Raw genomic sequence first — 57071 nt, forward strand, 5'->3', positions numbered from 1 at the left:
CAGACAATCACAAGCATTGGACAACTACACAAAGCTTTCAAACAATAGCAAAAGTTATACAAATCTTGGGAACTTGTTTAAAAGTTTTCAAACAAAAGCAAAAGTTATACAAATCTTGTTAACTTGTTTAAAAGTTTTCAAACAATAGCAAAAGTTATACAAATCTTGGGAACTTGTTTAAAAGTTTTCAAACAAAAGCAAAAGTTATACAAATCTTGTTAACTTGTTTAAAAGTTTTCAAACAATAGCAAAAGTTATACAAATCTTGGTAACTTGTTGAAAAGTTTTCAAACAATAGCAAAAGTTATACAAATCTCGGTAACTTGTTTAAAAGTTTTCAAACAAAAGAAAAAGTTATACAAATCTTGGTAACTTGTTTAAAAGTTTTCAAAATCTTGGGCAGTTATTCAAAACAATAGAACCAAAAAAGGACAAAAGTTTTGTCAAACAGAAAATTGTTTTAAAATGTCAATAGTTAGCTAAGTTAACCAAAATGCCAAATGTTTTCAACTTTCAAGGATTGCCTCACATATTCATAAACTGAAGAGTTGTAAAACTTCTTATAACTGCCATATGATCAAAATAAAAAAATAAAAATGAACAACAGGTTTGTCAGCTAACAAAATTACACTGAAAAAAAAATGTAACCACAACTCTTTAAACAAATAAAAATGTAACTTAAGATTTACTAAAACAAAATTTTGGTTCCAAATTTTTTTTTTAAATGTGTTAAAATCGCAACTGTTTTCTGAAATAAAAAAAATACCACAATAAATACAGGTTATGAAAAAGAAATGAGCCTTCCATTTATTTATTGAAAATATTGATCGCTTAAAAGACAGTAGCTCAGCAAGCCTACCAAAGAGGACCAGTTGACTGTAATACCACTGAACAGTTCAGCTAGCCATCTGTGTGACATGGGTCTCCTATCTATATATTCTAAGTCAACACAAACTAAGAATATAACCCTTGCAAGATCACACCAATTCACACATACCTGTTGGCAGCAGTGTGTTTTTAATTTAATCAAAATCTTTATATTCAATCTAAGTTATTCAAAAGGGAAATTTTTATTTTAAATAAATCAACCTTTGTAGTTTGTAGCAGCAATATGTGCTATGAAAATGTACTGAATTTGTGACCCATTTTCAGATATTCTTTCAATATGTGTATTTTTCAACTCCCAGTGAAGCTTCTTTTTTATGTGAATTCTTTGTTTTTAAATTAGAACTGCATGTTGTTTCTTTTTAAGAATATTTTTTATGGTTTATAGAAGCTCACGATTATTGCAATCTATTTTTAGAGGATTCATGTTAGAAAACAGATTCCTACCCCATCTCTAAAACAGGTGGGTGGATATCTACTTTGAGGTTTTATATGTCGGATCTTATATCGATAATTAAAACCTCTCTAAACTGAAAAGTTTAACACGTTTTAAGTATAAGTTGTCGAACCAAGTACAACTACGTCCAAAAAAAAATGTGTATACAGTTTTATACCAATATTCTACTGCTTAGCAGTTAGTTTGGCTACACCATCAGACAGAGACTGCCCTATAGTCAACACAAACAGCTAGTTTATGCCTTCATACAGGTAGCACCAACCCAACACCTGCTGTCCCCTTGTATCCAGGTGACACCTGCTTTGCGGTCCACTGCACACAATTAACACCTGTTCAATGTCTCAGTTCAACTGATGCCTGTTTCCTGTGGCAAGATGGCTAAGATGGAGAGAAGTGTCCCCCTCCAAGGCAATCAGCCTTTAAGCTTGATCTTGTGAAGCTTCAGCTTGAATCCCAAGACTTCAGTCAGCACAGCAGAGAAGGCTGACAGCACTACCACTCTCATGATGTTGTAGATCAGAGGATTGGCAGAGAAACCAGAAATCTTGAACGGGCTCTCAAGTTCCTTAATAGTGAACAAAATATCATTGTAAAATCTTAATCTGGGTAAAGTGTGAGTGGTTTTCAAGAAAAAGTTAATCTACTTGTGAAATTAACAGCTAGGTTATATTTTTGTTTTATTATTTACTACTAAATACTTTGGAACATTTTGTTACTTGATTGGCATAAAAGACAAATTTTTTGTCTAGCAAATATAAAATACTTCAACTAAATATTTAACCCTACTCCAATCTTGACTGAATAATCTTTATCAGAAATACTAGCAAAGCAACTGAACTTTGTTTGGTTAACTCCGCTCAATGCTTCATGTCTATGAAATGAAACAAAAAGCTACTAAAAAAAACCAAAGGCAACCTTGAGTAAATCCTCAGCCAGCCTCAGCACATTGTTGGCCAGTATCAGCTCCTCCTTCTTGTGAGGCTTCTGCTCCATCTGCAGGTACAGGTTGATCTGCTCTGTGATCAGCACTGATAGGTTGCGATACTTCTTGTTGATCTTCAGGCCCACTGTCATGAAGCGCATGAGGAACACACCCAGGGCAATGCACCATACCATCAGTTCCCAGTTACACAAGTAGTAGAGGTAGCTCTCTGTTTCTTTCAACATCTGAAACAAACAATCATATAAGTAGTAGAGGTAGCTCTCTGTTTCTTTCAACATCTGAAACAAACAATCATATAAGTAGTAGCTCTCTGTTTCTTTCAACATCTGAAACAAACAATCATATAAGTAGTAGCTCTCTATTTCTTTCAACATCTAAAACACAATTATATAAGTAGTTGATCTTTTGGTAGTATAGTCATCCTACTGTAGCTTACTGTTTGAATGTCTTTGTTCAAATCTGGTTTCTAGATTTTCTCCAATAATCATTATTTTTACATTTTTTTACAAATTGGGTGGTAAATTATTTTTATTTCTATTTTACAATGTCAAGGCCCTATGTACTATGTCAATAAAGGAAAATGCCTTAAAATATACATTTGAATATTACATATACAACAATATATAGAGTATTTTAATTTTATAGCACTAATTAGTTTTTAATTCTTAAACTAAGAGTCATTTCAAGAACGTATTTCAAAAAGGAAATGACTAATTTTTCATGTGGTAAATTCAATATAATTTAAGCCTTGTAAAATAATCTTCATTTTGAACTGTGTTCATCTGTAAATTATGTAATTTGTAGAAGTATATTACTAAATTCTTTAAAGCTTTAGTTTTATTTATTTTAATTTTAAGGTTAGTGAGAAGACAAATTGAATAAAACTTTCTTCCATAATCATTAAATAATGTGAAATGCAATTTTAACTTAGAAAAAACCTTGGGTACAGTATGCTTCATAAATACCAATTTGTTCCCAGGTAATAGATCAAACTAACATATAATAAAAAATGACAATCTCACCTGTAAAGATATGAGACAGACTGTACAAATGGCACATAAAAAACAGGCAGACACGATGACATCCACAGATCTCTGAGGACCTCGACGCTGAAAACAAATGTAACCATAGCAATCATTAAGACAACTTGCCATTGTCACTTTCTAAAATTTCTCAAAAGAACAGCATGTAAAATATAATTAACAGATATAAAACTATTACTATATAAAATCTACATGTTACATAGTTGTTGGCTAACACACTGAAGTCAAAATTGCAGAATCTAGCCTGTTATTATAGTTAAGTACTGAAAATGACTGGTAAATATTTATCATTTTTAACTATTCTAATCTAGGTGCTTTCCTAAATGAATCATAGTTTGATATATTTACCTTGAACTAATTCAGACTAATTCAGCTATACTGTAATATTTACCTTGAGATAAGACCTCAGGGAGAGCCAGATCTTGATATTGCGCACTTTGTTTAGTCTGAAATGGGGCATGGAAAACTTGCGAGCTCTTCTGGATGAAGTTAAGTAACTAAAGTGCTTGGCATACAAAAGGCGCTGTAAAAAAATGTGTAAAATAAATTAAAACAATTACATGATCAATGTAAAAAAAAAAACTACATGGACAAATATTTATATTAATTACTTAACATACAGATTTAAGTAGTAAACAAGAAATCCCAAATGGGAGTAAGTGATGGTTATTTACCTGTTTAAAGGTGCGGTCAGCAACTGACAACAAGAAGAAAAAGATCAGACTCAGGAAAAATCTTTGTAGGATGCCGTTAATCATAAGAAGGTATTGCCTGCAAATGCACACATTTCACATGATATTTATTCAATATTTATAAAATTGATGTAAATCATGATATAACATATATTATTTTTTCCAATACAATACAAAAGATTAGACAGTGTCATACAAAATTTATATATTTGTCTACAATTTTAAAAATTTTGTTTATTAAGTTAGCAAACTCAAGGGGAAATGTTACACATAAAATTATATCAGATTTTATTTAAGAACTATTTTTTTTCCAATAAAACATAAAATATTTGAGTTTTATAAAACATTTATATTTTGGCTACAATAAAAAAAATTGGTAAATTAGCGGACTCTTGAGGGAAAATCATATACATAAAGTAATTTATGTGTTCAGGTGTGAACAAGAAACTAAGTAGTCTGACAGCTGTGCTAATAATAATCAAAAGCTCACCTCCAGGAATAAGTGTTGCAAATTAATGCTGGGATCTCTGAGAGCTGAGCTAATAACCCAGACCAAGTGACAAAGTCCTCCCAGCGGGCTGTCTCCTTGTTTACAAAAATTCTGAACACAAGAGGTACCTAAACAAAACAAAAGGTTAACCGAAGTCATAAAACATGCAAAAAATAGGCCTCAAACAACATGTGTAGATAGATGTGCAATGGGTGATCTAGTTTAGCACTAACGTGCACTAACAGTAATTTAACAGAACAGGTTTCCTATATGATGATATCCCTATCAGTCTAAATTAGCAATGTTATACATCATAACTCAACCTTATACTAACTAATGACATCTATTTTAAATCTCAGTTCATTAAAACTCTATTTAGTCATTATAAAAGTGGTTAGAAAAACTTACCAAGCCCATCAGTACAGAAAACAAAAGCCCAATGAGAAAATAATCTGAGGACTCTGGAAGACTATCCACCTTGTCTATGATAGCCCAGCCAATGTCCAATGCTGTCAGGTCCACTTTCTTGCAGTCATTGCCCTCCCAGATGACGCAGGAAACTGGAGAAACAACAGCCTTATCTTATACACAGACAGAGCAACTGTATTGTGATCTTCTTCTTCTTCGTTCTTAATTATTAGTGTTGAAGGGGATCGAGATTTATCTGCCAGTGGGGTTGAACTCGAAACTGTTCGAATTTATCAACCATGAGCTTTTTGCCGACTTGACCACGCCTCCAACACAATTAAGCGTTACATGTCAACTGGTTATGCGCCATTGAGGCCATTGACTCCGATTTCAGCCTGCTTTTCTTTTTGGATTTGCTTCCATAGCCTTTGTCCAACCAAGAACAAACTACAAGGCAGCAGTTGTTTAATTTTGGAGTTGTCTCTCCTAGAAGAGTGGCTGTCCCCAGCTAACGAGCCTCATCTGCCCGAGGTATTGTGATCAAAACTTAAGGTTTACATAGAGAGGCAGTCTTATCTTATACACAGACAGAGCAACTGTATTGTGATCAAAACTTAAGGTTTATATAGAGAGGCAGTCTTATCTTATACACAGACAGAGCAACTGTATTGTGATCAAAACTTAAGGTTTACATAGAGAGGCAGTCTTATCTTATACACAGACAGAGCAACTGTATTGTGATCAAAACTTAAGGTTTACATAGAGAGGCAGTCTTATCTTATACACAGACAGAGCAACTGTATTGTGATCAAAACTTAAGGTTTACATAGAGAGGCAGTCTTATCTTATACACAGACAGAGCATGTGATCAAAACCTAAGGTTTACATAGAGATGAGCACACCCATTATCAGACAGATGTTATATTGTGAACACAAAAAAGCCCAGGTGTGTGCTGATTAGTGCCAGCCAACTGAGGGGATGGTAGGGAAATATTAGGATACACTAGCAGCAGTAGAGATGGCATTGTTGTGTTTTAAACAAAGAGATTAATAGAAGGGAAATATAGCAATTTGCTGAGATGGTTGAATCAGTGTTGTGATAGCTAGGAATTGGTGAATTTTTCATGTCATATTTGTAGTTAAAGGAAGATATCTTTTTTTTTGTAATACTATACATGTACACCTAGACTAGAGTTGAGTGTGTGAAATAAGTGTGAAACAGTGGATGGATTTAAAGACTTTTACTTTGTAGGACACACTGTAGTCACCCAACTTTCTTTATGTTTCTAGATATAATGCATCAACTTTTAAATCAATAAAAGAACATGGCTAAAACATAAAAAAATTATAAAAACCTTTATCTGGCTGGGTAATAGTTCCAGAGCTGGTTGGTGATCCACTTTGCTGTTTAAAAGAAAACCAGAAAACAAGTTAGGCTTTTACTGATAGAACAATAATAGAATAATAAAATGTCAAATATCCATTCAAAATTTTCCCACCACTCCATTCATATGATTTAGGTAAAATAATTTAATAATTTAAATCAAAATCTAATTTTAAATGTACTAAGAAATAAAATCTGTAAAGAAATAAAATATTTTTAGAAGCACTTTTAAATTTTAAAAAAGTGAAGCAATAGCGATACATCTAGGCAAGTTAATCAAAGAAATCAAAAAACTAAATGTACACATGTTATAATAGCTACATTTACTACCACAACTTTTGTGCAAATAATAAAAAAGCAGATTATATTTTACTAATTAATTTTTTTCCACAACAAAATAACCTTACTATCAACAGACAACCTGTTAATAATATCATTTTAATAATTTTATATGCCAATATAGCAGGAGAGAGAGGTTAGGCAATATACATGTTTCAGCCAGTCTATTTATTGATTGGTTTGGTAATTAGAAGACAATATTTTATATAGAGACATGCACCATATTAATTTAGCTTCCATTATGTGTAAATTATTTTAACATTTAAACAGTGATATTTACAGCCAACACATCTAACAGGCCAAAAATATTGAAACTAAATATTTCTATCAAGAACAAACACAAACTATTAGGATGAAGGTCCCAGGTCATCTAAAAAGAATGACATTAAAAAAATAATCAAGGAAGTGGGTATAAACACAGGGTATCCAGGTTCTGGGACTTTGTTTATATCTTTAAGTTTTGCCAGGTTTGGGAATTAGTTTGAATTCTTTTGGATTGCCCAAAGCTATTTTAAACTTAAGGTACCAGGAATAATAAATGCAACTTGCCAAACATGTGCCTTGCCCAAAGCTATATTAAACTTGATACCATGAATAATAAATGCTCTTGCCAAGCTATCACCTCAATAAACAGCATGAAATCAGTCTTGTGGGAAATTAACTAGCCATGTTTACCTAACTATTTTTGTCCATAACCAATACCTTGGTGCAGTTGAGTTGGATGGTAAAAACGATTAAAGAAGTATGACCAGAAAGTTTTGTTATTTTTAGTGCATTGAAGCTTGTGCGTTACTTCAGCAAACTGGAGCATCGCAGGTAGAGATTTTAAGATGCATACAGAAGAAGGTGTACCCTTTAAAATTGTAGTGCCATGGGTTACACAGTTCAATCATAAAGGTGTTTTTTTTATATTTTGCAGAATAAATGTAAGCACAGAATGTGCAGTTTTTTTTTTTTTTTTTTTTTAAGGTAAAACTTTACAACTAAGAATTTTTTATGATAATTTAATATGAGGCATACATTTTTTTTAAATGTTATTAATAATCAAATTAACCATGATATAGCCATTAATTATCATTTGCACTTAATTATCCAGTTATCAAATGATCTTTTATGTTAGCACTTATGAAAATAATCATTATTAGAACTTAACTTATTTAAACATTTAGAACTTAAAAATAGCTGCAAACAGCTACCGCTTATTTAAATATCTAAACTAGCAGATTAATTATTTTTTTAAATTAAGTCACTGCTTTAATCAATAGCATACATTTTTAAAGTTGTTAATCTAGCCGTTACATCTGTGAGAATTAAATTGAAAATTAAAGAAAAAAAAGTTTTTAAAAAATCACACTTGCAGTCTAAATCACTGAATGAGTAAAATGTACCACTGAAGTGTGTTAGTTTCTAGCACCTACACCAGGTCATTAAAGATGGTAAAATTTCCATGGTTTTGTTTTTTTCCACCTCTACAGAAAAAAGTAGCAGTACAAATTCGAATATAGGAGGAAAAAATAAATATGGTGAAATAAAAATCTTGTAAGACTTAGTACTTGTATTTTGCGATAAAGGATGCTCGCATTGGTCGTACAACCTGGGGGTAACAATCCATTGGCTGTCTGTTTAAAAAAATATAAAATTTCAAAAAAATATTCATAAAAACATCAACAAGTGCTATGACAAGCTGTTTTTTTTTTGGTGTTTCCATTGTGAGGCTTTCAGATGGGCTGGTTGTATCCCCCAAACATATAAACACACATATATGTTAACTTTCTTAGATATCAGACTTGCTTCCTAGTATTGGTAGCTCTTTATACTGATCAAACCTAGCTTAAAATATCTAAAGTGGTGGAGCCCATCATAATAGTAATACATTTAGAGTTAGGGTAAGTGGGGGTAGGGAGTGATAAGCTGCCAATTAGCTAAAGGAGCAAAATATACCAAATGAAAAAAAAAAACAAGTAGTGATGAGGAAAAAAAAAACATGCAGTGAGAAATGTTAATGACTGCCAGTTTCAGGAAATGAAAAAATAAAAAATAAAAAACTGCAATAAGACAATCCACACCCAGCAACTCCCTGCAACTTAATACAGAAGAACTGCAGCAACAAAAGGGTTGATTAAAAAGCTGCAAAAAATAGCCGCTCTCTCGTGTTGGCTGTAACTAAATGAGCAAACTTGCACAAGATTTTCACTAACAAGAAAGCTAACATGCTGCCATGTTGTAATTAGTCAAAAGTCCCAGCACATGTGAAGGCATAATTAAGTGTAAGGATATTAATTAAACAATACCTGGGTTGACTGAGGCAGGCAGCCAGGCTGCAAACCCTTATATTGGGAGAAAGTGCAAAAATGTAAACTAAACAATTAAAACAAGCCAAATTGGCAAACCTGAAGTTATATGCACCAGGGCCTATTGTAAATTTATAATACAAAATAATTTCACAGTAGATGTTTGTCAAAACTATATTATGTGGAACACAAGACCATGGTGCATTAAATATTAACTTAATTATTCAGTAAACATAATCAAATAAAGAATACAGAACAAATTTTTATTTAAAAGCAGAAGTTATCTAAGTGATCTACAATTAAGTCTTGTTATTTAACCAAAACTTAGTTTAACTGCTATGATCCAGAACCTTCTACTTCAGAAAAATCTTCAAGATAATGAAGAAATCTCAACGTTATCCTTTCCCCGACTGAAAAAGTTTTTTAATGTTCTTTTTCAAGTAAGAAAAAACTTGTTGGACAAGTCTTGAACGTCAAGGTGTTTGATTTTCTCACTAGAAATGCAAATCCATGCACTTAATTTTTAAAAAAGCAAACAAAATCTGTTTATACACGCATGCAGAAGGTAAGCACACTAAGGCTTGGGACACACTAACATATAGCAGATGCTACCACCAACCAATTTTACAGAATAAAATCCACAGTATGCTGAGAGAAAATACAACTTTGGTAAAAGGTACCTAAACATCTATATGGGCAGTATATGTATAATATGTGTATATTTTACAATAGTTTGAGACTGATAATATATATTTTTATACTGTTCACAACACTAAAGACTTCTACTTCAGCTTGCAATGGGTGTATTCAGATGGGTTTCTTTATTTAATTCCTTAAACGAATTACCTCAGAACAACACTAAAAAGAGCCTCTAAGTAGAAAGAGCGAGAACATGTACTTACAATCATGCATCTAAGAAAGAATAAAAAAAAACAAATGATGTGTTACCGGCTGTAAGAGGTTGATGACATGCAGGGTGCTGGTGGTGTAGTCTGTCTTCTCCTCCTCCTCCCCAGAGTCACTGTTGCCACCACAACTGCTGGAGTAGGCGGAGGAGGTCGTCTCATCTGACTGCATGTGATCCTCCCATTCTTCTGAGCTCATGGTGGCCTGAAAACAAAATCATTGTACCTTATGATAAGAAACAACTACACCACCATGATATATAGCGTATATACAAATACAAAAAGACACCACACAACACTCTTACAACAGTACACGAGAGAGAACATAGTAAGTTTTGAATCTTATGCTATGATTCCATAACTAGTTGAGATCAGGTTCCTCTCTAATGTGGGGGGGGGGGGGGGCAATGACAACAGTTAAAGTATACTTTCTATATAAATATATTTTTTTAACTGGGAATGGTGGGACATTACCCAAGAAACTCAGGTTGTGATTAGATTCAGAGATGTCCCATCATGACTTGACCAGTGTGTTGAGAATTCACATAGCCATACAATGATAAAAAAATGGACAGAAAGATACAATTCTTACCTTGTTAGAGCCTTCAGGTGTGTGGGCCCCTGCCTCATTCTCTGAGGAGCTCACATGTTTGCCATCACTCGCATGGAGCCCTAATGAATTGGGAACATTTCGACCTCTGCTTTCACTACTCTCACCAGTAGTGCCTGATGCCCGTCGCCTCCTGCGGAGCTGGTTACGGGAATCATTCACCTCTGCTTCACTTCCTGTAGACATTATTTTTTAATGTCAAAGTCTTTTAGAGACATTGTGATTGATAAATCGACTTTTAAAATTTTACAGTAAAATGTACATAAATCGACTTTTAAAATGTTACAGCAAAATGTACGTATAGCTCGTTTAAAAGCAAACTAGGCAAAAAAAAATTAAATAGAGTGGTTAACATTATGGTTTCAGGCAGATAACTACCTGGATAATGTTGCAGACTCACAAAATTCACAAACCTGAAGAATTGTTGGCCACTCTTCCAATAGCCAGGTCCTTGAGGGGAGAGGGTTTTCTTGTTAAAATACCCACAACAGATCTGGGACTTGCAGCACCTTTTGTTGGTGCCACGCCCGTTTTGGACAGCAACGAAGGGGGAATAACTGCTGGATCTATCAGTTCTGCTGAAATCAGAATTTGCATTACATGAAACATTGCCTGAGCTCATGTAAGTGGTTGTGTCTGTCCAAATGTATGAATGTTTGCCTAGTCATTCTAGATCTCCACAGTATACCTAGACTTTAAAACCTGGGTAGTCAGATACAATTTACTGCAGACCATACAAACATGTATAAATGAAGCATTGTACTTTTTAAAAATTCCAATAACAATGGTTTTAAAAAAACAGCATATACCTTGATTTGTCAATTTACATTGACAAACTGGAATATTTTATAACAACAAATAAAAGGTTTCACTAATGCATAGAAAACAACACTAACTTTCATTGGCAACATCTTGTTCCTGAAATCTAAGTCTTTTCCATTTCTCCTCAAGTTTGCCTAGGGCATCTGTGTCTATGGGAGCATCAGATTCAGCATCCGAGTCAGATGGGTTGTAGTTGGACACATCTGATGGCCTCTCCCCATCAGACATGTTGATCTGCTCCAGGCTCTCATCAAGGAGGTTGTCCAGTCTACTGGTGGACATATGGGGGTCGGTAAAGCTATGTCCTGACTGAGTTTCTAGCATATGGTGGTGGGGACAGCACTGCAGGCAGTGGGCGAGAGAGGACGGAGATGACACAGGCTGGCGGTCAATTCTGTAGGATGATGACAGTGACGATATGGAAGAGGACGAGTTTGAGAGATGACTGAAAGAGGATGAGGAATTCTCCAAATCTGAGTGCTGCAGAAGGGAGCTACAGCTCATTTCTCTTAGTGTCTCCTGGTTGAGTATTTCCTGGACAATCTCATCGGAGAAGCACTGCAGCTGCGATGAGGTCTCGGAGAGTGTTTTCTTTGGTTCTTGCTGAGCTGGTTGGGGAGCTTGTTCCAAGCAGGTTGGGGGCCTAGAGGACACATCAGGGCAGCTGCGGGAATAAGGTGGCTCACAGTCCTGCTTGAAGAACTTGACATGGTTGGGTTTAAAGCTTGGCTGTTTGAACCCGTTCTGTCTGGAACAGCAAGACGAGGGTCTATTTGACACACAGATGGCGTGAGCAGACCTTGACCTTGCCGCTAGCTTGGAGTCAACAGCGGTGCAGGGGTGAAGGTTCTGGTAACACAGGTCTCTGTCAGTGTCATGGCAGTGCTGGCATTTTTTTACCGCAAGGTCTGACGAGGTGGCCCCTACATCTGCCACACCACTGGAGGAATTGGACACCAGCAGTTCAGTGTGTTTAGACAGCAGGGGAGAGAGATCCACCTCAGCACCTGTAGCTGGGCCAACCCTCTCAGGGCTGCTGGACAGTGTCTTATCTAAACCAAGGTCACGGTCAGGGCTCTTATCTAAAGAACCACACCCTCTCTCGTGAAGACTGTCTGAAGGCTCAACAGAGCACTGAACAAACCCGTCATTGAAACATAGACTGCAGCTACTTTCATGACACTGTGTTGCTGATTTTAAAGATGAACTTCCTGAATGTGAATCAGGCCTCTCCTCTTGCAGCCTTTCATTACTTGAACATGATTTCATCACATCTAAACAATCACAATCCTCATAGTTGTCAGCACAAGCCCCACCACGTACAGTAGAGCTTGTGTGAGACACAGGACTAACTTGATCCACTGCAGCCGGGTGACCCACAGAGCAAACTGGACCAGGTGAAGTAGAGTTGACGTGACGTGCATGGCTGACTTGAATAGTAGGATGTGTGTTACATGCACAGGTGACTGGACCAGGTGAAGAAGAATTTTTGTGAACTTTATGACTGACTAAACCCTGTGCAGTAGTGTTTGTGCAGGATGCAAAACTGACATGAGCGGCAGGTGTGTGACATACACAGCCAACCGGAGCAGAGTTTGTGTGTGTCACGTGACTCGGCGTGTTAAACTGGACACCACAATCCCTGTGACTAGAGCTATCCCTGCCCAACCGCTGGTCAGACTTTTTAAACTTGACCCCCACATCGTTGTCCCCATCCTCTGTGTCATTGTCGCTCTGGACGCCTATATCCCGGCAGACCTTCTCCACTGTTAAAACATTGGGCATGCTGGCTAACAAGTTGTGGCTACACTTTGTCTTGTGCACAGCGTGTGTTGGGTCAGGCCGACCGTGCCCCCACGCACCACTGCGTGACGACGCAGACTCTGATGGAGTAATTCTGTAGTCATTAAAGCTGAGGTGCCTGTCTGTCTGTCTAGGCTGGTCATGGCGGGGCGGTGTGACATTTTTAGTGGAACTGGTCACAGGTTTCAGATCATAATCACTGACTGCCCTTGACATTAAGTTTTTCTCCATGTCCAGCGGACAGGGTGCAGGCTCGTCAACTTTCTCACTGTCTGGTTTAGCACTGCCAGAGGGAGCCGCTTGATTCTCAGACGAGCCTGGGTTTCTGCTCTTAGAAGACTTGGATGTGTCTGTGTTGCCTCCATCTTCCGGGCAGGTGCTGTTGTTGCCTGATGTGCGACCTTTGCGAGAGACTTTCTTAGGGCGAGCTTTCCTTGTTACCCTGAGTGAAAATAAAAAATCAGAAAAATAATTCAATATTGAAATATTTGTAAAATGTAATGACATATTAATACATATACACATCTAGGTGAATTATTTTTTAAATATGGAAATTTTTTTAATTGAAAAAAAAAATCATGCTATTATATTATCTGTTTAAATTATTAAGCACAGACTATGAAAATATAAAACTAAAAGAAAAGCATACTACAAAGATCTTTTATAATGTGCTGCACAGTCACTAGTGTAACAGTACTCAACTGTAAATACTGTAATACATGAACACATGGAAACTGCTATTTCAGTAACAAAAAATAGAAACTGTTGTCAAAAAAACACATTCAAGTTATCAGTACAACACATTGCAAGTGTTTTCAATAAAACACATTCAACAAGTGAATAATTGTCAATTAATAGGCTAATTACTGTCAATATTTATAAATTTATATATAAACTTGTCAAATTAAACAAGCGAAGTAAGTTATCACAGAAATTAAAGAAATGCTATCAAATCATCAATTGAAATGAGTTATTAAACAAACTTACCCTGAAATTGTTTTTGTTCTCTTTGGGGGTTTATGACTGATGTGGGCCAAGACTGTTTGGGAGTGGATCAGACACAGCAGGAACATTAGGATAGTTGGCAGGATGACCTCAGTGAATGAAAGCTCCTGGAATAACAAACACATTGGACTGAAACATAACTGTTCTTATAAACTAAACAAACATCCTAGCACACCAGTACATACTTTCTTGCATTTACCTTATGTTACATTTTTTATTTAGGTATTTTTTTAAACACCAAAAAAGCAATAGAAGTCCAATACGGAAACTTATAACAAGAAAATACCCCGACACAGTACAAAAAGAAACTTATAACAAGAAAATACCCTGACACAGTACAAAAAGAAACTTATAACAAGAAAATAACCCGACACAGTACAAAAAGAAACTTATAACAAGAAAATACCCTGACACAGTACAAAAGGAAACTTATAACAAGAAAATACACCGACACAGTACAAAAGGAAACTTATAACAAGAAAATACCCCGACACAGTACAAAAGGAAACTTATAACAAGAAAATACACCGACACAGTACAAAAAGAAACTTATGACAAGAAAATACCCTGACACAGTACAAAAGGAAACTTATAACAAGAAAATAACCCGACACAGTACAAAAGAAAACTTATAACAAGAAAATAACCCGACACAGTACAAAAGAAAACTTATAACAAGAAAATACCCCGACACAGTACAGACACCAAAGTTTGAATTAGACTTCTCACACAAGCAAATCATATCAAGCATAAAGAAAATATTACAAAAACATATAAAACAAAACAAAAAAAAACAACACGTTCCATAACAAGCAGGCTGAGGTCAATCTCTGATGTAAAAATCTCCACACAAACCTCAGCGATACCTACATCTTCCATAATGCTGTGGTCAAAGTTTCTAAGGTAAACAATGATCGTGACAACCTGAAAGACGTACAGCACCAACAGAATGGCATACAGCTGCTTGGATGTCTGGTGGACCCACCTGATGAAAAATAGCACTCTATCAATTCATTTTTTTAATAAAATGGTAGACAGGTAAAAACAGATTAAACATACACAATGGTCTAGTTTTTAGTACTAATAAATGCAGAAAAAAAATATACTAAGTTCAGTTTATTAATAATACTATACTATATTACTGTATTTCAGAAAAGAATTTACTTGAGATTTTACTTTAGTTTATCATTTCTCATTCTTCTATTCTATTTCATTTTATTCCGCTATGTATTATAAGTATATAAATAATTCTTAATTGCACATTTTTAAATGCTATTTTACTACTATGTCTTCAATATTTAAAATCTATTTAAAATTGCTATTTTAAAATATAAATATTAGTTAATATTCAACACAAATTTATAAAAAAATATTAACAATATGCTAAAATGTTATTTTTAGAAAAATTTTTATTTCTAAATAAATAGTTTAGATCTGACTTAACATATACAAGAACAAAGAACAAAACTGTGTTCTTCTATAATGCCAGCTATGAGAGACATCTAGTGAGAGCTATAGATAAGTAACTGAGGCAAAAGACACAATATCATTACCAGTTGTAGTAGAATGGGAAAAACATGACCCGAGCCACAGCCTTCCTTGTGATGTACACCCATGGCACCTGTGGCTTGGCTTTGGCAAATGTTGAGCCTAGAGTTTAAATAAACATTATTGTACAATAACAAGATAAGATGATAAATACAAAATTTCTAATCTGTTAAAGATCAATATGGAAACATAATCAAAATCCAAAGACTAGAGATACACATATGCCTTTTAAGCTTGCACTCACTTAAAAAAAAAGCCTTTACCTAATCTTAATTGGGTAACTCACCTCGAATAAGATCAACATCAATGTATTCTGTCTTTAATCGAACCTTCTTTCTTGGGGCATTATGCAACACAAAAGGTGGTTGCTGGAATAGGGAGAGTAAAAATGTATATTAATGTATCATCAGGTAAAAATCTAGGTTAAATTTGGTCTATAAAATAGGTCACATTACATAAATCTCTCAGTCACATGTGTAGGTAAAAAAACCTAAGAAGAAAATATGATAACTATCTAGGTCATGACTATATCTAGGTTTTATGGGGTTAGTAATAGATCTAGGTTATATATGGCTGATAAAAACTCTGCTATATATATATTGGATCATGTAAATTAAAAAGCAAAAGGGTGCTTTATTGCTGAGTATTTATTTTATATAAAACATTTAAGATGCATAAAATATTAGGTGTAAGGGATGAGATAGTTAATAAACAAATTTTATTCATACTATTGTTACTAAGGGCCAGTTAAGGTGAAGTAAACATACCAAGTTCCACACAACCATAGGCAGCCTAATATTTAACTTGTAGAATTGTAAGGAAACAATTATATGCTTGCCTTGACTGCAAATTCCATACAAGCTCTTAATAATAATATTGGAATAATTGTTTGTCTCCTAAAAACTTTTAAAATACAACTTTAAAAATTATACAAGACCAAAGTATTTTTTATAACACTGACAGAAACACAGGTTTAAAGGGATTACTACTTTTCTAAAAATAGATTTGCTTTTAAAAGACTTGATCAGCTGGGATTTCCACAGGTAAAAAAAGAGTTAAAGGAAGTCTTAAGTGTGTCATGCTAGTTTACCTGAGAGGAAATTCTTAGTTTCTATATCTGAGGGATGGACTAAAACTGATAATAGGGAGCCTTTAAATTTTTTTAAATTTTAATCATCATTTCTTATTATGTGTTACTAATTCTCCTAAAATCAGGTCATTCTGTTAACTGTCAATAACAGTATAGTGTTTTTTATTTTATTTTAAAGTTGGCTATACAATACCAGATGTTAAGTAAGTATGTAGATGTAAAACAATGAACACCCCAGCATTACTGAGGTAAAAAATCTGCAACCAAGATACTCTAACACTATGGACAGAATCAAACAAATGTATTTAAAAAGAAGTAGATTTTACCTTCTGTAACTTTTTTTCAACTGACTGCTCCCAAAGCTGTTTGTCATAGGATCCAATCTGTCAAAGAAAATGTGTTGTTGTTTTTTATCAAATTGTATGTGTCATAACTAAGGTTGGAAGAAACTCAGAGCAACCTTCACAAAATTGTAATTCCTTTATATTAAATTCATTAAATTAATATTCACAAGATTAAACACTATATTGTAAAAAAATAAATTATTTTGCCCCCCCCCACCCCCCCCCCCCCCCCACACAGACAATCTTATCTAATACACACAAGAAGACAGCACAATGACATAATTGTTTTGCAGCTTATAACAGCTCACTTGTTATTTGCTTTGGATTATTTGTCACACTTCACAAGATTTTATTGTCTAAGTGAAAACGGTCGAGTATGTCTAACTCACTCACCATGTCTAATGCACCATTCACACAGCATTCAGCATTTTAACACTACTAAACCCTATTCATATCACTTTGTTCTCAAATGTAACCAAAGCATATATAACTATTTTTTATAACAAATTGCTCTAAATTTAGATATCAGTCAAGTTTAATGTCCTGTGCTGTGTGAATTAATTGGATAATTTGTAGTATTTTAAACAAGAAATGTAAAATTTTTACATCTGTAACAAAATATAATAAGTAAACTAACCTAAATTAAATACTAGTAAATAAGTAGGTAATACCAGGATGAGACTTATGTGCAGACAAATATTCTGCTGACTTGCATTGCTAAACAGTAAAACGAGCAAGTAACTTGAACAGAGAAAATTACCAAAACATTGTCCTACCTTTTTCTGGTACCATGCTATAGCATTGTGAACATTTTCCATTCCTCCCCAACCAAAACTAGAATAGACTAGGACCTCTCAACCTCCAAATCAAAAGTATTGTTTCAAGTCTGCGTGAGGAGAGTTAGGGTATGAATATTCTCACAGCTGTCAGCCTAAACTTGATTTATTTTAATGGCTTGTCATCTGTGGACGGAAAACATTTCAGGCTACAGTCAAATGGCTTGTCACATTACATACCACACATGTCAAACAACACATTTCGGACTACAGTCAAATGGCTTGTCACATTACATGTCACACCAGTCAAACAACACATTTCAGACTACAGTCAAATGGCTTGTCACATTACATGTCACACCAGTCAAACAACACAATTTGTAGACACAACTGATTCACCATCTCTTCAGTGGGTGAACAAGTTTAACCCACTTCTCTAACTGAATTAAACTTATACACAATAAAAAAAATATTTTTATTTGATAATTTTGGTTAATACATTAAATAGTTTTAAAAATATATTACTTTTGATTATTTTCTGCAAGTGGAAAAAAAAAAATCTCTGGCCTTTTAGATTTGTTTAAAGATTCAGTCACAAAACCTTACTCTTTAGTCAACATGAAACAGTGGATTATAAAATATACTAAGCTAATGACACTTTTATTACAATAATGAATAATTCATGAGTATAAAAGTATTCAGATTTTTTTTATTGTTGAAGCTACTAAAGATACAATATAAGCTATCACCGTAGTGTAGAGAGTTGAAGTGAAGAAAGAGTTGTAAGACCTGGCCTTTATATCAAAGAAATAGGGAGTGACAGTCATGCATGTCTGACCAGGAGTAAGTCTCCCCCAACCCCCCTCCCCTCTCTTTAAATACAGTCTGCGCCTACAGCAAACACCCCCCACCCTTTTCCCACACTTGATCTTGTAGTAAGATTTGGCCAATACAGCAAGCACTATGTAAGTCCATGTAAAAACTATGTCAAAAGAGACAAAGAATTTCTTATTAAGGACAAGTTCAACTACAACAGTCATCTGAATTCTTGAAGAGACTATTACATTCTTTCAACACAGACATGGTCTGGCTACATTCTTTCAACACAGACATGGTTTGGCTACATTCTTTCAACACAGACCTGGTCTGCAATGAGGGGAGAGAAAAAATCATTATAAAAAAAGATTTGTTTAACAGGAGTTGTTCACTGTGATTTGGGAGCTAATGCAGCTGGGAATGTTCAATCACCAGTAGGGACAAGGATCATGTTTGTTTTTTTCTGAGACAACTAGGTCAGCTACACCTATCACATGGCTAGCATGTATGTCACTGTCCTAATAGGATCTACATTTTATTCATGACTAAACTACCACAAGGCAACAGATAACTACATGTTACTAACAAACAAATAAAGCCTTAAACTATTTAAAATTATCCTAATATTCTTAATTTTTCTGTGAACTCTTAAATACTAATCTAAATGTAAAAGTAGGCCATACAAGAATATTTACTTTAGTTAAATGTGGGTGAGCAAAGAAAGGAAACATCACTTTAAGAAGTCTAGACACCCACCTAAATTTAAGTAGACCAAGTCTACACAAAATTAGCATTAAACTCAAATGAGGACAAAGTCTGCACACATTTACATCATCTCTAGAAACAATTTCAACTATCTCGGTTAAGCTGAGTTCACCCACGACAAAAAGCAATTCACAACAGCTTGGTAAGGAGTTTTCTTTTTAACAGAAGCTATTACTTTAACATTCTCAAAGACAGACAGCTAAATAAACAGGCTATCAAAGGGTGAACTTCTAGCATTTCCGTCATTTGTCTGTCCAGCAAAACAGGCAGAAAAAAAATTAAAACCAAATGTTTTTTGTTTTACGAATATTTTTCCAAGGTTTTCTCACCTCATTAAAAATATAAAGGGTAAAAACATTAAAAATGTACCAAGGTCGTAAAGAGTATTTTACAACCATCGTGTTAAAGTAGGTGGTATTTTAATTAAAAATAGAATGACCTTTCTCTTCTGCTGTGACTTTGCTTTCAGAAGAATTTATACTCCTTCCCTCACCTATATCTGAGAGGCAATTCCCCAAATACCACCAGGCAATTTATTTAATCAACGGGGGTGGGTGGAGTAGTGAATTATTTACTTAGTGAAATTAAAACTAGTCCTAAATATAAATAACATGTAACATTACAACTTACAAACACCCCTCCCCACAATTTACTGGGAGAGTGTTGTCAGGTGACCTGCTTTCATTAAAATTAATAATAATTAAAAACCGTCCTAGACATTGTCTATACTTGCATTATGAGGAAATTACCTGATTATCTGATTATTATTGTGTTTTATTTAAGCCTAAGTAAAGAGGAAAGTATACATGTGTTGAGCTTCATGCTCAGTAGTAATTGTGTGAAAGAAAAAAAATACATATAATATTCGATATATTTTTTTCTTCATCAAGCACGCTAAGAACTATTTCTAGTTTAGTAGTATTACAATTTGTTATTCACCTTAACTTTGCCTTAAGGGTTACAAGGTCTGAATGGTTGATAAAGATGCCTCAATCAGTTCTGATTAACTAGCCATACTCTCAAGGTAAATATGTGGTCAAAATGTTACCTTAAAACAAAAATCCAATCAGCCTAAATGTGCTGGTATTCAAAAAACTAGGTATGAGTTTTCTAAATGAAATTAGTGAACAGTTGTTTTAATGTTCTTAAGTTATAGTATTAACAATAGGTCAAGTAATAACAGCAGTTTGCAATTCCATAAATACTTTTAGGCACATAAGTTTTATAGAGTGGCTTTTTACTAGAAGAATGTTGCTTGAAATGAAAAAGGTTTGCTGTATTTAATGAAAGAGGTGGCCTCCATCGGATTTATTAATGAAAGAGGTCGCCTTTCTATATGAAAGGATGATTTTATTAATAAAAAATGTATGAATTTAATTAATAAAAGAGGTATGTATTCAATTAATGAAAGAGGTTGGTATTTAATGAAAGAGGTTGCCTTATATAAATATTATAGTCTATACTGAGATACTCAATAGAATAGAGCTGTTTAATTAAGTATGTAGGCAGAAGATAATATAGAAGATTAAAGGGTAGAAAATATGACATGAATAAAAGAGGGTATGGGTGTTTTATGTATGGTATATGAGTATATGGCTAATCAATATTTGTCCTTTGATCATAAAATGATGATATGAGTTAGGCTCAACCATCTGGTGACAATACATCATCATCATCATCACTCCTTTATGGCCCCTGGGGAGCAAAGGGCTGCAACCACACATCTCCAGTGGACTCGGTTTTGGGCTGCTCCTTTGATCTGTGCCCATGAGAGCCCAACCGTTCTCTTCCATGTTTTCTTTGGTAGGCCCACCCTCCTTTTCCCCTGGGGATTCCAGTCCAATGCATGTTTTGCGATGTTTTCTTTTTCTTTTCTTAACGTGTGTCCGATCCATCCCCATTTTCGGGCCTTAATATCTTTCTCTATTGGCCGTTGCTTTAAAATTTGCCACAGGTCTTTGTTTGATATTTTGCTGGTGACAATACACTACATTTTAAAATAAACCAGCTCTAGACTCATCTAGCTGTAAATTATTAAAATACATGTTAGTTGCCTATTTATTACAAAGTTAGACCTAGAAATTGTTGACTAGAACTAAATCATACATCTAGATCTTGTAATAACTAGAATAACCAGTACAGTAATTTAATTCTAAATCAAGCAACTAAAGGACTATGAAAAATAAAATAAATAATAGGTAGGCCTATCCAAAAAAAAATACATTTTTATTATAATGAGTAGTACACTGTAGATTCTAACAGTAACACTCACTTAAACATTAAACTGTCTTAAACACAACACACTCATTCATTAACAGTGGGGTACCTTAAAAAAAAGTTTTAGGCAAGGGGGTTAGCCTTAACAATGTGACAAAATGTATTAAATTATCTCTCGATTTGATTTTATAAATTAATATTCAATGATAGATCTAGTCTAGAGTAGTAGATCTAGATTCTAGACTCGTTTAGTTCTAGTATAGTAGAACTACTAATTGTCTATAATGAATGATAATAATAGTGACATTGACAATGTTAATGTGATACACAGAGGCAAACACTAAAGATACTCAATTCGATTTGAATTAGAATTTTCAAATGAGAAGTCATTCTAAAGAAAGAAAGTGGGATCAACTTAAGACAAATTCTAGTCCAGCCCACTGAAATCTTTTACTCTAAAATAATATGCGTACATCGAGAAGTAGATCTAGTGCCCTACCTTAATGTACCCAGAGCAGCTAACAAGCAACAATACGATCCATTGAGCCGAAAGAACAACTAACAGAATGGTGTAGTCTACCAACCGATACGAACCATTCACACTTCTCGTGAGAATTCGTCCAGCTAATCAGCTGCTACACTGGGCTACCAGATCTTTCCAATGGCTAAAAATAGACGACATGTCTCAGCTGTTTCCAAACACGGCCCCAGGTACACGCGCGGGACCAGACAGCACACCGCGCCGCTTCGGTGTCCTCGCCGTGTCGCCGCGTGACCGACGGGGCCACCTGCTATTTTTTACTTTATTGTGTAATCGAGAAGCGTGTATCACGGGGCTGACAATGTGTCAAACACCTCGGTAACCCGTCAATACATTGGACTTGAGGTACGGAGGCTGTTTTACCCCTGTTATTATAGGCTACTACATCACAGGTCAACACTAACCAAACTCATGTCAAAACTGAAGAAAATAGTCATCTCACAGTTATATCATAGATTTATATCCCTCAGTTATATCGCGGTAAATAGGGGACAGAACCGGACGCGATAAGTGAAAAACCGCGAAGTAGTGTTATGCCCTCATTTTTAACATACATACATTTTTTGTGTATGTTTAATATCAATAAGCGCATCATATAAGCGAGTATGTTGTTAGAACATTGCAGAATAGTTTCTAATACGTAAATAAAATATTTATAGTATAAAAACCAGCGATGTACCGAGGCCGCGATAAATGAACTGCGAAGTAGCGAAGGATGACTGTGGTCTACTAGCTACTAGCTCGACCATAACTACAACTTTGGAATAAGGTGTTAAGTGTAATGGTCGCTTTATGCAACCTAGATGTAAAAAAAATAAAAAAAAATAATATTATAATAGATATTTTCAGACTAATATAAAACCAAGTGTTTGAACGCCGACTTGAAACACCCCCATCCGTTAGTACCCATCGAGTTTAATTATTTTTGTATGCGGCTTTATAAAACTGGCTGCTGTAAAAGGGCATGTGAATGTAATACATGTTCTACTAACACCAAGAATCAATTTTATAACCATTGTAAGCTAAATTTTTCTTCTATCTTCTATATATATAATTCTCTTGTTGGAGACGATAGAAAACACCAAGCTGTAAGCGCGCTCCCTACCACCCCACCCCTACATGGTCTTGTGAGCTGTGGTTCACGCTAAATGTTTACAATCGTAGAGCAGGGTTTAGTGACGGTTATTAGGGGCAGATAATTTAGTTTGAAACGATTTTAAACTTAGGGGAGGTAACTAAGAGGAGTTTATATTCAGGGGGGGGGGGGGGGTAGGGGAAAGGAAGGGGGGGGGTATCGTCCTTAACGAGTTACTGAAAGTGTTTTAAAGCAAATATTTTCAGTGGCAGCGTCGATACTGTCGAATTCACAAATTATGAATTACTGAAAAGTAGAAAATAAAACAACTAAATAGCGGCGTATGATACGCCGCGGGTCGGCCCGTTTTAAATAATTAAAAACCAATATTGAAACAAACTCATCACGTGAACTGTTGGAAATTTCTTTGTCAGAACAAACCAGAAAAAAACCAATGTAAACACATCTCAAATGACTGTATACACGCAGTAGTTGTTTGTTGTTTTTATTTATAATTCTGAATGTTCCTTTAGTTTAAAAAATGTTACAATGAACTTCCTTATAAGCCCATTTTGTTTTATCGCAGCACGTATAGTCTGTTATTTAATACCCCCCTCACCCCAAGGATGTAGGTTACATAGTACCAGACAGACAGACAGACAGACGGACGAATCTCGAACCTACACTTGTGACTGGCACCAACAACATGGCATGTACTTGCTGTTCATGGCACCGCCAGGCCAGTAAACATTATCGATCTTTTAAAGCTATTGATTTCGTACAAGGCTTGTTAAGGGGGGGGGGGGGGGGGGGGGGCTGAGGGCGTTGTCGTGTTGATTCTATTCCTAGACTGCACTATGTGGATGACTATTTTGGTAATAAAAATATGAATTGGTGTTACTGTTAGGTAACAAGCGAAAAATATAGTTCGATGTCCGCTTCTAATTCTTATATTAGTTATAGTTATCCAAGTGGACGGATAATTCGGTACAACATAAACAAACCTACCTACTTCGCTATTAAACAAAAGTTTCCATATACCTGACATACAATCAACAATCTAGCTAGACTCGCTAGAAGGCAAATGACAATCTGCCACTAGGTTGGCCTCTACCTGCCACTAGGTCGGCCTCTACCTGCCATTAGGTCGGCCTCTCCAAGACACTAGGTCGGCCTCTTCCTGCCACTAGATCGGCCTCTACCTGCCACTAGGTTAGCCTCTACCTGCCACTACGTTGGCCTCTAGTTCCCAAAAGGCCAATCTCTTTCTAGTCACTACCAGCTTTACTATTACTATTAGCCTCTATAACAAATGAATTGCAGTCATGAAATCGCACAATGTTAAGTCTAGAACGACCACATTGGTAAATTATCAAGTATCACCCCTGTGTGTCAAAAGATAATAGAATGGCCGGTCACGAAGTATTAATATTATTATACCCTCATTACATAATATACCAACATTTCTTTTCACATAACCAATTACATTTTTCAGGTGAGTCAACGTCTACATTTAACTAACAAATTTCTTTCAACACAAAAAATTGTTTTCGATTATTAAAAAAAACTTCCCTGTGATTTAGCCATTTGGCAACACCAGGCACTTATACAGTAACAGCTTGGAGATTGGAATATAATCACAACAAAGCATAAACAAGAGTATAGATCTTGAACAAAACGTTTTTACACTAAATAGAAAATATTTCTACCTTTCATAATTCAAAAGCCATGCATTGTTATTCGCTTCTAGAATGTTTAAAATGTTTCACGTTATTTTCTTTTAAAAAATACTCCAACCCAAGTCAAAATGTAAATAATACTGTCCATTATTAAATGTCACGTGTATTGTGTCGACCAGTAAAGGGAGAATGTCACTGCATACGTAAGTAAAAAGGGACACGAATCAGGAGGAGATAACTCTTCCGCCGCCGGTTGTGTTTGGATGGCAATAATGTATTACCAGCTCCCAATGACGTCAATGATATCCTAAAACTAAGATGAGGAAAAAAACGAGAAAAAAAACGCTGCCTTTGAATTATTAAAACATCTGAAGAAAATCCAGAACATATAGTTGAAGTGTTTTTCAAAAAACAAAAAAGGTCGTGATATTTTAATACTTGTACGACAACACGTAACTGAGTTAATAGACGTCAAGATTTTATTGCAAACTGTATTTTACAAGCAAATATTTGGCTGAGTGTGGGGAATAGAAGAAATAATGTACACACCATGTGTGTAAATAGCTATTTATGAACAGGATTTCACACAAAGTGTGAAGATAGCCATCAAACAAATGTGCAGGAAAAGAACAAGATGACAAAGCTTTAAGTTTAAGGTAGCAATTATTAAAAAACTCACCACAAAAAAATAAGAAGAACTTCATTAACATAACTTAAATGTGTTGTCTGATCAAGTAATAAGCTAATAAGCGTACCAAAATGTGTAAATAGCCAAGATTCGAGCAACACATAATATTCAACGATTCGCACACGGAAAACATCTGTCAATAGCATCAGACAGCAAATACAAAGTATCGTTAACAAAGAACTGAAATCACTTATCACGCACACAAAGAGACTGGCCATTAACAGGGCCGTAGAAAAGAGAGAGGACTAAGTTGTTATAATGCTCTGTCATCTATCCGTCTATGTGAATATGTATGAGGTTTCAGACTCGGTTATTGTGTATCGATTATGCGAACCAATGCAGGAAATGGGGAGGGGTGGAGGAAAAGATTGAGAGAGGGATGAAGACAGCTGGGAAGAGAAAGAGAGGATGAACTGTAGTGTAAGATTATGCAGAGGAAGAAAGACCATAGGGATTTTCATAACAAAAAACAAAACAGCTTTCATAGATAGTTATGCTGAACCGATGAATATATGATGGACATAAAGTGTTTCTTTCAGAAATTTTTCTCCGGGGTGGGGCGCACTTAAAAAACTTTTTAAGGGAAGGGGGAAGGATTAAAATGACAGACACTTGTTAACGCATACATTTTCTATTTTAATTTTTATATTTATTTGTTCGGGGGGGGGGGGGGGAATTATGGACGTGCGTCGGAGAATGGGACAGTGCTTGAAAGAATCTCTTATGACATACAATTCGAATAGAGTACCTTTTAACAGAGTCTTAAGAACATATTAGTGGTATCAGATAGAAAGACATCAACAACACTAAAAGAAACAATGCACATAGCTATGGTGTACACAAGGCATATATCCTCAAGGACGCCGAACTAAACGGATGGGGCAAAAAAAAATCGTAAAACAAAAAAAAAGCACCAAAAACAGGACGGCGCCACGCGGCGGCAAGTATAAATGGGTCATCGAAGGTCACCCAGCTTCAGACTCGCCACATCCGGTCACGTGTTTAAGTAATGAGACGGGAATATATTATCACTAATCAGACATTAATCTGTTGCCATGGCTACAGTATAAACCCTCGCGTCCACAGTGAGCGTCCAAGAGAAAACACGCACTCCGCTATAAATGTATCCAGAAAATGAACTCATGGTGGGTTGTTAAATAATAACTACTCTACGTCTAATCCAAGATTTATATTTTCTTTTACAAAGGTGACTTTTCAATATTATTTGAATGGCGATGGCAAATAACGGTTAGTTGGCTTGAACATTGGTAAAAAATGTTAATATGCGGCGTGTGTGTGTGTTTAAGGGAGGGGGTGTATTGACACCAAAATGGCTAACTTATCATTATGTACCAAGAAAGAATTCGGGATATATAACTTTTAACACTACAACCCCTCTCTCCCTGTTACGGTACCATGGACCATGCCCAACACCGTGTAAGCATTATAGTATTTATAGGGGCAGTACAGCAATATTGCTGGAGTAACTTGTTTCTACTGCGTTGACGTTAAGAGCAGAGTTTCTCAAGGAAATGCGTAAACCGACTTCAGCAGATAAATTTAACAAAAAATAAAATGCTATTGTGGGTATTTTTACAATACAAATGGAATTTTTCATTTTTGGATATGTGCGTCAGAATCGTAATAATGTAATTCCTAAATGGAATTTCATGTATGGATATGTGCATCAGAAATTGTAAAAATGTAATTCCTAACACCGAATACGAATAATTTCATATCCTGTGCTACGCCCCAATAGGAAGCATTGACCTTAAAATGTACATACAAAAAACGTTTCTCGCTGCCACCAATCAGGCTTAAGCCGATTGCCCAATCCTTGAAATCACAAGATCCTTATTTCATCATTTCTATTTAAAGAAATGAACTTATCACTGCATCCGGTAACGTATATTTTAAAAAATGCCTCGAGTCTATATGGCGGACATAATTGGACTACAAAAACGGCTTGGCATTAGCCTCTCTGGAAACAACTAAATGTAACCACAATGCAGATTAAGCTTACGGCCATTCTAGACTGGTGTAGGAAAAAAAATACTGTTCAGAAATATCTATTGCTGATGGGAGAGCTTCTGAAAACCAGGAAGTGTTAGGCATGCTTACAATGTAGGGGCTCTACTCAATTGGTGGTGGCAGGTGGCAGCTTGAAGTATCGAACCTGTGGAATCATTCTTTAACACACAGACACAAAAAACCCGCATGTGACATATCGTTTTGGTCTTGATAATATAGTATGTTATTACTAGCTCTAAGGCTTCTAATTACCTTACTTAAAGTTCCCTTTAAAACTTGAGGATACAAGGGGTAAATGAAGTCTATACAGTGGCGTAGGCAGGGGGGTCATAACCCCCCCCCCCCCATAGACCCCTCGATATATAGACAAAGTTTGAGGGGGGGATGCAAATCGAAAGTTTGAGGGGGGGGTGCAAATCGAAAGTTTGAGGGGGGGGGGGGGGTGCAAATCGAAAGTTTGAGGGAGGGTGCAAATCGAAAGTTTGTCCCCGGGTAAAAATTGGAACCCCCCCCCCCCCCCCTTGAGACGATCCTGGCTACGCCACTGAGTCTATAGGCATATGAAATGTGATTTCCCCGACTAATAAGGGCTGAGTAAACTCAAAGCTGTACGGAGAATATCTGGTTGTTAAAAACACACTTAACTACTCGACCACTCCGTACCATCTTAAGATAAAAAAACAATAGGTCAATACACGCCTCCTGTTAAGACAATTTTGTTCCTTAAAAAAATACCTGTCAATCAACGGATCCCACATCAGTAAACAATTCAGCATTGAAAATATTTTTAAGTACTAAAACTACCCCAAGACAGCATAGTAAAAACATGCTCACTGTACTACTATAGGATGATGTACTGCGGTATTCTAAGAATCTGTCAACATAACTTTAAACTGTACTAAATTTTGACATGGCTGGTTGCTATGGGTGTTAGGACAAGATGTCACGTGATGCTGACATAGGGGACAGGATGTCATGTGGTGTAGACATGGGGACAAGATGTCACGTGGTGTAGACATGAGGACAGGATGTCACGTGGTGTAGACATGGGGACAGGATGTCACGTGGTGTAGACATGGGGGGAAAAGATGTCACGTGGTGCTGGCAGCCCAGTATGTCACGTGACAGTGCTGCAGGACGAAGTTAATCCTATTAGAACCTTGGTAATGCGATTACTTACTTGCAGAAAAAGGTTAAGGCACTGAGTTCAATAAACTGACGGCACAGACTGTAGGTCAAAGCAGCCATCGGTACAGAATGTAACAAGGCCATAAGTAGGCTCTACAGTATGTCGATAACATAACCATAGGTACAGACTGTAACAAGACCATATATATGTAGGCCCTTCAGAATGTCGGTAACATAACCATAGGTACAGACTGTAACAAGACCATATATGCAGGCCCTACAGTATGTTGGTAACATAACCATAGGTACAGGCTGTAACAATACCATATGTAGGCCCTACAGTATTTTGGTAACATAACCATAGGTACAGGCTGTAACAATACCATATGTAGGCTCTACAGTATGTTGGTAACGTAACTATAGGTACAGGCTGTAACAAAGGCATATGTAGGCTCTATGTTGGTAACAACCATAGGTATAAAGCCATATGTAGGACCTACAGAATGTTGTTAACACAGCCATATACTGGAGGCAGGACATAACCAATAACATACAACATGTCGGGTGAGGGGAAAAATCATTTATTAACACAACGATACGATCTCTCCAACCAGCTGTTGAGATTTTTTATTTAAAAAAAAACGTAACTAAAGACGTTTTTTTTTATAACCGCGAATTGCTTAGCATTCCTAACAACGGATTTATTGTGTGAAACAATCTGTCTTATAGACCATTCTCCCTGTTGTTTTCCCCTTGATTAAAATCAATCCACCCCCAAACGCTTGCACTAAATATATTTCCAGTACTGCTGCACTGCAAGAGTATTTGAGCGTGTTGAGACCGAGCTCTCCAGCCCCCCAATCAATACCCGCGCGACGGTCAGGCCTGAACACAATCCTAATACCGCGGGGATCAGATGACCCAGCGCAGCCTCCCCAACATTCAGCACGGTGCTGGACGTTTTACTGCACGCCATTGGAATGGGGCTGACAAGGGGTTTAAGTCTGACCAGTGAGTGACATTGTGTCAAAGCTTTAGCCTCGTTCAATCAACTATGAAATAATTTTCTGATAAAGAGCTTTAGTTTAACTACCTTTTTAAAAAAATAATATTTAAGCTGGGTTTAGCAAAACAAGTATGGCCGGTTCGAACACATTGCAGCTAGGCCTATATACATTTCTTTGTCGGGTATATATCTCACTCACTGTTTTTTTTCAGCATCTGCCGAACCCCGCCCCCCCCCCCCCCCCACAACGAAATAGATGTTATACAGATATTATATACTTTTACCAGTACCCAGTCACGGAGAAAAAAGTCCGAAAGAAACACTGATCGCACCGATTCCGCCAGCCTTTTCCCAAGACGACCACACCTCTCTTATTCCGACCCACACCTCTCTTATTCCGACCCACACCTCTCTTATTCCGACCCACACCTCTTTTATTCCGACCCACACCTCTCTTATTCCGACCCACACCTCTCTTATTCCGACCCACACCTCTCTTATTCCGACCCACACCTCTCTTATTCCGACCCACACCTCTTTTATCCTGGCCCACACCTCTCTTATTCCGACCCACACCTCTCTTATTCCGACCCACACCTCTCTTATTCCGACCCACACCTCTTTTATTCCGACCCACACCTCTCTTATTCCGACCCACACCTCTCTTATTCCGACCCACACCTCTCTTATTCCGACCCACACCTCTCTTATTCCGACCCACACCTCTTTTATCCTGGCCCACACCTCTCTTATCCTGACCCATACCTCTCTTAATCCGACCCACACCTCTCTTATCCTGGCCCACACCTCTCTTATCCTGGCCCACACCTCTCTTATCCTGACCCACACCTCTCTTAATCCGACCCACACCTCTCTTATCCTGGCCCACACCTCTCTTAATCCGACCCACACCTCTCTTATCCTGGCCCACACCTCTTTTATCCTGGCCCACACCTTTCTTATCCTGACCCATACCTCTCTTAATCCGACCCACACCTCTTATCCTGACCCACACCTCTCTTATCCTGGCCCACACCTCTCTTATCCTGGCCCACACCTCTCTTATCCTGGCCCACACCTCTCTTATCCTGGCCCACACCTCTCTTATCCTGACCCATACCTCTCTTAATCCGACCCACACCTCTCTTATCCTGGCCCACACCTCTCTTATCCTGACCCACACCTCTCTTAATCCGACCCACACCTCCCTTATCCTGGCCCACACCTCTCTTAATCCGACCCACACCTCTCTTATCCTGGCCCACACCTCTTTTATCCTGGCCCACACCTCTCTTATCCTGACCCATACCTCTCTTAATCCGACCCACACCTCTCTTATCCTGACCCACACCTCTCTTATCCTGGCCCACACCTCTCTTATCCTGACCCATACCTCTCTTAATCCGACCCACACCTCTCTTATCCTGGCCCACACCTCTCTTATCCTTACCCATACCTCTCTTAATCCGACCCACACCTCTCTTATTCTAACTACGGCTATTACACCACTAGCGTGACATTATATATCATTAACATATAGGCGCGGCACTGTAAGACACTGACATGTATACCTGACAAAAAGTTTAAATAAAATCTTTGTTAAATCGTGAAATATATACCAAACATATCTGTATCAGTTTATGCATTAAAAAAAGTAAACAAAATCTTGGTTTGTAACGTATCAAATCTAATTTTGTACAACGATGATTGCAAATTATTCTATAGTGGGACCAGTGTAATATGTTTAGGCAATTTTTTTTAACGACGAGCTCGCGTCAGAGTTTCTTTCAGGCATCTCCCTCCCTCCCCCCCCCCCCCCCCCCCCCCGAACGAAATGGAATTTATATAGAAAATATATACTTTTGACAGTGTCCTCTACCCCCCCCCCCCCCCCCCCCCCGGAAATTGTTGTCCGCCCTTTTGAAAATTTCAAGTGCACCCCAGAGAAAAAAGTCTGGAAGAAACACTGGCTCGCGTATAAAGAAAAAGTACCATATTCCTTAATAAAAAATTATATGTTTCACAGAGAGAGGGACACGCTTCTTTTACCCGTTTCAGTATAAATTTCAAGCAAAGACCAAAATAAAAAATAGCATACATTCAAAACGTTAGTGGAACCCGCAAGTACGGAAGTTTTTGTACAAGCCAACATCGACATAGTTTATGTACCAACAATACAAGTTGACAGATTTATTGACGCGATCAGATGATAATAGTCTACATAAAGTAAGCATTGTGCTTAGACCAGCTGGTTTAAGCCCACTTGACAAGTCATTGAGTGTTTCCCTTCATTTGACACACGTTAGAACAACAGCTTTTGGTTTTTTAACACCAACCATCATTCATAAGCCAGAAGATATTTAAGTGTAATATGGTTAAGAGGTACGGGTAAAAAAAATACCAACAAGTGATTATTGTAATTATTTTAGGAAGAGAAATAAAAAGTTCAATGTTTTAAAAACTGTAATAATTCCCTGCACCAGAACAAAGGGAACTAGTCAATGTAACGCCCACCAACATACAAGGGTACTTGTCTTGAGTAGGTAACGGGCCCCATGATACTATTATGAACCGCTGCCATGGCAACTGATGAACTCTACATGCCCTGTGGACCTTCAGGTCTAACACCGTGTTTACACGTGCGACATGTAAACTATACACGTCTAGGGGGGAAAAACTCCCAGCAAGTAAGTATAGATCTACATGTTCCGTGGGAAAAATGTTTCTATCGACATTAACCGAGTATTTTACCTTACCATACAGCAGTGGTTCTTAACCTTTTTAGAGGTGCGAACCCCACCAGTTTCATATGCGCATTCACTGAACCCTTCTAAATAGTTATATCGTCCGTACTGACAAAACCCGATCGTGAATCGCCTGAGTCAGGTGTGTGTCTTGATCTTCGCAGAACCCTGAGACGGACTCATCGAACCCCTCGGGTTCGATTGAACCCATGTTAAGAACCACAGCCACTTAGCAAACACCGATACACCCGCCACCCACTAGCTTAACTTTCAAGACTAGATAAACAGAGACGCCTTTTTATCGACGGACATGGAGAATACGTCTAATATCAGAACCAAAATCATCTAGCGCATGTACAAAATCTGGTTCAAATAAAAGCACAGCACTACAGCCAACAACCTCCATTGCTATCGTCATGTACAACAACACTGTACAACAGGTTGCGTCAATGTATTCCCAAAATACTCAGCCAAAAGATCAACGTAGCGCTCGACCCCCAAAAAAAGCACGCACGTCATAAAAAGCGCCTGAACGAGTTAGTTAACCTGTCTGCGATGCCGTGTAAAAACAATGCGACTAGTTGGCCCAAGGTTGTATGGGACATCCCCTCACCTGTTTGCACGCGCGGATTATGCGCGTGAGTTCTTCTTTAACCAGGACAAACCTGCAATACTGCTGGCACAACCACCGATTTGAACGAGTTCAGCTGCGCGGCAGAGTTGATCTACTTTTATATTAGGATTCTAAGAAAATCACAACCACTTGTCTATACCTTACAGTAGGCTGGACAACGTAGTACAATATCAAGGTTTTTTTCTGCACAAAGACTAATCTGTTAGGTGCAGGGTTGGAGTCAAGAATATTGCCAGTAGTAGTCCCCAGTAGTACTAGTAGCATTACCGTCAGAGATAGGGTGGCATTACTTGCCAAAGTATTAAAATAAAGACCAGTCCAGATCTATAAATAAGGCATGTGTAAAAAGAAAACGTATCTGTAATACAATGTAAGAATATCTATTATACACTGGGCTACTGGCTAGGTAGTGTAACAGTCAGGTACTTAATATAAACAAAGTCCAGATCTATAAATAATGCATGTGTAAAAAGAAAACGTATCTGTAATACAATGTAAGGATATCTATTATACACTGGGCTACTGGCTAGGTAGTGTATCAGTCAGGTACTTAATAATATAAACACAGTTCATCCATTTAGATTATGATCCTAAATGAAGACAAATTATATTATTTTTTGTGTATTTGATGTTTTCTAAATCTAGTCCTTGCCCATTACCAGATGCTGCATTATTTTATTCATGCTATTACAGCAGTTTTAACTGATATCCCCAAATTATTGCTGTTTCCCATTACAAAATGTCATAAATGTCTTGCCAAGTGCGCTCATCTGCCATCTGGCAATGAGCCAGCCTAATACCTAATCTAGAAAACAGACATGCCAATATTTTATAGACTTTCCAAAGGTCAATCATTTATGGTCAGAGTTTTTTTAAGGCATCTTCTAAACTTCTTCACTGTAAGATGGGACAGCAAGGTCGAATAGTAGAGCTTACAACTGCTAAGACTAAAGTCTTGAGTTGGAGTTTGGGTCCAAGTCCATCAAATGTCCCTGGAGTCCACCCAACTTTTATGGGAACCTGACTAACGATAAGGAAAGCCATCCATAGCGCCCATAGACACTATCCCTTCACATGCCAAGGTCACAGATACGGGTGAACTCTACTTCACTTGCCCCATGGTCCATCAAGTTCGAGAAGGAACATTACTTTTACATACTGTACGATTAATCCACTAAATCTAGACTAAAATATAGAATCTACAACTGACATCTAAATCTAGTCATTTTGAGATTTTTAAAAATATTACAACAATGGATGGTAAAATTTAGTGTCTAGACTTTTATTTTAATTAGGCTTATAACTAATACAGTTCAGCCTTTAAAAAAGCCAAACTTTTATTACCTCTGTAACTGTTATGACTGGGTTAGGGTTATTTTAATACAGAAGATTGTCTAGTGAAAATTAAATAACAATCGAATAACTTAGGCCCCCACCAGCTAAAGTTCACGTTGGAAAAAAAATTGCATTCTGTTTTAATAGTAGCTTAAATCAGAGTGATTGATAATGATATATAGCTTAATTGTTTTTCAAAGTCTACATAGTTAGCTGCCATTATTTTGTCCACCTCACTTTTAAAATATTATATATAATACTAGGGTACCAATCCCATGTGTTGCTGCAGGCTTCTAAGATATTTTAAGAGCATTTCATCAAAGTGTTACCAATAATATATTTTTAGTCGAGTAACCTTGCTTTCTAAAACTGAGTTGTTAAAATGTAAATAAAACATGAACAATATTTCTTGGACCATAATTGTTGGGGTGTGGGTTTGTCCACTCTACCAACCAGACGCACCAGGGTGTGCTGTATGAAAGTTTTGAATGTGCATTAAGCACATAATAGTAGTCTAAAATACACCTTTACAACCATTCAGCTGTCAAGGCCACGAAAGTTGCAGAATGTTCTTAGGAATCACTAGTTACACTACCACAGGGGCGCCAGATACAGTCCCTGGTTTGGTTTAATCATGGAATGTCATGTGCCACTGCGTTCCTATTGTGGGGTTCTCTTTAAAATGAATCTAAGACCTAACTAAGCCAGAAGCAGGTAAGCCATTCTAATCCCTAAGTGTAGTTAGTCAGTATTGAGTAGAACGGTAGAATCTTTATCTTACTAGATCTAATCACTAATGTAATCTAGATCAGTGGTTCTTAACCTTTTTGGAGGTACCGAAACCCACCAGTTTCATAAGCGCATTCACCAAACCTTTCATAATTATAGGAAAACAATATAAGATTTTTCTTTCAAATTCAAAACGTAAGTATATATTTTACTGGTGCACAAAATAAACTGTGCACCAGCATCACTGTATTCAAAGGAACAAAACCATTAAAATATGATTTTCAAACAAAAACAAGATAATGAATATTTACAGCAAATCAGTGTGACTCCTGCTGTTGCATTTTAGACACTAGAGAAATGTGCTGCTTCACATTGAATTCAGCCATAGTTGTAGTCTTGTATTTTCTATCTTTATGAATCTTAACTAAGTGATCTCTTAGTTTTGCCTGTGCTAACTAGAATTGCTCAACTCGGCATTGCAGATAATGCAGTTAGGACACCAACTCCCATCAAGTTCTGTTATACATGTGAATCCATATTGGACTTATTCGTCTGACCACTTTCTTTTTTTACTCGACATCTTATGAAAGGATTAAAATATTAGGAAAGAAATCACACAGCGTACCATCATGACAGACACAAATCGTCTGCTGGGCCATGACATAGCAATAATAAGTATGTGCATCACAGCACCTATATATAAACTTGATCAAAGGCCCCTTTATATACAGGTGGTATTGACGATTTGAGACATCAGGGGATCCATGATAGAGACATATCACGATACTGATCTGAGTTATCTTAATCTAGCTCACTTTATTATTACTATATCAATGCTGTCCCCCCTGCCAAATTTGAACTGTCATCAGCTGTTTGTTCTATCATGCACATTGACAAAATCTGATAGCAAATAATTTTAATAATGAAAAAATGAGTCAGGTGAGTCTTGCTCGTCTTGACCCTTAAGCCTAAACGGTAATCTATCGTTTTAGGTACGTAAAATCGCCCGCGACTAGTAATGTGAAAAACAGGTGACTCCTTACATTTTAATAATTATTTCACATTTTGAGGAGGATTTATGTTTTGAAAATTACAAAAATGTTTCCTTGTTTTATTTATGTACCTGTTTTTAAACAATTGAATTAAAACTTTTCAGTAATAAATGAACACCAGCAATATTTCCAACAAATGCAACCATGCTCATTTACTATAGCAGCCATCTTGTTAAAGTTTTATTTTTATAGAGTCCTTTCATATGACGTCACGTCCGTTCGTGATACCTACGCCCGCCGCCACAGTGGTGTACATCAGACGTAAACACAATCAGCTGTTCGCCAGCGCTGGACGTGTTCACCAGCGCTGGACGCGTTCACTGTATGTAAAGAACCGCACCCGCGGAAAAGGAAAAATACGTTAAAAAACTTGAACTCTTAGGAATTGAAGATCCTTATACTGTTATTGACAGTTTCGTATAAATAAATATGTGGACAAAATTTCTAAATAAAAATACTGTTAGTAATACTGTTTGCGTTTAGAGTTAAAGTAGCCGAATCTGATCAAATGCAGTTCTCGATACTTCGTTTCAGGTAAGGACAGTAAAATAATAAACTTCATTTTAATTATAAAAGATAACTATTAATAAAACAAATATGCTCGACCTTCACAAATACTAATAGTAAAAGACAAAGTCAAAAGTAATAATAAGAATAATAAGATCTAATAGTAGGCCTAATACCTGGCTCCGCTGGGTAGACATAGAATCTAGAATCTACTTCTTTACTTAAATTTAATTACTTTAGATTTAGATCTACATTCGATTCAAAATACACCCATAATAAATCAAAAGTAGTCATAATAGGCCTAATAAAGCATTTAATTGTCTCTAAGATCTAAAATCTCGCTCTATTATCTAATCATTTTTTTAGTAAACGAAATTTTCTGAAATTGAAATAGATTGTATGACTAGACTTAGATCTAGAATCTGCTACTTAAATTAAATTGTAAAAACTTTATACAAGTATGTAGTTGATATTATTGTAGTAGAAGGCTTTAATAAATTACTAAGGCCTACCTACTTTGTTGTCTTTTTACAGCAATATGAATCTGATACTGGACTGAGTTAAATTAAATTCAAATTCATATCTAGTATTTGGTCTACTAAGTTTTTGTAGCCTAGTAGTACAATCTAGATCATACCAGCCAACAACAAATAACCACATTATTATTATTTGGTTAATGATTAGGCTAATTTTTTTTTAAATCCACTGTTTATAAAAGAAACAAATCAAGCTAGAAACATTATAAGTGAGATGGTTTAGAATAATAACAATGGACCCAGTCTACAATTGATACAATTGCCGGTCTACATAGGGCCTACAGTCTAGTAGTTTACAGTAGGCACCTAGTGTGTAGCTAGTATACTAGTGTGTAGCTGTCCAGAGTTAAGATTCTTAATGCCTTAATGCTTTCCCCTGATAAGCCATGTGTGCTATAAATGACATAACATGACACCGAGGTGAGAAGTGTTGAGGGGAGAGCAGTGGGACTTTCCCCTTTGTTCTCCCTGCTGGGCCCTGAGGGTCAAAATTATATAAGAAATACTATCTCTGTGGGGCTGGGTATCACGGAGGTGAGACATTTTCAGGGGAGGGCAGGGCAGACTCCTCTTAGGTTTTATTGTGGGCTAGATACAGGTGGGGGCAGCCATTATGAGGGTTGAATGTCAGTATTAATGTGTCTGATTACTTCCCTGCTGGATTATAAGGGTCTTAAATTGTATAACATGCTACCCAGATTGGTTATTACCCATGGATTATATTAGCCGTTGTAGTGTGGGTTTTGTAGGAGTTAAGTGGTCTCACGTTTGCTACAGTAAATAACCTATAATATATTACTGCATTTGATCAGCTTCGTCTACTTAAACTCTAAACGCAAACGGTATTACTAACAGTATTTTTATTTAGAAATTTCGGCCACATATTTATATTATCCACGAAACTGTCAATAACTGTATAAGGATCTTCAATTCCTAAGAGTTCAAGTTTTTTAACATATTTTTCCTTTTCCGCGGGTGCGATTCTTTACATACGGTGAACACGTCCAGCGCTGGTGAACACGTCCAGCGCTGGCGAACAGCTGATTGTGTTTACGTCTGATGTACACCACTGTGGCGGCGGGCGTAGGTATCACGTGATTTAGGTCACGTGTTTGCAAGGACTCTATAGACTTATACCGCGAGATTCAGGCGGAAGTCACTCTATTTTACAAATGGCTGCTGTTTATATAGCAAATCTTGCTAGCAGACACTGCTGTTTAAAGTTAATTTCTGGCCTATATTGATATATTTAGCGATTGATTTAGGTTTATTATTCATTTATCTATTACATTTGACACAAACATATCACAATATACTTCTATTACAGCCTTGACAATGAGGTAACGTTTTCGTACATTAATAGCCGCGGGCGATTTTACGTACCCAAAACGATAGATTACCGCCTAAACACCCAACACCTGAGACTAACCTAACCCAGGTTAAGAACCACTGATCTAGATGTTGGAACTTATATTTTTATACTGTTAGTTATTAGTTATTATTAGTTAAATTTTAAAGTTAGGCCTAAAGGGGCTAAAATAATATTTTTTATTATTCATTTTTTACTTACGAGAAAATGAAATGTACGTGAAGATCCAACAAAAACTTCCAGTCTACATGGTGGTGTTCTTGGTGGTTTTCAGTCTCTATATTAAAAAATCATAATTATGTCTAACTCTGATAAAAGGATTGATTATCTAGATCTAGACTAGATTCTAATCTAATTCTAGATTTTAGATCTAGAAAATCTACTCTTGACATAAAATTAAGTGTCTTCTTTCCTTCTGGGAATACCTAAAACAACCCATTAACAATGATTATGACGTCATGAAATATTAAAACTTGAATTCACGGGATAAAACAGAGATCTAAATCTAATAATTATACCTTATTTTAGTAATTTCAAATTCAACGAACACCTTTTTTAAATAGACTACCATTACAAATTTTAATGGCGCATGTAATTATATTTTTAATTTACTCACGCAATTTTCTATTTTTTTTCTTTGAATTTAATGGAATGGTGCGTATTTTTATTCGCTAACAAATAAATTAAATCAGGCGTGAGGCAAATTTGAACAACTTTTCTCATTTATTTAAAGGATCCTAACGAGTAATATTTTGTATTTAAAAAAAACTTATGCAATAATTCCTATATGTTCAACTTTTAATAATTAATTGACAATGTTAGTTCTTTTACTAGATTAGTTTTATTTCTTTATTTATGTGATTCTTTATCCCTACTGTTATCGTAAGCTAACGAAATTAACGTGTGCTACCGTTGTAACGTTTTTATTTTTTGAAAACTTTTGAACATATTTAATATTTAGTATGGATATAGATTTTTTTATTGACATCATTCCTTTAAATTAATAATTTTTTATTTGTTTACATTTTTAAAAAAATCTTTCTCATATGTAAAATTCTTATTAAGCAACTTATGTATACAAAATCTGGCCACCAAGCCAAGGGCTAAGGGGTAATAACTACGGTTTTTTTTTAAACAAAATGAATTACCCTGGTGTCACTAGACTCTATAATCTATAATGATGATCATCTTCAAATCCTAATGTTTTATCGGTTTTAATACTGAAACTGTGAGTTTCATGTTGTATCAAAAACCTAACCATGCACGCATTGCAATATGTTTCTTTTTTTTATTTATTTTTTTACAAATTGCCATAATGCTCAAACGTAAAGCAGACGAGTGATTTTTTAAAAACTCTTCCGTGAGTCATGACTTCAGTGTGCCTCGAACTCGCAGCTCCTGCGTGCAGGCCTAAAATTTAAAAATGTTAAAAATTGCATTCTTCTGTCTTTAAAAATTGTCTTACAATTTTAATAAAATTACAAATTTTAAAGATGATGGGCTTTATTAGAATGGTTTATTTTTCTTAGTTTATTAGGCCCTAATTATTAATAATTAGGGCCTAATAATTTATTAATTAGGCTAGGCCCTAGAATGCCCTGGCTAGATCTATATTATTTTTTTATAAATTTATATTATATAGATCTATTATTAGGCCTATAGATCTAGTACTTATAGGCCTAATATAAATTATTTATTTAATATTTATTTTTATTATTGAAATTTTTAGGCTTAGCCAGCCTTAGTATTAAAATTAAATTAATAAATTAGTTAGGCCTAAAAAGAGTAATAAGTCCTATCTGTAATATAAAGTTAACCAATGCCAATTAGGCCTACATTTACTACAATGTAATGAATTATTAGCAGTGTTTCTTCCAGACTTTTTCTCCAGGGGGGGGGGGTAGACTTTCTCCGAAGAGATGCCTGAAAGAAACTCTGGTTACTAGGCCCATTTATCAGGCCTATTAGTGCCAATTAGGCCTACTTGAATTACTAATATTTTTTAGATCTACTACTACTAAACTACTTATAGATCTAGGCCTTTAGGCTATATTATTATATTATATAGGCATAGATCTAGGCCTTAATAAATATTAAAACTGGCTAAAACTAATATGTTTCACTGGGCTAGCTATTTTATTTACGCTAATATTTTAAGGGTTGAGATTTTAGGGCATACTTTAGTACTTTAAGTTAGTTGAACCTGGTTTCTAGACATGAATCTAATTTGAGAATTAGAATCCTTTAAGTCTATATTAGATCAAGATTAGACTAAATTGAAAAAATTATTAAGTAAAGAAGGCCTTTATATATAGCCTGCAAGTTATAAAAAATCTATTAGTATTAGAAATAGGGGCCAATAGATTATAGGTCCTAGATAGAAGTAAATGTTTAGTAACTAGTAGTTTGCCCTAACATGTTTTTTAAACTATAACTTGAAAATTAAGCCTGATATCAGATCACTAGCCAAATTTTCCTTAGCCCTGGCATTTTTATTACACCTCATTATTAGGTCCTAATAGTATTAGCCTAGAATCACTTACAATGAATCCTACACTTCTAGGCTTACAAGAATCTATTGCATTTAAATAATCATTCTAATCTGCCTAGATCTATATGTATACTTTTGAAAACATTATTGCTGTTCGTACGCTTTTAGTTACTTCATATTTACTAAACATTTTGTAATGTTACATTTCTCTATCTCACCTAATCAACCATGGGCATTTCGTTTGACATTTCTTTTTCATCTTTTTTTTTAAAGTTTATTTTTCAGGGTTAAAAATTTTTAGACTAAGCTGTAGAAAGAAAGAATTTTTTAAAAAGCTGTAAATTAGTATTCATAATAATATTCTAGTTACAACACAATCTTTATGGATAGTGCTAAAAGTTGTGCATATCTCCCAGTTCTTCTTCTTCTTCTTCGTTCTTAATTATTAGTGTTGAATGGGATTGAGATTTACCTGCCAGTGTTTGGACTCGAGACTTTGTTCGAATTTATCAACCATGTGCTTTTTTGCCGACTCGACCACGCCTCCAACACAATTAAGCGTTACGTGTCAACTGGTTATGCGCCATTGAGGCCATTGACTCCGATTTCAGCCTGCTTTTCTTTTTGGATTTGCTTCCATAGCCTTTGTCCAACCAAGAACAAACTACAAGGCAGCAGTTGTTTTAATTTTGGAGTTGTCTCTCCTAGAAGAGTGGCTGTCCCCAGCTAACGAGCCTCATCTGCCGAGGGTTCGAACTCGAGACTTTTCGGTTTAGCAACCATGAGCTTTACCGACTCGACCACGCTGACCCCTATCTCCCAGTTGATTCCCCATTGTTGCAGTTTTAAACTTAGTATTGCTCTATAAAAATCATACTTTCATGCTTTAACTGGTAGGCCTATTTATTTTAAAAATTGTAAGTAGGCCTACTAATAATGTTTTTTTTTTTAATTGAAAATTTACATTGCATTTGTTTGATTTCATTCATCTGTTTAGGGAAGCCACATAAGAATGAGGAAACACATTTCTGTTGCTGGTACTAGTTAAAGTAATTCAAAATGGTTTTTAAATTTTAACAGGTAAGATTATTTGTATGAAGTATGTGTTATCATATTATATGGCTACTACATTACTTTAAATTAAATTAATTCAGTTATGGAATATTGTTTATATTTTTATTTAATTTCAGAGTCAAGAATGAATTGTTATTTTTTACAATAAGAAGAGCTACACAATCAAGTGCATTGTTATATTTCTAGTCTTTTCCAGTGTGATGCATATCTGGATTCAAAAGAGTTATGAGCAAACTGTTACTTGATTTTATTTAAGCCACAACACTGTTGAATTCTTCCAATTGGAATTTTTTTTTTTACACATAGTTAACCTATTATCTCACTACATTAGTGAGAAAAATGGCATTGGTCCCATGAATTACTTGTGTAACTGTGAGTTATTATATCCAGTCTTGGGGATAGCTCACTTAATTATTGAATGATTCAGATGTGTATCATATCAGCAACGGCAGTGATAAAGAGATAAGTTGTTTGGAAAAATTTTCCTGTAGGACCAACAAATATTTCAAAACCTGATGGTCCAGAAAAGCGTAGAAGCATTATATCAAACACAATGGCAGCTGATGCTAAAACAGAGAGGAGGTCTAGAAAACAATCTAAGCCGCGGGGTTGGCCAAGGAGAGATGTACAGACTGAAGAGTTATTAAACGGCGCAGCTGATGATGACGATGATGAGTTTGAAGGCCGTGTAAATTCATATAAAGAGCAGGAAGTTACACTGCGTCAAAGAAGTAAAATGGGTAGTGTCCGCAAAAGTAGTCGGACAAGAAAAAGTCTTAGTTACACAGAGTTTGGGGACAATGACCCTATAGACAGTGAAGATGACATAATCACCCGTTCATATAAAAATGATAGCAATAGTTTATTTACGAACAATGATTCTGAAAAGTATAGTGAATCAAGTAATTCCTTATTGAAACCAAAAGCTTCGAGAAATTTAAAACCTAATGCTAAAAAAACTTTACTGGGAGTGGGAAGACAGAAGCAAGTTTTGGGTAAGACAGACAATCAAAAACAGACAAGAAGTGGTGGCAGTGTCAAGAATCCAGTAGACAGCTTTTGTAATTCAGACAATGTCATCAATACTCCTGATAACCTGGAAGTAGATAAGGACACAGATAATAGTAAAGAGGCAGACACGGCTGCAACCCCTAAAAGATCCCGCAGCAGACTTAAGGCTAAGAAAGGTCAGGCACATGCTGTGCTAAGAAACAGGGATCTGTCACAGCCAGACCATTCCTTTCAGTCTGAGGCTGACCTAGATCAGAATCTAGAGGAAGCTGAGGAGCCTGTTACAAACAAAAGAACCAAAGGAAAGTCCACGCCAAAAACACCAAAATCATCGGCTACCTCTACAAGGGTGAGATTTAAAATATTCAGCTTTTTTTTTTTTATAATTACTATAAATAAGCTTTAAGGCCTACTAGCTAGAAACAACACTGAATATATAATTAGAATACTCCAGTATTATTATTTTATTTCATAATTTATTCCTTGTTCTTGTCCAAGAGACATGGGGCAGATGAAGTAGAGTTCATCTGTTTTAAAGATCTCACTATACAGGGGATTGTGTGGACAGCACTCTGCCCGGCCACATTGGTTTCCTTAATGTCAGTTGGGTACCCATCAGAGCTGGGTGGACTCAGGGACACCCTACAGTCATGAATCTGAACTAAGATCCGAATTCTAGACTTTCAGGTAGCAGTCATAAACTCTACCATCTAACCCTATTATATATTATGCTTCAATTTAAACAGACTAGGAATGGTGAGTATGTGTAAAAAAATGTTGCTCCACACTGTCTTAATTAACATGGAATGATTAATTTATAAATAATAAGTGGACCAGGTTTAATTGGCAGTAGGCCTGCATTAGTATTAATTCTCAAGACAAGTTGTTACCGGCATAAAATAATGTCCCGAGTCTTTTTTGTTTATGTCAATAAAAATATTAAATGCATTAAAATTGAACAGTATTCTGTTTTCTTTAAATAAAACTAAAGATATTAGACAAATAATTAAACAAAAATAGCATTTTATTTTATTTTTTTTAAAGTAAAAATTTTACTTTTCTTTTAAACTAAAATGTTAGTAGTATCACATATTATATTATTTTTATTTTAAATATGTGTATATTGTTTTGTTAAATCATAGTTTTCTTTTTCTGTAAGGGAGCCAAATCTTCTGCTAAGTTAAAAGGATTAAAAAGTTCAGATCTGAAGTGTAAACATTGTGATGAAGAGATGCTTTCTATAGAATCTCTACAAAGGCATATGATGTCAAAACATTCTGTGGTGGTAAGAATATCTTGTTATTTTTGTTTTCACTTTATCATTTCTTTAATAAACAAGTTTAAGTAATTATAAAACAGGATACTTTATATTCTTTGACTTAAACTAAAAACTACCCATGATTATTTTTATCACATGCCATCTTAAACTTAGCATCCTTTATATGTATGCCAAGGCAGATAATTAACTTAAAATACATAAAATACATCAAAGTTTTGAAATAAGTTATCTTTTATTTTATATTTGTTTTATATTTTAAGAAAGTATCAATTTGGTTCAAATAATTACATTTTTTTTACTTAAAGCAGATATTTTCAGATCCTTATACCAAATTAAACTTCAATTAACTTTTAGGACAAAATGTTCATATTTTTAAAAAAAATTATTTCTTAGTAAAATCTATTTTACCAATTATTTCCTTGAAGTAAAAAAAAAATTAAATTTTAAAATATATTTTACTTAAAATCAGTTTTACCGCTTGTTTATAGTGGTCAAAAAGTAACCCTCTGGGAGAGGAAGCACCAGGTCTTATCATCAAAGCACTGGGCCATGTGGACTGTCAGCAGTGCCAGAAACAGTTTCGATTTGCTCACTACTACAAGCATCATCAGATCTGGTGTGGAAGGGAGGTAATAACTTTCACTGCACAGTTATCAAACCTTATTTTTGTTAGATGTTAGACCTGAGTTGACATAGATCCATACAAAGCATTTAATTATGTGTTTATAATTTCTGGAAAATAAAAAAAAAATTTATAATTTTAAGAAAAAATCAAGGTAGAAAGATTTTTTGTGAAAAAATTCAGAACTTTTTTTTTATTGGGTGCTCTTTCTGTGAAATATGCAGAGGCTTGAATTGTTCTGTAGTGTGTCATTGACCTGCACAGCTTGAAGATAGTTCTTGTTTCTACTATCACCAATTCAGAATATTGTTGTGTTGTGCTTTATATTTATTGATTGTTTCCCCTTGTACAGTTTGAATTTATTGATTATCTCCCCTGTTTGATAGTAGTATGTGACCCTAACATAAACTTTCTGTAATGGTGTTCACCAAGTTTTAATATCTTGTAATTTTAAAATTCTCCGTCTTTGTTATGCAAATCCAGGAAGAGCTAGCCACATGTGAAATTTGTAAACATACTGTACGAGCAATGTGGCTGCACCAGCACATGAATGCACATAAAAACAAGGCAGATCAGCTGGCCTTGGAGGAAAAGAGGAAGAAAGATGTTGAAGTAGAAGACGATGGTGTGCAGGAAGTGGGGAAAAGAAGGAAGCGACAGGCTGCAAAAAGGTTGAGTTTTTTATTTATATATATGCTTTTTTTAGTGGACACAGCTAATTGACTTAATGGTCAGAGTTGGCTGACCTAGGAATCAAAGTTAACTTAAGATTTGAATACAAATTTAATCAAATTGGTCTGAATTAGGTTATCTTAGCTGTTAGAGTCAGTGTTATTCTTGACCACTGGATAAAGCATGGGGCATCCCACGGATTAATGATAACTTATTTTATCAAACTCTACCACTTGACCAGTCTCATTTATATTTTTTTGTTTTGACCCAATCTTCTACCTGTCTTATTTACATTATGTTTAAACATTGTTTAGGTTTAACCTCATTTTCTACCAGTCTCATTTACCTTATCTTCTTGGGGATAAATGCAATTTAAATTTTCAGTTAAAAAACAAACATAAGTAGGCCTACTTACAATTTTTTTATGTAAAAAAACCTACTAGTTTAACATTATCTTCTTGTGTAAACTTACATCTACATACTTTGATATTGTAAATAATTTTTTAATTATTTTTTCTTTCAGTGCAATCAAATTAATCAACAGTTTTACCATGGATGGGGAGGACGTTGAGAACATCTCTGATGAGCACGTGGAAGAGGAGAGGGAGGGGTCGGATGAGGAGAGTGGTTCAGATATTGAAGATGATGAGTGTGAGATGGATGACGTGGACATTGAGGAGCGACCAAAGAGAAGTTACTTCAGTGAAGGAAGGCACATTATTGACTGTAAGTCTTGGTAACTCATACTTTACCCACAAGAAGTCTTGGTAACTCATACTTTACACTTTATCTTGTGTAATAACACATTTTCATACATACAACTATCAATAAGTTCATTAAAAAATATTTTCCCCCAACCACCCATCAGGTAAATTTTTATCCAACGATCTAATATTGTGATCCTTATATCATCAGTCCATCACAAATATTTTTTATCCACAAAAATTGTATTCTTTCATTTGCAAATCTATCCATCAACAAACATATTTATTCTTCAACATACAAATATTTGTTCATCAACTTGCTAAAATTCATTCATCAACATGCAAATATTCATTCATTAACATGCAAATATTCATCCATCAACATGCAAATATTCTATTTATCAGTCTATAATATTTATTTCCATTCAACCATCTAGAAATTTTTTCATTTTTCAGCATGCAGATATTTTATTTTTCCATCCTCAAATATTCATCCATCTATTAAGAACTCTCTTCAAATCTCTTTTCTTTCTCAGCCTCAAGCGCAGAGAAAAAATGGAGCAGCATTTGTTTTTTAGACGCCAACATGACACAGTCTCAGAGGTTGGAGATTCTACACAAATTTTATGACAGTATACCAAAGGATCCAATATTCACAGATCTCCAACCCCACCCCAGCAACTGGTCACCTTTAGATGGCAGGTCAGTGATTCATTCACTAATACGGACGTAGATACTTATAAATTCTTGACCTATACAGTAATAGCAACTAGACAATTATGTACTATTACAGAGTTAGCAAATAGGCAATACTGCAACAATACAAAGTTAGCAACTAGTGAATAGTGTACTGCACATGATACTAAGCCATAGATATGTATAAATACTTGACTAATACAGTGGACTTCATTTGCAAATTCTGTACCATTCAGAGGTAGCAACTAGGCAATAATGTACTATTACAGAATTGGCAAATAGGTGATTCTGCAACAATACAAAGTTAGCAACTAGGTAATGTGTACTGTTGCAGTTTACAAAGATGAGATACTGTAACAATACGAATAGACAATACTATAGTAAACTGCAGACCTAGCTGTATAAGAGTTAACAACAACAATAAAATACTTAACTAGCATTTAAAAAGTACCTTTAACATCTGATTGCCTATGCATTAGAAAAAGTAGAGTTTATTTTTTTCTTGTGCCCTTGGTTAGTATCTTACCTAGCCACAAAAAGTTAGGTACTCAGCAGATCTGTGTGTGCTCATTGACATCCAAAAGATTTAAGCCAGTAAACGAGTATAATATTGGGTTATTGCTTTAAGGATAGACCTCATCCAACCTGTGGATAAAAAAAAAATTCTTAACATTTCTGTTAGCAGTTACGGCAAATTGAATAGCTTTTGTTTATTTTTTTGTTGATTCTGTCATGTTTTGGTACAGTGAAAGAGAAAAGTATTTACCACTTCGTCAGCATTCAGTCAAATTTACATGTGGGCTGTTAGGTCATACTACTGACCACAGTCAGGAAGAGATGTCATTAAATTGGGGCCAATCAGTAATCAGAAATGGTGAGATTTTTAAAAATAATTTTGTTGCTAATGTTAATTGTCTAAAGTTAAATACCCCTGCTGTATTAAGTTTTTACAGTTTAAGATTGATCTCATAATTTGTGTACATTCTAGAAATACTCACTGTTATATGCCCATAACTGTAATATCTATATGTTAAGACAAGTCATACACCTTGTGATAGAGCCTTTAATTTAATTATATCGCTTCTTTTTGTACTTCAGGCAAACCTTATTGTTACACTGGTGGTCCAGTTTGGGCATTAGAGTGGTGTCCCTTGCCAGAGGGCGTGGAATCTGAGCAGTTTTTTGCTGTAGCTTTAGACTTAACTGCTGACGAGAAACTGCCCAGCACAACCAATACTTCCAGTGGACGAGGCATTGTACAAATCTGGTCAGCTGGGGTGTTAAAAAATGAAAAGTATGTTGTTTATTAAAAAAAAAACTACACCTTCCCTTTTAAGTTAAATTTTAAAAAGTCACACAATATTTAAAGCACTTAAAAGTTTACCATGTCAACATATAATTAAGCACTTACAAATGTTGGCAGTTACTTAGTTTATCAACCAGCCTAAAATTGACATTTTATCTTACCAACTTTTTTTAAAGAAAATTAATTTTATCAGAATTTTTTTTTTTATACTGAGTGACCATCATTATATCTTTATTCCACAGAGACTGTACTGGTGATTTGTCCATAAAATATTGTATAGCTCATGAATCTGGCTACTGTGTTAGCATGTCTTGGTGTCCAGGGCGTTGTTATGATGAGGTAATTTTTTTTGTGATAGAAAAAGTTTTTTTTTTAAAAAGATCAATATAACAAAAGCATATTTTCTTTCTAGTTTAAAAATAAAATGTTCAAATAATTGTTTATTATGACTTTTAACATAAAATCCATTAAAATAACTATTACAGGAAGAACATGAGGATGGTAGTCTACGCAGGCTGGGGCTGCTGGCAGTGGCCTGTTCTGATGGTAGTGTTCTAGTCTATAGGTAACTCCTGACTAATGTGTGTTCTAGTCTATAGGTAACTCCTGACTAATGTGTGTTCTAGTCTATAGGTAACTCCTGACTAATGTGTGTTCTAGTCTATAGGTAACTCCTGACTAATGTGTGTTCTAGTCTATAGGTAACTCTTGACTAATGTGTGTTCTAGTCTATAGGTAACTCTTGACTAATGTCTTTATGAAATTTGGGGTATTGTCTCCCTGTATTGGGAATTAACTGACTGGAGGATGTATGGTAAAGTAAGGCAGGTGGACATAGTGCTGACCCCACCATCCTTTCAAAAGCTTTGATCGAGAAACCGATGAGCCCAACAGATCTTTAGGTCCAAAAGGGACTACTTTTTGTAATGATGGGTCTCCCTTTTTTTTTAAACTTATGATGGTAGCATAGGTCACCTGCAAGAAAATGCCACTGCAATTTGGTTCTTTCCCTGCAATATATTACTATACACCAGGATACAACCTGTGTTTACAGCTTGCATGTATGTTTCACTGTTAAACTGGATTGCAAAGAGTCTATTTGCAAATGTAATATTATTTTTAGCGCAATTTCCGTACAGGAATTGCGATTATTAACTCGTCATTTCTGGATGGATGTGTGTCCGCAATGGATGGATGTGTGTCCGCAGCTTTAAGTCGTATCTCCTCCTCATTGAAGCAATATCGAGGACTAGTTCCAAAAACAAATATGAAACTTGAAACATTTACCAATCGATTCCTGCCATAATTTAGAAAAATATTGCCGAAGAAAGTTTTCAAAAATATCCTTTCGTTCGGTCACAAAAAATTAATTAAGGAAGTTGCGCTTAAATTGTCACTAGACTTTTTATTAACTTGTTTTTGTTATTTAGTCTTCCCCAACCTAATACACTGGAAGCCCAACATTCCAAAGATATTTCCATATATTATCCAAGTCCAGCTGTGACCTTAGTTCCAAACTCTCAAACAGGTGAGAAGTGTAGTAGTATTCAGTGCAACATATTTTTTTACTCATTTTTACATATATTAGAGGTACTGGTCTTCAACAAGATTATTTCATAGAACTTCATCAAAATATTTATTTTAAACATTATTATTATTTTTTAAATTATTGTGACATTTATTTGGTTTATATAAAATGTAATTTTGTTCTTTATTTTAAGTGGAAAAACAGTTACATTAGTGATTTTATTTATTCCTTATCCTGAGACTAGGTTAAAGTATAATTTAAAAAACATATATCACTATAAGTATATTTTCATCTGAGAAAATAGTATTATAGTCTATTTTATTTTCTATATTAGGTTGTGGCCCTTGTTTGTGTACAGCATGGCAGCAGGGAGGTAACCATGAGCAGATTGTTGCTGGGTATGGTCGGGGTAGGTTTGTTTTTATGTGGTCTAATTATCTGATGTATAGGTTTTTAGCTAAAACAATGAGAATGCGCTTTTTTATTTTCATAGGTTAAGTAATTGGTGTAGTAAAAAGTAAAGATTCCGCTTTAGACCTAGCAATCCACTGTGCAGATGAAATAGAGTTCATACTTCTTGACCTCTGCACATGAAGGGATGGTGGGGTCAACACTATGCCCAGCCGTCTTTACTTTTCCTAATAGAACTTACCCATCAGAGCTGGGTGGACTAGGGATGTTCAACTGATTTGAACTTGAGACTTTCAGGCTTGCAGACTATCATTTTACAGCTAGGCCACTCTGTCCCATAAATGATATAGTAAAGTCAATTATATTTTTTAAAAAGTAAAAGAATTTTTTAATTAATTAATATAGTGAGGGTAAGTTTAACAGGTAATTTTAATCATTAAGGTGTATTATTTAATATAGAGAAGGCTAGTTTATTAGTTTACATAATGGGCATGCGTGTACTAGTTTAGTTAGCTTCATGCTTTTAATTAAATTGCTTTTGATTTAACTAATTAGCCTTGATTACTTCATGCAATGAATCCCTAGGTAACATTTTTGTCTGGGATCTGGTATCCAAGTCTCCCTTGTTAAGGGTCAATGACACCACACTTCGACCTCTCCAGTGTTTCAAGTTTAACACAGAGGGTATCTTGTCCTGTACATGGAACCCACAGGTACCCTCATCGTTTGCCACATCTTCATTTGACGGCAGCTTCTGTCAGTGGGATACCAACATGACATACATGCCAGTTGGTGAGTACTGCTGGTACTCTGTGCTGCTTGTGTGATGGGTGGGGGATGAGCGGTTTTTTTTAGGCAAGGGAGATAAGTCAATTGGCTGGGGCAGGTAATGTTTTATATCCAAATATAAGGTTATCTCATATAGGGACAGGTTAGATGAATATGAGATTTCTTAAATATGGGGAGGTCAAGTATTTCATATTGGCAGGGGCAGTTAAGTAAGTAGACATTGGCATTTAATTAAGCATTTATAAAAGTGTATCTAATAAAAGACAAGGAATTTTTATTTTTTAAGTGGACAGGTTCTGTTTTCTTTGTGATGTACAGGCTATTTTTCAGGGGAGCCGGACGTTTTCCCGAAAGACACTTGATGATTATTTGGTAATATATAAATGTTAACATTTTTCGGGCAAGTAGCGTTCGGGTATTTGTCGCATTTGGGCAAGTGTCCATTCTGGCAAAATCGGCATTCGGGCAAGTGTCTTTCGGGAATTTGTCGAAGACCCATTTTTCAGAACCATGTTGACAGTAGGAAGTCCTAACATTACATTGTCCGTCCCTGGATGGGTCAGTTGTTAACCCAAATAAAATTTCTCTCCCGCAGGTACCATGAGGCAGTCTTTCCAGTTGTTTGTTCACAGATCTCTGTGCTGGGCTGGCCCAATGCAACTTGGTTTTTTCTCTTCAGCAGAGAAATTTAATATGTAAGCTATCATATACATATGTGCTGTGTAATCAGTAAATTATTTTTGTGAGCATTGACTTGTTATGCGTCTTGCATATAAACATTTATGCATTCATTAGCTTAGTTAAGTATTTATAAAACATACTATGATTAAATAACATTGTTTATCAAATGTAAGCTTAATATTACTTTTAATTTATCAAACATGTTAGCATACATTGACTTATTTTTTATGAAAGAAATAAGCTTAAGTAGTTATTACCTAATGCTTTACTTCACTTATCAACAGAAAACATAACATATATTCATTTATTATTTATAAACAAATGTTGAACATAATTAGTAAATCCTTTGAATTCAGGCCAATTGTTTTTTTTTATAGGACTGATAAATGCCCTGTGACCTTCCATGGCCTGTCCAGAAATGGCACAAAAAATATGGGAACTGGACTGGCAGTACAGAACCATGCAGCATGTATATGGGTAAATGCCTAGCTGTTTGTTTTAACTTTTCTTGTCTTGCTTGGTTTAGGATTTTAGACAGGCTTGGGATATTAGATTAACATTGTGATTGAGACAAACAGTAGATTAATCAATACATATTTAGTAATGCTGACTTTGTAACAAATCAAAATATTATTAGTAATCATACTCAAGATTGAAGATTGCTATGGCCACAACTTTCTTAGGTTTGCAAACTTCAACTTGAAACAACTCAGTGTCTTATGTCAAGAACTGCTTGAGTAGTTCCAATAATTTCTTGACTTTAAGCTAAGTAGGTGACTTACCTAAAACTATATGACCTATACAAACCGGGTGACTAGACCATCCTTCTGTTAGCAGCTGTTACATCTTGCCATTCTCTTGCAGGACGTGAGCTACTGTCCATTCTATGAGGTCCTAGTCTCATGTGATGCCATTGGTAAGGCTAGACTGACCCTCCCTCCCATGATGGACGTCAGAACAAAGGCTGTGAAGAACCATGGGATCTGGTACAAGAGTGCGTGCCCTATGTTGGTATGTGGGTGTTTTAGTACTTGCCGTATGTTGGTATGTGAGTGTTTTATCCATATGTTGGTATGTGGGTGTTTCATCCATATGTTGGTATGTGGGTGTTTTATCCATAGTTTGGTATGTGGGTGTGTTATTGCTTGCCCTATGTTGGTATGTGGGTGTTTTATTGTTTGTCCTATGTTGATATGTTAGTGCTTTAGTAATTGTCCTGTGTTGGTATGGGGGTGCTTTAGTACTTACCCTATGTTAGTAGTTTAGTAGTTGTTCTGTACTGGTATGTGGGTTCTTTAGTGCATGCCCTTTGTTAGTATGTGGGTGCTTTCCCTGTGTTGAGGTATGTGTGTGCTTAAGTGCTTGCTCTATGTTGATATGTGGAAACTTTTGTTAATTTATAAAAGACCATGACTTGTGCTTCCTGGTTTTTGAGAAATATATTAAATTTCCAATAAAATGTCTATATGCCAATATTGTCATTTGAGAAAATACATAACCCTAAGCCTAACTCTAAACCTAACCACAAACATTAACACAAAACATAAACAAACTCTCACCACAAACATAAAGAAATGTGTTAAGTGTTGTGGTTGAATGTTGAAATGGTTTTGTTGCATAAGTATTATGTTTGTATGAATGAAGACTGGCTATTTAAAGTTATAATTGTAATGTATTACTACACCTTCTCATGTCTGCTGTTTCTGATTGTAGAACTCAACTACTACCTACACAAAATTTCAAAAATTTCGTTCATTTGTAATGGGGCATGAACATTTTTTGTTGTATCAAGTAACGTTCAAATTCTTATTTCTTTGTAGCATTAAATAGGACTAATTAATATCTTTAATGGCAATACAATTTACATAAACTCATTCACAAAATTTATATGGGCTTTAAAATAAAACAATGTTGATGCATAAAGACTTTCTGAATATTTATCTCATTGTCATTTTTTTTTACAAACAGAACAGCAAAGGGAAACTACCTGACCATAGAATACAGTTGCGTAAAAATTAAATTATAGTTTATTTCATCCACCCAGGATGTTTACCAGGCCAAGCTGATTAAAAAAAATGATGTGGATAGCCAGCTGGATCTGTTGGGACTCTCCCGGGGTCAAATGTCAGAAGTGACAGGCAGCAGCAGATGTTTCTCAACCCTTGACATTTTGGGTGCATGTCAAAATTTCAACGCTGAAGAAATTGTGCATTATCTGGATTCTCCAATGGTATGACATATTAAAGAAATAATACATTTTCTAGATTCTCCAATGGTATGACACATTAAAGAAATAATACATTACCTAGATTCTCTACATGGCATGACCCATTAATTATACATTTTCTAGATTCTCCAATGGTATGACACATTGAAGGAATGATACAATTTTATAATTTCCCAATGAAAAGTTTTAGTTAATAGTGCCTGCATAGTTATAACATTGAAGAAATTATACATTACCTAGATTCTCCAATGGTATGACACACTGAAGGAATGATACAATATTATAATTTCCCAATTATGAGTTTTTGTTAATAATGCCTGCCTAATTATCCTTTTAAAACTCTTACATAGTTGAATTTGGGTACTGATAAAATGAAATGAGCCAGTTTATTACTCTTAATCACTTGCTCTTGATTTTTTAGCGCAATTTCCATTCTGGAGAATTGCGTTTATTAACCCGTCATTTCTGGATGTATGGATGGATGGATGGATGTATGTGTGTCCGCAGCTTTAAGTCGTATCTCCTCCTCAACGAAGCAATATCGATGACTAGTTCCAAAAGCAATTATGTTAAGCAAGTTATGAGGATGAACATAGGCCATAAAAATTACGGGTTTCTTTCATGTATTTCCCGGAAAAGCCAAAAAACCTCGGAAAAAAGCACTGTTTTTGGCCCATATCTCGGCAACCAGACCACTTAGCGACTTGAAACATGTACCAATCAATTCCTGCCATAATTTAGAACAATATTGATGAAGAAAGTTTTCAAAAATATTCTTTCGTTCGGTCACAAAAAATTTTTTGAATTAATTAAAATTTGGACCGAATTAGTAGGCATTTTATGCAACCACACCACACGCGTCATCACGTTCAATAGCTGCGCCATCACGTTCAATGGCTGCGACGTCACGTTCGGTAGCTGGGCGCGCAATGGTTTTTAGTCATGTTACTCTATTGTAAATAAAACATGTAAAATACTGAAAAAAAAATTAATAAAAAACGTTTTAATTACTAACCAATGGTTTTACGCTACAACAGAGCTATTTTTAGATAACACAAGGAAATTGCGCTAAAATTGTCACTAGACTTTTTTTAATTACTTGTTTTTCTATGAATAAGATTTTTATTTTTCTATATGAACAATATTTACAACTTTTAAAAGCGCTTATTTTTAAATTCTTCTTACCATACCTTTGCACACTAAAAAATATGTAAAAACTGCTATTGTTAAATACAATGCTTACCCGCTGATTTAAAAATCTGAGTTGAAATATGATCATTTGTTAAAAATAGCATTATAAATTATAACATGCAGCAGCCAAAGTTTATATTTTTGTAAATGTTTCTAATTTGATGAAAGCATGCCGCTAATGTTGTAACTTTGTTTCAGACAAAAGATGACCTGACACTCCAAGTAGCAAAATCTTCGGGAAAAACAGAACTGGAAGATTTTGGAGGCAGCAATACCAATGCCGTGCACAAGGCAAGTTTCTTATCAATCACATTTCCTCACTCCATTAACATACATTGGTGTTTGTGTGGTTAATCATTTTCATTTAAATTTTCATTTAAAATGCAGGTGTAACACTTATTAAATGTCAACAAGGGTGGACTGGACAAATCATATACCTCTAGCGTTGAATAGCCTTGTGCATAGACAATTGTGCAGAGCGTATACTATTTCTGTTTATAAAGTTAAGCACACTTGGACATTTTTACATGTGATTTCGCCTAGTACATGAACTGTTATAAGCCTCAAAAAATTGTTTCAGAAGTGATAGCAACACAGGTTTAATTGCAGAGAAGAAAAGTCTCGAACTAATTGCATTTTGTGACTATTTTTTGTTCTAAGAATGTGACATTTAACTAATATAAAAGTACCCTTTCAACCCTGGCGATCCATGGGGCAGGTGTAGTACTTCAACTATTTCAGTGACCTTAAAATATAAAGGGAAAATGTGATCAGCTATGCCCAGCTGCCTTTGCCTACCCTGATGAGTCAGGTACCCAACAGAGCTGGGTGTACTCAGTGACATTCTACAGACTTTAATTTGGATTCAAACTCAATACTTTCGGGTTAGCAGTTGTATGATTTATTTTTTATGTAAATTTTTTCCCCAGATTCGTTTGAATCCAAATGCCTGGAGCTGTTTATGGATGATATCCGGAGGTCAAGCCGGGCTCCTGAGATTAGACAATCTTTCACCTGTTGTTCAGCCACATAAAGTTCACGTTAAAAGGTTCTATGACCTTAGGAATTCTGACAAACTGTCACAGAGCAAAAAAAATCACTGGTAGCAAATGTCTGTATTTTGTTTGATTTCTGTTGTTATTGTGAGATTCACACCAAGTTATTATTGGTGTTTTCAAAAGAAAAAGACTTATCTGGAAGATGTTCTTTTTTTTTTACATAAAAAATTCCTGTGACTATTATTTTAGTACATCCAGTACTGTGTTTTGTAAAAGCTTTGTTTTATTTAGAAATGGGTAAATCCTGTCGTTGAAAAAAATAAAACTATTTTTAAATGAATATATAGTTTGTAAATTAAAAATTGTACATTGAATTCGTTTATACATGCATATATATATATATATATATTTCTGTATTTGGTGTTGTATTAAAAATGTAAATATTTTGTGACCATACTTAAAATTCAAACGTTGTAGTTTTTGTTTTAACCCTTTCCCACCATACCCCTTGACACTCAACAGAAAAGACCATATTTATCCCAGTAGTCATGTATTATGAACATCTGAGTTGTTCATCGACAACCTTTTATGGTCTTTGTAAGACAGATTAGCTATTGACATAAACAGTACCAAACTATCGCACATTCAGCATTTACAGTTTTTAAAGAAAGAAATAAAGATTTTAATTTAAACATATACAGTTC

At 35.4% G+C, this 57071-nt stretch overlaps 3 protein-coding genes across 10 annotated transcripts; 1 reads left to right on the forward strand and 2 right to left on the reverse strand.

Moving 5' to 3' along the window:
- Window positions 1–701: 701 nt before the first annotated feature.
- LOC131928402 (uncharacterized) lies at window positions 702–24977 on the reverse strand. Of its 8 annotated transcripts, none has more exons than XM_059284430.1 (21): window positions 24959–24977; window positions 17836–18021; window positions 17042–17098; window positions 15912–15993; window positions 15631–15727; window positions 14948–15062; window positions 14060–14184; window positions 11344–13514; window positions 10861–11025; window positions 10430–10623; window positions 9881–10042; window positions 8933–8968; window positions 8195–8260; window positions 6274–6322; window positions 4919–5070; window positions 4511–4638; window positions 4003–4099; window positions 3720–3851; window positions 3308–3394; window positions 2258–2509; window positions 702–1907 (listed from the first exon to the last, which is right to left on the reverse strand). In XM_059284430.1, the coding sequence occupies exons 2-21, from the start codon at window positions 17875–17877 to the stop codon at window positions 1755–1757; spliced, it is 4362 nt and encodes a 1453-aa protein (XP_059140413.1). In that variant the 5' UTR covers window positions 17878–18021; window positions 24959–24977; the 3' UTR covers window positions 702–1754. The 8 variants fall into 8 exon arrangements, with proteins under 8 accessions (XP_059140413.1, XP_059140412.1, XP_059140409.1 ...); XM_059284429.1 differs by having other exon boundaries at window positions 10861–11022; window positions 14933–15062; XM_059284426.1 differs by having other exon boundaries at window positions 14933–15062.
- A 5784-nt stretch (window positions 24978–30761) lies between these two features.
- On the reverse strand, window positions 30762–31235 carry LOC131928413 (uncharacterized). Its single transcript, XM_059284445.1, has one exon. It carries the CDS (start codon window positions 31233–31235, stop codon window positions 30762–30764), a length of 474 nt encoding a protein of 157 aa, XP_059140428.1.
- Window positions 31236–39821: 8586 nt separating this feature from the next.
- LOC131928405 (general transcription factor 3C polypeptide 2) lies at window positions 39822–56475 on the forward strand. Its single transcript, XM_059284436.1, has 21 exons — window positions 39822–39915; window positions 42176–42258; window positions 42369–43612; window positions 44423–44548; window positions 45031–45171; window positions 45648–45835; window positions 46360–46562; window positions 47077–47242; window positions 47983–48110; window positions 48335–48530; window positions 48785–48881; window positions 49028–49107; window positions 49973–50070; window positions 50405–50479; window positions 51067–51273; window positions 51866–51965; window positions 52329–52428; window positions 52816–52962; window positions 53996–54181; window positions 55568–55660; window positions 56299–56475. Exons 3-21 carry the CDS (start codon window positions 42806–42808, stop codon window positions 56473–56475), a joined length of 3315 nt encoding a protein of 1104 aa, XP_059140419.1. The 5' UTR covers window positions 39822–39915; window positions 42176–42258; window positions 42369–42805.
- The last annotated feature ends 596 nt before the right edge of the window (window positions 56476–57071 follow it).

Source organism: Physella acuta, unplaced genomic scaffold (assembly GCF_028476545.2).
Source record: "Physella acuta isolate Inbredline_101_S28 unplaced genomic scaffold, ASM2847654v3 ptg001498l, whole genome shotgun sequence".
Taxonomy (NCBI): domain Eukaryota; kingdom Metazoa; phylum Mollusca; class Gastropoda; family Physidae; genus Physella; species Physella acuta.

Bases quoted from the DNA above. Each gene is read 5' to 3' on its own strand.
- LOC131928402 (XM_059284426.1), bottom strand. From the start codon at position 17,877: ATGGAAAATGTTCACAATGCTATAGCATGGTACCAGAAAAAG. The intron at 15,994-17,041 runs GTAAAATCTACT...TCCCTATTCCAG, and splicing joins TTGAAAAAAAGTTACAGAAG to CAACCACCTTTTGTGTTGCA. The intron at 4,639-4,918 runs GTAAGTTTTTCT...TGTTTTGTTTAG, and splicing joins TTTCTGTACTGATGGGCTTG to GTACCTCTTGTGTTCAGAAT.
- LOC131928413 (XM_059284445.1), bottom strand. From the start codon at position 31,235: ATGGGTAAGGATAAGAGAGGTGTGGGCCAGGATAAGAGAGGTGTGGGT.
- LOC131928405 (XM_059284436.1), top strand. From the start codon at position 42,806: ATGGCAGCTGATGCTAAAACAGAGAGGAGGTCTAGAAAACAATCTAAG. The intron at 48,882-49,027 runs GTAATTTTTTTT...TAACTATTACAG, and splicing joins CAGGGCGTTGTTATGATGAG to GAAGAACATGAGGATGGTAG. The intron at 51,966-52,328 runs GTAAGCTATCAT...TTTTTTTTATAG, and splicing joins TCAGCAGAGAAATTTAATAT to GACTGATAAATGCCCTGTGA.